The sequence below is a fragment of the Sesamum indicum genome, linkage group LG11 (assembly GCF_026168435.1).
Source record: "Sesamum indicum cultivar Baizhima isolate 11 linkage group LG11, ASM2616843v1, whole genome shotgun sequence".
Lineage (NCBI taxonomy): Eukaryota > Viridiplantae > Streptophyta > Magnoliopsida > Lamiales > Pedaliaceae > Sesamum > Sesamum indicum.
In genome coordinates, this window is record NC_142667.1 from 7,295,799 (window position 1) to 7,367,887 (window position 72,089).

At 33.4% G+C, this 72,089-nt stretch overlaps 1 protein-coding gene and 2 long non-coding RNA genes across 4 annotated transcripts; 1 reads left to right on the forward strand and 2 right to left on the reverse strand.

Annotated features, from left to right (window-relative positions):
• Positions 1–3,754: 3,754 nt before the first annotated feature.
• On the reverse strand, positions 3,755–5,343 carry LOC148785060 (uncharacterized). The gene is made up of 3 exons (XR_016062822.1): positions 5,299–5,343; positions 4,724–4,791; positions 3,755–3,970 (listed from the first exon to the last, which is right to left on the reverse strand). It is a non-coding gene; the product is annotated as an uncharacterized LOC148785060 (long non-coding RNA).
• A 12,345-nt stretch (positions 5,344–17,688) lies between these two features.
• LOC148785061 (uncharacterized) lies at positions 17,689–40,391 on the forward strand. Its single transcript, XR_016062821.1, has 4 exons — positions 17,689–17,986; positions 19,105–20,421; positions 39,410–39,750; positions 39,857–40,391. It is a non-coding gene; the product is annotated as an uncharacterized LOC148785061 (long non-coding RNA).
• Positions 40,392–41,786: 1,395 nt separating this feature from the next.
• Positions 41,787–54,264, reverse strand: LOC105173366 (beta-glucosidase 12). 2 transcript variants are annotated; one of them, XM_011095078.3, is made up of 13 exons: positions 54,094–54,264; positions 53,886–53,955; positions 50,939–50,997; positions 49,630–49,705; positions 49,141–49,218; positions 48,970–49,057; positions 48,593–48,851; positions 45,557–45,672; positions 44,660–44,874; positions 43,566–43,597; positions 43,372–43,474; positions 42,617–42,719; positions 41,787–42,121 (listed from the first exon to the last, which is right to left on the reverse strand). In XM_011095078.3, the coding sequence occupies exons 1-13, from the start codon at positions 54,247–54,249 to the stop codon at positions 41,950–41,952; spliced, it is 1,527 nt and encodes a 508-aa protein (XP_011093380.1). In that variant the 5' UTR covers positions 54,250–54,264; the 3' UTR covers positions 41,787–41,949. The 2 variants fall into 2 exon arrangements, with proteins under 2 accessions (XP_011093380.1, XP_088731631.1); XM_088875505.1 differs by lacking the exons at positions 43,372–43,474; positions 43,566–43,597.
• Positions 54,265–72,089: the final 17,825 nt, after the last annotated feature.

Sequence of the window (72,089 nt, forward strand, 5' to 3'; positions counted from 1 at the left end):
ACAAGAAAAATTCATAGAAATTTAATCTTAAATTTGTCTTCCTCTACTCCTCGTCTCTTGCTCTCCTAACAAAGCGGTATCAGAGCCACTTTAAAAAAAATGACGAATAATGGAGTAGGTTCTTTTCAATTTCCTCTTCTCCAAAAAGATAATTAAGAAACGTGGTGTCTATGAATGAGAGCGGTACTTGGCTCCCAAGATGTGTGGGAAATTCTAGAGAATGGCTATGAGAAATCTCAAAATGAAGCAGTGTTATCTCAAATAGAGAATGATAGTTTGTCAAAAACAAAGAAAAAGGATCAACAAGCTCTAACCCTCATCCATTAATGTTTGAATGATGCGACGTTTCAAAAAGGTGGCAAGTGTTACTACTTTGAAAGAAGCTTGGGAGATTTTGGCGAAATCTCTCCAACGTGTTGATAAAGTAAAGAAAGTGCGACTTCAATCACTACAAGGTGAGTTTGAAGCTTTGAGAATGAATGAATCCGATGCGATTTCGGATTACTGTTTGAGGGTAAAGGCTGTTGTGAATCAGCTAAAGAGATAGAGAGATAAAATCAATGACGTACGTGTCGTCGAGAAGATACTTCGATCTTTGACTGCAAAGTTTGATTATATTGTACGTGTCATTGAAGAAACAAAAGATCTGGATGTAATGACCATTGAAGAATTAGAGAGGTCTCTACAAGCCCATGAAGAAAAAATCAAAAGAAGACAAGACGAACCTTTGGAGCAAGTTTACAAATCTGATGCTACTTAAAAAAAGGATGGAGAGAATAAAAGTTATTTTAAAGGATGTGGATGAGGACATGAATGAGGAAGAGCATATGCGAGAGGCCAAAGTGGACATGGAAGGGGAATTGGAAACAATTCCAACAATCAAGAAAAAAGTCAACCACCATAAAGAGGCCGTGGAAGAACAAGGCGAAGAGGACAAGAATAAAAGAAGGTATGACAAATCTAATGTGGAATGCTACAAGTGTCATAGACTTGGTCGTTTTGCTTGGGACTGCCATGATGTGACTAAAGATGTGAAGAAAAGCAAATCTTGTTGACGATAATCAAGAAATTGAAGAATAAGCATTGTTGCTAACAATCAAAGAAGAAGAAAAAGACAACAAGAATTTGTGGTTCTAGGATAATGGTGCTAGCAATCACATGCGTGGCCATAGAGATCAATTTGTGGAACTTGATGAGAAGGTGCAAGGTAATGTTTAGTTTGGAGACTCATCAAATATTTATATTCAAGGGAAAGGAACAATACTCATTTCTGCCAAGGATGGTAATAGTAAACTGATCTCTGATGTTTATTACGTGCCTGAATTGAAGAGTAATATTTTGAGTTTGGGGAAATTTCTTGAAAATGGACATGAAATTCTCGTGAAGAATAATTATCTTTAGTTGCGAGATCTAAATGCTAAGTTGCTTGCAAAGGTGGTGATGTCAAAAAATAGAATGTTCATATTAGACATGAAAACTATTGAAGCCAAGTGTTTGAAAGTTCATGTGCTAGATGTGGCATGGCAATGGCACAAGAGATATGGGTATCTAAATTTTGGTTCACTACGAGAAATTGGAGACAAGATGGTGTACAGGATACCCTCAATCAACCATCCCAATCACTTGTGCGAAGCATGTCTAGTTGGAAAACACATAAGGAAGGGTTTTTCAAATGAAACAACATAGAGAGTAGCCAAGCCACTTGAACTTGTGCATACGGACGTGTGTGGACCAATTAATCCATCTTCACTTGGTAAGAGTAAATATTTTAAACTCTTTATTCATGATTTTAGTAGAAAGACATGGATTTACTTTTGAAGCAAAAATCAGCGGATTTTGCTACTTTTAAAAAATTCAAAATCACATGTGGAGAAAGAAGTGACTATAAAATCAAAGCCTTGAGATCAGATCATGGAGGCGAGTTCACTTCGAAGGAATTCAATCACTTTTGTGAAACTAATGGGATCCGTCGTCCCATGACGGTTCCTGGATTGCCCCTACAAAATGGCGTAGCTAAGAGAAAAAACATAATCATAATCATTCTTAATATGGAACTAAGTATGCTAAAAGAAAAACACATGCCAAAAGAGTTTTTTTTGGGCTGAAGCAATATCATGTGTGGTCTATTTGACAAACCACTCTCTAACATTGAACGTCATAAATCAAACTCCTCAAGAAGAATGGGAGGAAGCTGAATGTCAGTCATTTGTTAGTCTTTGGAAGCATCGCTTATGTTCATGTCCCGCACCAAGAACAATCGAAGCTTGATGATCGAACGAAACATATGTTTGTTGGATATGACTATCATTCCAAGGGATATAAATTGTTCAATCTAAATAATGGCAAAGTGGTAGTAAGCCGTGACGTTTTGTTCGATGAAGAAGGCATGTGGAATTGAAAAGCTAAAGAAGACAAATCTTATCATTTTCTTTCTTATTTTGGAGAAGAACAAGATGACATGCAACTTGATCAAAAAATGCTACACCAGCCCCTTCTCAACCTCCATCTCCTACTCTTGAAGAAAGTTCTAGTAGAGCCCTTTAAAATTAAGAAGTCTTGATAATATATATGAGAGATCTCATGAAGTTAATTGGGATAATGATGCATTGACTGTCTTTTTGCAGATAGTGAGCCTTTAACTTTTGACGAGGATATGCAGGATAAAAGATGGAGAAAAGACATGGATGAAGAGATCAAGACCATCTAGAAGAATAATACCTGGGCATTATCATCTCTTCCGAAGGATCATAAAGCAATTGGAGTGAAGTGGGTGTACAAGGTATGGTAGAAAAATATAAAGCATGACTTGTGGTAAAAGGCTACAAGCAAAAGCATGGAGTTCATTACGATGAAGTCTTTGCACCTATTGCTCGAACCGAGACCATTTGTTTACTCATTGCATTGGCAGCTCAAATGAAGTGGAACATCTATCAACTTGATGTCAAATCTGCTTTTTTGAATAGATATCTTGAAGAAGAGGTGTATGTCGAGTAGCCTTTGGGGTATTAGATTGATGGACATGAAGATAAAGTCTTGAAACAGAAGAAGGGTTTATATGGTTTAAAACAAGCCCTGAGAGCATGGAATAGTCGCATGGACAAGTACTTTCAAGAACACGGGTTTGTTTGTTTCCTTAATGAATATGCACTTTATATCAAACTTCATGATAATGGTGATATTTTGCTCGTGTGTCTTTATGTTGACGATCTACTTTTCACCAGCAACAATCCAAGTTTGCTTGAAAATTCAAGAAAGAAATATTTCTTGAGTTTGACTTGACTGATCTAGGCCTCATGTCATAATATTTGGGCTTAGGGGTGAAACAAATGAAGGAAGGTATATTTCTTTCTCAAACAGGATATCCAAAACAAGTTTTAAATAAGTTTAATACACTTGACTGCAATCTCGTGAATACACCTATCGAGAGAGGTTTGACGTTATCCAAGTTTGGAGATGAAGAAAAGGTGAATCTGATTTTATTCAAAGTCTTGTGGGAAGTTTGAGATATTTGACATGTACAAGACCAGATATTCTTTTTGTTGTTGGGGTAATAAGTCGTTTTAATGGAAGCTCCTACTTCTAGCCATAAGAAAGCTGCTAAAATGATGCTTCGCTACCTAATGTGTAGCACCCCTTCGCTACAAGGGCTATATCTACCCTGAACGTCATATTTATAGTAATCCCTTTGTTCATACATATACATTTGCACATAATCATCTAATTAATTTGCATACGTAATCCCAACACGTCATAGTAGGTATTATCAACCCACAACATTATATATATATACATATCACACACCACAAGGTGATTCGTCACAAGTAATCCGTACGCTTATATTCTCTCTATACAAACAAAATGTGGTTTGTACTCTAACTGACAAAGAGGAGAAAACTGCATACTGGCCCAACCTGCCTGAGTATAGCGCGTGGACCTATTCTTTAACAGTCAGACACCTCAAAGTCTATTCCTAAAAAAAAATGTCAGTAGGGGAAATGAGTCTGCCACTCAGTAAATAAATAACCAGCCCTATCTATATATGCATATCAAACACAGCCCAAACAAGAGGAACAAGCAACACGCATGGAATACAGTCAATTTAATTCCAACATAATCAGCTTTATTACACCACATGACTATCTCATAACAAGACAATCAATCAAACTCCACTTTTCCTAGTTTGCTTAGAAGGTGATATTGTGTTTTTCCCGCCAACACAATATAACCATTATATAAATTTAAGTGAATCCCCTTAACAGCCGGCTCATCAATCTCATTTCGTGCATAGCATTTTCTTTTTGCACATAGCTGTTTCATTTCACACATAGCATTTTCTTTTCGCACATAGCACTTTTTTTTCGCACATAGCACTTTTCATATCGCCTTATAGGCTTTTCAACACATCAAGGGGTATTCACACCACAATTATATTCAATTTCCACTACTCCCTCATTTCCACATATCACCATTCTTGTAAGCAACTAGTAACGTAAAACAATATATTCATATATTCTCATTTTCAGACATCCACAACACATCAAACAACAAACATAATATTTCAACGCATTTCCTCATTCTATATTCACAATATCGTCAATCAATCAAATCATTTCATCACTCATATACTTTCAAATAAATCAACGTCAGCATGAACCACAAATTCAGATAACAGTAAAATCACAATTATAGATACATATATAGATAATACTAATTATTTACTTACCTCGACCTTACAACGCCTTTATCTATTCAATAGGTAGTGGTTCGGTCTTTTTACTTTACCTCCATATCCTATAATGAGTTATACCACACACAATTAATATATCAAGAATATCGTAATTTCTTTTAAATATAATATTGAATATCATTTGTACAATTTTTAATAATTCTTTAATATTCCATTTCTATCGAAATACAGATCATCATTTTTCCTCTTTATTAACCTAATATTTCTTAAATATAATTTTCAAATCATTTCTATGAATTTTCTACCAATTTATCATTGCTATATAATTTAATTAAGCAACAATACATAGAATTACATATTTCATTAATCATTCCGATGGAATTGTGTAAATTACCTACAGTAATAATTAAATCTAACAAATCTAATATTTTAATTACCCAACTATATCATTTTTATAGCAGTTGTGATATTTAACTCGACACTATTTTAAATAGCTAAACTCATAAAATATTCCGGTTAAATAATATACCGCTCAATATAATCACATTTAATAAATGAACTAAATAAATAATATAATTATATAAATTAATAGAAATTAAAATAAAACTTACCTCCCGCTGCGAATTGCCGAACAGAGAAGGAAATTGCAAATTTATAAATGTGATATTGTGATAATTGGCTCACATATATATATATGTAGGGGGTGGGGCGGTGGGTGAGTGCCCACCCCCAAACCTTTTCCTTCCTCTTTTTTTTTTTCTTTTCTTTTATCTTTCTTTTATATATATATAAATATATATATATTATTTACTAATGTATATATATACATATCATTTACATATATATATATATCATATTATTATTTTATTAATTTAATAAGAGTTTTCTTAAAATACCCATCACGTCCCTCCTAAATTTCTTTGATTAATATAAATTGTCCTAAAATATTATAACGAACTCCAATTTAATCTGTTCAAGTTTTATTATATTCCAATTATGGAACATAATTTATTTATAATTAACTAAATTTCATAAAAATTTACCAATTAATCCCCCAATTATGTATTATAATATTTGGGGCGTCACATAATGATAGAAAAAGTACAACAGGTTTTGTATTTTTCATGGGTGATTGTGCTATCTCATGGTGTTCAAAGAAGCATCCTATAGTGACTTTGTCAACTTGTGAGTTTGAATATGTGGCTGCAACTTCTTGCACCTACCATGTTGTTTGGCTTAGAAAACTATTGAAATAGCTTCACCTATCTCAAGAAAAGGCGACAGAAATTTCCATTGACAACAAATCAGCACAAGCACTTGCTAAAAATCCAGTACTCCATGACCGAAGCAAACACACTGATACAAGGTATCAATGTATTAGAGAATGCATCGGGAATAATATAGTAGAGCTCAAATATGTGAAAATTCAATATCAAATTGCAGACATTTTCACGAAGCCATTGAAGGTTGAAGATTTCCGAAGGTTGAGAGCATATCTAGGAATAAAGCAGAAAATTTCAAATTAAAGGGGGCTGTTGTTAAATGTAATCTGACATTTCCATAGGTTGGTCAATATTCATATTAATATATTTTGAAAAATTTATTAGACGAAACATAATATTGGCACAAAATTTTGAGATAATTATTAGGCTAGTTTGAAAGTCTAAATTTGTGAATCTATAAATACCTATGTGTAGTTGAGATTTTACAAAACAAGAAACAGAAATTCCATAAAAATTTAATCTTAAGTTTGTCTTCCTTTACTCCTCATCTCTCTTCCTCTCTTAACAGTAGCTGCATCAAAGATGTTCTTTATATTCCGGATTTAGACTACAACTTGTTGAGTGTCGGGCAATTCTCAAGAGAAGGTTGCTCATTGCAATTTGAAGACTTCTCTTATGCGTTCTCCACTGATAAAACAAAGAAGAACATGCTACTCAAAATTCCCATGTCAAGGAATAACATGTTTCTACTTGTTATTAGTGATGAAAAGAAGGCATTCGCAACCTTATTGGAAGATGAAAATTGGTTGTGGCATCATAGGTATGGGCATCTCAACTATGAAAGTTTGAGTTTATTATCTAGTCAAAAATTGGTGGATAGGTTACCTATGATAAGGTATATGAAAGAATCGATATCGTCTGAGAACGCGGCAGAAGCGTGAAATAAAAAAAATAATTTAAAATGGTTCAAAGGGGTGTACCTTTTGAAGTTCACGGGTTTTCGCTGTTTGTCAAAAGTATAACAATAAATAAATAAACATGCTAGAAAAGTGGCTAGATGGTGAAATAGAAAGCATAGAAACAAAACATAAAACTTTACCTTTTGCTTCTATAGTTGAGCAGCAACGTACGTTGTTTGCTTTACGTTCTTCCGTTCACTTTAGAATCCAAATTAGAACCCCTCTAATTTGTCCACACCACACTAAGGAATAGATACAATTCTTGTTCTATTACTAGATAGAATAAAGAACAAGAAGAAAAAATAACTCCAAACTAACACTATTGATTAGTGCTTTTGGAATGTTTTATGTTCTAAATTGAATCCAATTCAAAGAACAAAAAGGAGAAAATTTTTTGAGAGAAAAAAGAGCAAATTTAGTGGCTTAGGTGTTGGTTATACATTATATGTGTGTAGTTTTGTATGTTATATACAATTGAATTCAAAATTCAGTAACTACCAAGTTTGCCTCCAAAACAACCTATAAACACACATGCATATAACCTCCAACCATGACAAAATAACCACTCGATTATGTTCATCATAGTGAGGAATTTTAACTCGTTCTTAACTTGCTCAAACCTCCCTCAAATGGGCTTGGACTTCAAAATATGCAGTGGGCTTTATTTAATCAAATTTAATAGCCCAACCAAAGTCCATTAGACGATAATTAATTGAATTAATTTTAGCGGAACAAAGTCCAAAGACTCAATTAATCCAATTAAATATTTAAGCACAAACACTAATTAATTGATCTAATCAATTAATTAAATCAAACTTAATAAATTAATTCAATTAATTTAAAGTGTTAAGCCCAAAATTAATTAATCCAATTAATGAATTCTCGAGCCATTCATAAAATTAGAGAAATGATCCAATTATTTATATATTCTCCTTGAATTAATTTAATCCAATCAAATTAATTCATTTTTTCTTGAATTAATTCTAAATTAATTCCACCAATTCCATAGTGATTTGTGTGTGGCTCTTTAGGTACACCTTTAGCTATACTTAGACATTGTATCCAACACAAAAAAGTAATTAAATCTAATTTAATTAAGTATTTCCAATTAATCACTAATAAAAATGTTCGTTACCATGGATGGTCGTCTAGCAACAGTCCATGGCACTAGAGACTAGGTGAATGTTGGCGTGAACATTAGAATCTCGAGTTCCATAAAGGTACGGTCCTTCCGTCGACCATCTCCAGGCCTCACTTAAGATCATGGAATTGGGCATCGGTTTCCATCTTGGACCAGGCAACTATGCTGAATATTTGAACTGCATTTACTCTATTGATTGATAAAGAAAACCATTTCCTATTCGACCAATCGCTATGGCCTTAGACATAGAGAGTCTAAACCATCTCAGAGCGCATAGAAGATATATCCATCACATACTGATAGACGGATTCTATCTTGAAATCCACGGTCCTCAATACATAATCCGACTATATTAGAAAAAGCTTATAATAATCATATCGAAGATACAGTCATCTCCCGCCAAATCCGAGATATAGCCATGATATGCATGCGACTACCATGATATGTACTATCAGAGCCGAGAATTCAAGTCATACAGATCAAGCCTCGAAGGCTTACATATAATGATTTCCGCGAGTCAGTTCAATCAGTTAACAACCTTGTCAACTAATCCACTAAAATTGCATAGGCATCCCATGTTTGTCACCGATGTAACACGACACTCATCCAATGAATGCAATACTTAGTGCAAGTCTTTATAGGACTTTTGATGCCCAATCTCAAAGTCCTCGACTTGGAACGTTTCAGACCAACCCTCAGAAGTTGGTTTATAGTTGTCATCCAATGCGCAACCCAACTACATGGGTTATTCAATTGATCTGTGGGCATTTGTCATGCCGTTAAAATACCGTTTAATGTAAATAGTAAGCACAACAAGAACATGGTGCCACAGATGAATGCTTACTACATTCATCAAAATAATATCATATTCATAAAGATTGCTAAATGGTTTCCAAAATCGCCAATTCAATTGGCCTTCTTGTCACCATTTCGAATAATCTCTTACTTGACCTAGAGCCAATCACTCATATCCCTCAGACCTATCTAAGTGAGCAATCTGCGATACCTCCTCGGTCTCACGTGTCTATCATATTTTTTACTGAAATGACGTTGTCCAATCGCATGTCACCTCTTCTTACCACCGTTCCAAATTGATGATGGCGTCTAAGAATATTCCTTGGATCTATGATGAGATCTTGGCCCTTTTGCTTGTGCCATTGCCTAGTTGTTATCCTTCAGGTAACAACTAGGTTGGCCGTGTTAGAGTCCACATTCAATCATTGGATGTGGATTTTCATCCAAAACACTTTTTGAGCAACTTTTAAAGTCACTATACATTTGACTTCCTATGGTGAAAACCATTGTGACATCCCGCTGGAAACTGTTCCAAGTCACCACATCACTATTAAGTTTGAATGTGTACATTCAAATTGAGACTAGTGACCATTCACATATAACTGGAAGCTAGTATCGCCATAGCCTTCCAGAATCAACTCTCCATTGATTTGAATCAAAAACACTTCTTTAATCCTTATTCAGGTACTAAAGAGTAATATTGACTCCTATGTAGTGCCTCTCAATACACTTCCGATATCCATTGTTGTACTCAGAGCACACACAACATTGTATTGGACCACATACCCATGTTGTCAACGGCAAAAAGGCATAGGGGATGTCAAATATCTTTCTAAGCTCCTCATCAGTCCTCGAAGACTGAATTTTGGATGGCTTAACCCTATGATAAGGAAAGGAATCCAATTCCTTTATGGAGAATTACGTGAGTAATGTTTGTGCTTCAGTGTCTCCCAACATCTTCATATCATTTCAAATCAGTAAAACCTTCACACTTAAAACACTAGGAACACAACTAAGCTCCCACTGACCTTCTAACTCATTCTCGACCTGAGTTAAACCCTGTATGACCTTGTCTACACAAATATTCCAGATACAGAAAGTTTCAAACCTAGTTTGTACTCTATGTCGGATCTCATGGCTCCAAGTCATTCATCCAACACGATATCCCATATCGCTTCTCCTTATGTCATTGGATCATAATTCAATTGACCGATCAGACTCAGAAACCTGTATCTATTAGCTAACTAAGGTGTTCTAGTCATCCCTCCGGAGGCTGGAATATACTGAGGTGTCTCTCCACTTGATTTCTCAAGGAGCCACTCCTCACGTCAATTGTCCAATGAAATCCAACTTCTCTTAGGATAACAAATAAACCTGTACAAACCTAGTTTGTCTCCCACTAGTCCCTTAATATATACAGGACCATCCCATATACTAAAGTATGTTGTGGAAACAGGCTTTCCATGCCATGCCATATATGCCAAGGTAGTTTAGTGAAAGAACAATCGAACCAAGTCCAACAAGGTTCAATCCCTACCTTATCAGAGTCACCGTTCAATTGTGACACTCAAAGGAAGAACTCCACTGAGTGAGAATTCCATTCTCATCTAATATTTCAAGAACTCCCACTAAATATACACTACCTTGATCCAATTTAAGGATTTAATGTTGCAACCAGTTTGGTTCTCCACTTCAAGTCTAATTCTTCAAACCCTCCAAAGGTCCTTAAACTTGTGAATCCCCTTCTGGCTCTGTGTATTCAATGACTCATATATGCCTAATTGGACCAAATCCAATAGACCATTAGCAAGCACACTTTGTCCTACAAAGTGCTTCTTTGTCCTCATCTTGCTCAGGAAAGACATGCAAGCTTGTAGACTCAACTTGTCTATTTCTGGACTCGTTTAATTCACCAACTTCCGTATCCTAACTAGAGAAATGTGACCTACCTTCGCATGATAGATTTGTGAGTTTATCTTGATTATTCATTTTACCATTTATTTTGACCACTCATAATCCAATTACGATATAGTGTTGAAATAATTATGTAAACAACCTAGCAGACAAGAATAACCATTCTTTGTCATATGAAATAACCATCATTCATCAAATCATGTAATCCAAATTGTCCAACAATGGAAAAATATAATTTGATCATGCTAGGTTACATAATTATATCCTATCAACTTTATCAGAACATAATCACTAATAGCTAAGACTATCTAGTCCTTTAACCACAGTAGCAACAACCCTGCCATTGCTAAGTAATTAGGACTATTTCTCACATCCTTCTACTCCTTTTCACCACCTGCAAACCATTTGCAGATATGACCTTCACAGCTGGTATTCAATACCTAAGAAGTATAGTAGTAGTCATGTTAAAGTTCAATAACAAATTACACCTTGTTTATAGAGGATGGACAATCTCTCTTCTATTGCCCCTTTTCATGGCAATTAATGCAAACATCTTTTAAAACTAATGACTGCCGAATCGTCTTCCTCTTCCCTTTGTCCATGCCCAACTGGGCAACAGGAGTGCTCTAAGCGCTTGTAATAGTTGATTCTGTCTTACCCTTTTTCCTCCTCCAGCATCCGGCCCCTTTACCTTTCGCTTCTGAGGTTGAAACCTCCCTTACCAATACCGACGGCACAGACTTTTCAATCGTTGCCTCGTACTGGATCAACATGCTTATCAACTCATGACGGTATTCGTCAAGTCTATTTATGTTATAATTCACGATAAATGGGTCAAAGGAAGGAGGAAAAAACTGAAGGATCACGTCAATGTGCGTCTCTCTTTCAAGATCAACCTTGAGGTCATTGAGCTTCTCCACAAGGGATATCATCTTAACCCCATGCTCCTGTATGGAAGACCCTTCAATCATCTTGGCACCGAAAAATACTTTTGTCACAACATATCTAATATGTCAGTCGGGAACTGCATAAACCTAGCTCATGCGGAGAATTATCGATTGCACATCATCATGTCTATCATACTAATCTGGATGTCAATGATACTAGTACGATACTGCGAACCTTCCGGTTGTCCTCATGCCACTTTTCGAACGTCAAACCTTCTTCGCATTGGACCCTTCTAACAAGGCCCGAGGAAGAGACCTATCCAAAACATAGGTCTATTTGTCAAAATCTAGGACAATCTTAATATTTCCCAACCAATCATTGTAGTTTGTTCCGTTAAATTTATTAGTCTCAAGAATTGCAGTGAGTGGATTCTTAGACATCTACATCAAATGTAAACAGAAATTTAGTAGATTATTGTAATATTATATAGGAAGTTTAAGATGTCTTCAGTCATTAACCCGTACTATTTATTCAAAAAGCCCACCACTCGTAAGTGGGGTTTTCTGGAAATCATTTCCTAGTGGGCTTGGAACCTACTAATGCAATTCTCCATGCCGCACTTTTATGACTCACACGAAAAAATACTTTATGGGAAGTAACCTATACCATTCTCATCCAATGAGATACCCAAGTTATTTTGCCTCGCCTCCTCACGTGATCCCGAGGACTCCAAGTGAATCATGTTACTTAAGGTTAGGCTCGACCCATCAATCAAACGAATATCTCAACCGCCGCCCCCACGACTCGTGAGACAGAGAAACAGAAATATATTCCATTCCTTCAAAACAAGAGTGTAGCTTTCTTCCATTCTAAACGTTCCATGACTCGTGAGACCACGAATGGGTGAAAGTAGCATCCACGCCATATTGTTGTGGATGGAAGGCTTGGATTTAATCAAATTATTTGCATTTTAATCAATTATGGGCCTAATATATAACTTGGACCATCCAAGTGAGAGTTAAGTTTGTTGTAACCGAGACCTCATCATTATAAGATTTTGCATGCATCAGTTTTAATCATTGAGTATAAACAGATGCATTCCAAACACATCATACTCCAATTAAAACATACACCACATGCAAAAAGAAACCTAGCACGTCACTGTTGGATGATCACAAGCCCAATCCTAAGTGACCCACTGAGCCCGCGGTGAGTTTTTGGTCAATCTAGGGTGTGGCCCTAACTATTACAAAATAGTAACCCATTGTCATTCTAATGAGCCTTCCTCTTTGTTCTTCTTCCGCCGAGCACCATCCAACTGAAATCTGGAAGCTTACATTTATTCAAAATAAATAAAACCTCACTTTCCTAACTATACTCATTACAACTGAAATTGAAAACCCAATTAAAAGTTGGGGAAGTACAAAAGGAGGGAGAAAGCAAGTGTTATTATTTCAAGGTTAAAAACGAAATAAGAAATTAAAACAAAGAGGCACGCAGGCCTCACCCTACATAATTTAAACCATGCATTCGGCCAATGGGCTTTGCGATCATCCTCATTATTTATTCAGTAAATAATAATTAACACATTTATATCAAACATAAATATGTTATATAAATAAATACATTCCATGTATTTAACAATAGATATCCAATATCTAATGCTAAAAACATAATTAAATGTAGAAAATAATATACTAATAATGCAATTAAAAAATGGATATCAACCATACATCCGATGTACAATTTTCTTTTTTGTTTGTTTGGAAATCATTTCCAAATTAATTGAAGGCACAATTTAAATTTAGAAAAATTCAATTTAACTAAAATTAAAATTAGCCAAAATTAATAACACAAAAAGGCTCAACTGTTCGGAACAGCAGTAGCCGACAGCGCGCACGGCCGCCCATGCCTGCACGCGACCCTGCCGGCACGTAGGCCACTACCTGCACGCGCCCTGCTGGTCAGTGACCGGCCGGCAGGGTAGCAACGACCGTACAACTCTATTTTTCAATTCTTTTTTAATTTTTGTAATAAAAAACTGAAAACATGCATTAATTTTCAAAAAAATGCATAAGTATCCATATTTAAAAACAAAATTAATACATATTTTTTAAACACATAACCATGCTTCAAAGCTATTAAACATGCTTTCAAAAAGCAAATTAAACATGTTGTTCATGCTCAATACATAATAACATGTTAATCCCAAAGCTCGAACACCGAACCGAGCTCTGATACCACTGAAAGAATCGGTATGCCCTGGGAACGCGGTGGAAGCGTGAAATAAGCAAATAATTTAAAACGGTTCAAAGGGGTGTTCCCTTTGAAATTCAGGGGCGTTCGATGTTTGTCAGAAATATAATAATAAATAAATAAACATACTAGACAAGTGGCTAGAGGATGAAACATAAAGCATAGAAACAAAACATAAAACTTTACCCTTTTGTTTCTATAGTTGAGCAACAACGTGCGTTGTTCGTTTTATGTTATGCCGTTCACTTTAGGATCCAAATTAGAACCCTCTAATTTGTCCACACCAGACTAAGGAATGGATATAGTCTTTTTCTATTGCTAGATAGAATAAAAAATAAGAAAAGAAAAAATAACTCCAAACTAACAATATTGATTAGTGCTTCCGGAATGTTTTATAGTCTAAATTGAATCCAATTCAATATAGAACAAAAACGAGAACATTTTTGGAGAGAAAATGAGCAAATTTCGTGGCTTAGGTGCTGGTTATACATGATTTCTGTGTAATTTTGTATATTACATACAATTGAATTCAAAATTCAATAACTACCAAGTTCGCCTCCGAGACAACCTATACACATACATGAATATAACCTCCAACCATAACGAAATAACTACTCCATTATGTTCATCATGGTGAGGAGTTTCAACTCCTTAACTTGCTCCAACCTCCCTCAAATAGGCCTGGACTTCAAATATGCACTGGGCTTTATTTAATCAAATTAAATCAAGCCCAACCGAAGTGCATTGGACGATAATTAATTAAATTAATTTTAGCCCAACAAAGTCCAAAGATTCATTTAATCCAATTGAATGAATATAAGCCCAAAAACTAATTAATTGATCCAATTAATTAACTAAGCCAAACTTAATAAATTAATCCAATTCATTTAGAGGTGTTAAGCTCAAAATTAATTAATTCAGTTAATTAATTCTCGTGCCATCCATCAAATTAAATAATTGATCTAATCATTTATATATTCTCCTTGAATTAATTTAATTCAATTAAATTAATTCGTTTCTTCTCAAATTAATTTCAGATTAATTTTATCAATTCCATAGTGATTTGTGTGTGACTCTTTAGGTTCACACTCAGTTAGACTTGGGCATTATGTCCAACACAAATAATTAACTAAATTAAATTAAATTAATTATTTTTAATTAAACATTAATTAGAAATGTCCATTACAATGGGTGGTTGTTTATCAATGGTCCATGGCACTAGAGACTAGGTGAATGTTGGCGTGAACATTTAGGCTCTCGAGTTTCATACAGGTACGGTCCTTCCGTCGACCATCTCCCGGCCTTAGTCTAGGGCATGAAATAGGGCATCGATTTCCATCCTGGACCAGGCAACTATACTAAGTACTTGAGAAGCGTTTACTCTATTGATCGACAAAGGAAATCATTTCCTATTCGACCAATTGCTATGGCCATAGACTTAGAGAGTCTAAACCATCTCAAAGCGCATAGGATATATATCCATCATTTAATGTTAGGGAACAGATTCTATCTTGAAATCCACCATCTTCAATACATAATCCAACTACACTAGAAAAGGCTTATAATGACCACATCGAAGACAAAGTCATCTCTCGTCAAATTCAAGGTATAGCCATCATGTGCATGCGACTGCCATAATTTCTCAAGTCCACTTTCTAATTATGTACTACTGGAGTTGGGAATTCAAGTCATAGCGACCATGTCCTTCAAAATTATTAGTTGTGTTGCACATGTCCTTATTCCATCTCAAAAGAGGAGTAAACTTGCTGAAAATAGTTTGAAATGTATATTTGTGGGCTATAGCTTGGAAACATAAGGCTACCGATTTTATAATCCTAAAACAAATAAATTGCTAATAAGTTGAGATGTGGTGTTTGATGACAAAAGTACATGGAACGGGAATGAAACGTAGATAAACGAAGCAACCATTCGGGAGGATGATGAGTTCACCAACCACAAAACAATGGAAGGAAATGGGACTGAAGATGGCGAAAATTCATATCTTTCCGCACCTGATTCGGTTCTTAGTTCATTAAGTTCAGCATCAGCAAGTTCCTCTACCTCTAGCACACTGCTCAGAATAAATGAAGATTACTAAGAGATATTTATGACTAGACAGAAAGATGCCAACTACTGCAAATTGCAATGGATGAAGCTGTTCAAAGTGTGGCATGGTGCCTTGCAATGGATGTCAAAAGGAAGGCATTGGAGAACAACACCACTTGGGGGCTGCTGTTTAATCACATGCTGAATTTTGCTTTCTTTAATACTAGATGTGAAAATTTATGCTTTGTTTAATTGCATAGTATTATTAAAAATATATTCTTTAAGGAATTTAAAATATATTATTATCTTAAAATATTATCAGAAATAATACTATTTTTGAAATGTTATTTAATAAAATTTATTTTAAATAATATTATTTATTTTTTTTAATTTTAATAAGAAATAAATATAATCAAACCCATTTAGGATGGATTACAAACTATAGGGGACGTACGATTTAGTTAGATCTAATTAAACTTATATGGTATTTATCCCATATATTTATTTATTTTACCGGTAAAAGACAGACACATGCATATTATCCCTCGACTTTTAGAATTTTTCTTTCTTGGTTAATTAGTTGCATGAATATTACAATTTGAAGATTCGCAATGCAGATTGCTCTTAAAGTTTGAATATGGTGCTATTTGCGTATGACTTACAGTATGAAAATCGAATATCTAAATTTATGTAACTTGATACCAATTAAATAATGAAAAAATATACACTAGGTTAACAAAATAGCAACATTACATATCAGAATTAAAACAGGGATAATATATATATATATATATTTATATTATTAATACATTTATAATCTATAGGATGAATCAGATTTTATGTGAAATAAAAAATAATACATTTATGCAGCTAAAAAATTGGAATTGATGAAGAATTTTTAGTTCACCATATAACTAAACCAAGCACATAAAGAATCACCTCCATCTGATATGCACACTCCCAAATTCAACTTCACAGGCTCGGGTCTTTAATGTATGCAAAAGTCACTTGCAATTTCAAGTATATTTTAGGGCCGGGTAAATTGCAACACTCTTTTATGAGGTTTGGCATAATTATGAATACCTCTTTTTGTATGAAAAATTACAAATACTTCCCAAATGGTTGATGAAATTATATAATTCTTGGACCTTACTATATTTTTTATTTTTTTAAAAATTAAAAAAAATTATAAAAAATTGACTGTGATGGATGAAAAAATTTTAAAAATTAGAAAAAAAATTATCCACTTAGTCCATAAAAGAATAAAAAAATTTAAAAATAAATAAAATTATAATTTTTAATCCACAAGGGTATTTTGGTCAGTTCAGCATAAAAAATAGATGAAAACCTAATGAACTAGACTAATTTTTAGACTGCAGTTAAAATCATTGAGGTATTAGTAATTTTTCCAATAATGAGAAGGTATTCATAATTATGCCAATCTCGAGTTGTAATTTATCCTATATTTTAAGAGAAAGGTTGGAAAGATGATAGGCTGAGGTTACTTGGCAACACCCTACAGTAGTAGTCAATATCTGCAATTTACTAATATAAACCATTATTGTGTCCAAGAAACACCTATAATATTTATATATTCTGCTTCTAATAGTATGAAAGTTGTTGGACTTTTTGGCCCAAGACCAATTTTTATTGGTAGGCCCAACCCACCATGTGATTGCCCAAAAACCCGACCCAACTCACTACCCATGACCCGACCCAGTCTCAATTAAAAGCCCCTAAAATTTTCCTCCATCCTCATTTTGTTTTGCTGCACTCTCACTCTCTTCTTTCTCGGCCGACTCTCTCCCTTCTCTTTTCTCTCTCTTGTTCTTTATTTTCTACCATTCTCAATGCCTTGGAAACCTTGGCCGCCTCCCAAATCTTCATCACTTCATCAGTATAAATCACCCCCTTTTGGATTGAAAATAAGAGATCCAAGAATGAGAAACTAACAAAGGAAACCGAGAGTTTCTGAGAAGTGGGTTTTTGCCTTGGTGGTGGATTCTCAGTGATGGGGCTGTATGCTTCCCCCCCCCCCCCCTGATCTAGCTCTCTGAGCCTCTTTGATTATGTTACGGTACTTTCACGTTTCCGCTTTATTTCTTAGTATTATTGTTGATCAACTCTGATTGTGGTTATAGTTAAATGTGGTTGTATAATTTTTGGGCTCATCACTTTGGGATGAAATCCCAACAGTGGTATCAGAGCCATGGGCTCTGTCTCGAAGAATCCTATGGTAATATCTCTCATTTTTCTCGCTTGGTGATATTATTGTTATGATAAATTTGGTTCTATTTTGTTGATACATTGCTGAAAAATTTACTGTTTTTGGGCAAAAATTTCTGCTATTTTAGGGCGAAATTTGCTGCTGAAATTTGTTGTTTTTGGGTGTTAATTGCTGCTGAAATTTCTGTTTTTGCCAATAATTCGTTGCTGAAAAATGCTGTTGTTTTCTTAATGTTTTCGTGCAATAATATCTGTTGTTCTTTATCTATTCTTGTGCGATAACATTTCCTATAAATATTACTATTGGCTCATTCCCCAATCTCTCCGTCAGACCACTCACTTGGCTGAATCCTTGGGGTTGCGGGTATCTAGTTGAGCTTGATCGGGATCCTTTCAAAATCTAAAACTTTTATTGATTTTGCATCAATCCATAATTTGTTCACTTTGTGAATATTATGTGCAATTTTACGCTAAGTGCATTATTATTGAAGAATATTATTGGCTTTATGCATATGATCGCTATGTGCATTTTTTCTGTAATATTAATGCTTAATGCATTAAGGATGGTCCTTTGTGAATGCTTTGTTCATGTGTATACTTAGTGTATAATAGTGCTCCTAAGTGTTTTTTGACCCTTTGTATCATTAGCCTAGGTGGCTAAATATTTTTGAATGTAAGCTTATGTGGATGTTTAATTGAGTCTTACTGGCTGTATGAATGTGTCTAAGTGGTTAGTTGAACCTATATGGTTGTGTGTCTTTGTGACATTGCCTTGGTGGCGGTTTTAGCCTATATGGCTGCGTGGATTAGCCTAAGTGGCTGTTTGATTTAGCCTTGGTGGCTAAGGGTTTATAGCGGCGCTATCTGCTTGGTGTTTGCTGTGTGCAAATATTAATTATGTTGTGTGCTCTGTTTTTGTGCTTGAAATACCATAAGTCGAATACTGTTACTAACAGCTTTATTTTGCAGGTAAAACTGGCGATGATGATAGCTAGATTGTTTCTTGGACTAGGTTCCCTTTTTGGGTCCTGGTCCAAGGGGGAATTTGTTGAATTTTTTGGCCCAGTATCAATTTTTATTGGTAGGCTCAACCCACCATCTGATGGATCATAACCTGACTGAGCTCACCACCCATGACCCGACCTGGTCTCAATTAAAAGCCCCTGAAATTCCCCTCAATTCTCATTTGTTTTGTTGCACTCTCTCTCCTCTTTCTCGGCCGACTCTCTCTCTTCTCTCTTCTCTCTTCTCTCTCTTGTTCTTTATTTTCTCCCATTCTCAATGTCTTGGAAACCTTCACCATCGCCCAAATCTTCATCACTTCATCAGTATAAATCACCCACTTTTGAACCGAAAATAAGAGAGCTAAGAATGAGAAACTAACGAAGGAAACCAAGAGGTTTTGAGAAGTGGGTTTGTGCCTTGGTTGCCATGGTTTCTTGGTGCAACTTGTGGTGGGTTCTCAGTGATGAGGCTGTGTGCTTCGCCCCTCCTCCCCCCCCCCCCCCAATATCTGGCTTCCTCAGCCTCTTTGATTATATTCCGATTCTTTTATGCTTCCACTTTATTTCTTAGCATTACTGTTGACAAACTCTAATTGTTGTTATAGTTAGATATGGTTGTATAATTTTTGGCTCACCCAAAAGCAAAATTCACAGTATAAGCGCCTCAGGCAAATACTAAAGATAAAAATATTTTTTGACGAGAAAAGATGCTCCTTATGATTTCAATGTTTAAAATGATAACAATCATCTTAAATTTTCTGAAAGTTCTTCAAACCCAAAAAAATAAGAAAAAAAGGAAAAGAAGGGGGGAAGGACTGTTAGATGCAAAAGGAAAGATGAATAGCGCAATAAGAAATTACTTTTTAGGTGGTCCAGCATTTAACTATTAAATCGGACCAACTCCAAATCATCAATGCATATAAGATAACCAACTGTCTACCACCTTTCAGACCCATGATGCCACAACATTTATCTCACCACCATTCAATTTTTAACGCAACTGTTTGGTGTATACATAGCATGGTCTCTGACTAAACTCTTCAAAAACAAAGAACCTTTTACAGTCTGAAGTGCTGAAGTCAGTTTACCTATACCTATGAAGGATTTAAGATCAATAGATAGTATCTGAAACAGAAGAAAGGCAAACCTTTTCTTTTCTTTTTTTTTTTTTTTGGTTATTTCTTTCTATTACTCCTATGTGCAGACACGGTTTTGGATACCACATCAACTAATGCTCTTCCAGCCATATTGTTAGTTCCCGATTGTGAGTTGCCGATAAAAGGTTGGGTGATTTTCTATGTATCTTCGAGTGCTTTTTTATTTCAATTTTTTTTTGGTGATTTTCTTTAAATGGCTTGGATTCAATTATTGAATGCAACTGTTTCACTAACATTATTGTTGCAACCGACCATGTGTTCTTTCTGTTCACATGCAACCTTTGACGGACATTTTATCAGCCTTATTTTGTATATTTTTATTCTTTTGTCAGATGTTATGAGTACAATAGTGCTCCTATAGTGTACATTTCTTATGGATTTGTACTTCTAAAATCTATCACCATTTGGCCCGTGAAGCAGTAATGGTAGAGACTGTACTCCTTCCTCTATACATAGTTTTTTGTAACTTTAGCTGAATTTTGCACTTCCATTCTTCTTTTAATTTGCGAACATCGTATAAGTAGTCCATTTATTTATTTTGTTGGGAGTAAAGCATTGTGTCGCAGTTGTTTACAACCTTAACTGATTGGAGGTTTTCGTTGTTGGTGAAGTTCTGTCATCCACTAACATTTGCCTTTACTATTTTTTTGATTAAGGTATGTATATGAATTTTGCTCATTAATCACGATACTCAATATTATATTCTGATCCTATTGTTTAAACACTTCATCATGCCACACACATAATATATGTTAACAACCGTTTTTCTTTTTCTTTTTTTGTTTTGTGGATCTTTGTTATATGTGTATGAATTCAATTGGGTTAATAATATTACACCGTAATTTGCTTCTGAGATATGGCTTAATCTGGAATTTGTTTAAACTTAGTCTAAAGTGTAGAGAAGTTCCTTTGGAATTGATATAGCATGATTTTTTTATAAAAATGATATCACTGCAAATGGTTTGTGGATTTTGTTTATGTTGGGTTAATTCATATATGCGTAGCCAATTTGTCGCTCATGTCTGAGTATCAAAGTAGATTTCAGGATACAAGGTATACAACAACGGTATATATAGTTATCATATGTTGTCATAGCTCTAATGTTGTGTTCACATATTGCTTGTGGTTTACATATAGTAGGCAGTATCATGACATTATGCTGTTTGCATATTATGAATGTGTGATCAAGTTTACATTGTTTGGAATAGTATGCAGTTTTTTATTTTACTTATGCAATCGTTTATTGGTTATTTTTCATGTGGGTGGTCGAGTGGCACCCGGGATTGCATATACACTAACAGCATATTCGGTTCACTTTTGAAATCAATTTATTATTAGTTGCTTGTATTTTGCGATTTATACACAGTTTAAATACTTAAGCTCCATTCAAGTTGTAAGCTTATGCTTTAGGATATTTTTATACATTTAGTTGATGAAATTTTATTTGATCCGTTTACTATAAATTTTCAATAATATATTGATTACTTCAAAATTTCATAATTTTTATTTTTATTACAAAGAAATATCTATTTATTTTGATAAATTGATAAATTTCATAAGAATAGGTGACGTGCGATTGGACCGCGTCATTTCGGCCAAAAATATGATAGACACGTGAGACCGAGCAGGTAACGCAGATTGCTCACTCAGATAAGTCTGAGGGATATGGGCGATTGGTTTTAGGTCAAGTGGGAGATTGTTAGAAATGGTGACAAGAAAGCCAATTGGATTGGCGGTTTTGGAACCATTTAGCAATCTTTATGAATGTGATATTATCTTAATAAACGTAGTAAGCATTCATTTGTGGCACCATATGTTTGTTGTGCTTACTATTTATATTTTGAACGATATTTTAACGTCACGACAAATGCCCACAGACCAATTGAATAACCCATGCAATTGGGTTGCGCATTGGATGGCAGCTATGAAATCAACTTCTGAGGGTTGGTCTGCAACGTTCCAAGTCGAGGACTTTGAGATTCGGCATCAAAAGTCCTATAAAGACTTGCACTAAGTATTGAATTTTTTGGATGAGTGTCGTGTTTCATCAGTGACAGACATGGGATGCCTATGCAATTTTAGTGGATTAACAAGGTTGTTAACTGATTGAACTGACTCGCGGGAACCATCATATGGAAGCCTTGGAGGCTTGGTCGATATGACTTGAATTCCCGACTCCGATAGTACAAGATTAGTCCTTGGACTTGAGGAATAATGACAGTCGCATGCATAAAATGGCTATATCTTGGATCTGGCGAGAGACGACTGTGTCTTCAATGTGGTTATTATAAGCTTTTTCCAATGTAGTCGGATTATGTATTGAGGACGGTGGATTTCAAGATAGAATCTATCCCCTATCAGTATATGATGGATATATCTCCTATGCGCTTTGAGATGGGTTAGGCTCTCTATGTCTATGGCTATGGCGATTGGTCGAATAGGAAATGATTTCCTTTGTCGATCAATAGTGTAAACGCATCTCAAGTACTCAGCATAATGGTCTGGTCCAAGATGAAAACCGACGCCCAATTCCATGACCTATACTGAGGCCGGGAGACGGTCGACGGAAGGACCGTATCTGTATGGAACTCGAGAGCATAAATGTTCACCCCAACATTCACCTAGTTTCTAGTGCCATGGACTGTTGCTAGACGACTATCCATGGTAACGGACGTTTTCTATTAGTGATTAATTGGAAATACATAATTAAATTAGATATAATTAATTTTTTGTGTTGGACACAGTGCCCAAGTCTAGCTGAGGGTGAACTCTAAAGAGTCACACACAAATCACTATAGAATTGGTGGAATTAATTTGGAATTCGAGAAAAAATGAATTAATTTGATTGGATTAAATTAATTCAACGAGAATATAAAAATAATTAGATCATTTCTCTAATTTTATGAATGGCTCGAGAATTAATTAATTTTAGGCTTAACACCTTTAAATTAATTGAATTTATTTATTAAGTTTGGCTTAATTAATTGATTTGATCAATTAATTAGTGTTTGAGTTTAAATTTATTTAATTGGATTAATTGAGTCTTTGGACTTTGTGGGGTTAAAATTAATTATCGTCTAATGAACTTTGGTTGGGCTATTAAATTTTATAAAATAAAGCCCATTTGAGGGAGGTTGGAGCAAGTTAAGAAAGAGTTGAAATTCTCACTATGATGAACATAATCGAGTGGTTATTTCATCATGATTGGAGGTTATGTGCATGTGTGTCTATAGGTTGCCTTCGAGGCAAACTTAGTAGTTACTGAATTTTGAATTCAATTGTATATAATATACAAAACTACACACATATAATGTATAACCAGCACCTAAGCCACTAAATTTGATCTTTTTTCTCTCCAAAAATGTTCTCCTATTTGTTCTATATTGAATTGGATTCAATTTAGAATATAAAATATTCCAAAAGCACTAATTAATAGTGTTAGTCTGGAGTTATTTTTTCTTCTTGTTCTTTATTCTATCTAGTAATAGAAAAAGAACTATATATATTACTTAGTGTGGTGTGGACAAATTAGACAGGTTCTAATTTGGATCCTAAAGTGAACGGGAGAACGTAAAGCGAGCAACGTATGTTGCTGCTCAACTATAAAAACAAAAGGTAAAGTTTTATATTTAGTTTCTATACTTTTTGTTTCATCTTCTAGCCACTTGTCTAGCATATTTATTTGTTTAATATTATACTTTTGACAAACACCGAAAGCCCGTGAATTTCAATATGAATACCCCTTTGAACCGTTTTTAAATTATTTTTTTATTTCACGCTTCTGCCGCATTCTCGAACCATACCGATTCTTTCATATACCTTATCATAGGTAACCTATCCACCAATTTTTGACTAGATAATAAACTCAAACTTTCATACTTGAGATGCCCATACCTATGATTCCACAACCAATTTTCGTCTTCCAATAAGGTTGTGAATGCCTTCTTTTCATCATTAATAACAAGTGGAAACATGTTATTCCTTGACATGGGAAGTTTGAGCAGCATGTTCTTCTTTGTTTTATCAGCGAAGAACGCATAAGAGAAGTCTTCAAAGTGCAACGAGCAATCTTCTCTTGAGAATTGCCCGACACTCTACAAGTTGTAGTCTAAATCCAAAATATAAATAATATCTTTGATACTGTCAAGAGAGGAAGAGAGACGAGGAGTATAGGAAGATAAACTTAAGATTGAATTTCTATGGAATTTCTTTTTCTTGTTTTGTAAAATCCCAACTACACATAGGTATTTATAGATGCACAAACTTAGATTTTCAAACTAGTCTAATAATTATCTCATAATTTTGTGCTAATATTAAGTTTCGTCTAATACATTTTTCAAAACATATTAAGTATGAATATTGACCAACCTATTGGAAATGTCAGACCAACCTATTGGAAATGTCAAATTACATTTAACAATAGCCCCCCTTAATTTGAAATTTTCTGCTTTATTCCTAGACATGCTCTCAACCTTCGAAAATCCTCAACCTTCAATGGGTTCGTGAAAATGTCTGCAATTTGATATTGGATCTTCACATATTTGAGCTCTACTATATTATTCCCGATGCATTCTCTAATATAATGATACCTTGTATCTATGTGCTTGCTTCGGTCACGGAATACTGAATTTTTAGTAAGTGCTTGTACTGATTGTTGTCAATGCAAATTTCTATCACCTTTTCCTCAGATAGGTGAAGCTCTTTCAATAGTTTTCTAAGCCAAACAGCATGGCAGGTGCAAGAAGTTGCAGCCACATATTCAAACTCACAAGTTGACAAAGTCACTATAGGTTGCTTCTTTGAACACCATGAGATAGCACAATCACCCAGGAAAAATACAAAACCTGTTGTACTTTTCCTATCATTAGGTAGCGAAGAATCATTTTAGCAGCTTTCTTATGGCTAGGAGTAGGAGCTTCCATTAAAACGACTTATTACCCCAACAGCAAAAAGAATATCTGGTCTTGTACATGTCAAATATCTCAAACTTCCCACAAGACTTTGAATAAAATCAGATTCACCTTTTCTTCATCTCCAAACTTGGATAACGTCAAACCTCTCTCGATAGGTGTATTCACGAGATTGCAGTCAAGTGTATTAAACTTATTTAAAACTTCTTTTGCATATCCTGTTTGAGAAAGAAATATACCTTCCTTCATTTTTTTCACCCCTAAGCCCAAAGATTATGACATGAGGCCTAGATTAGTCAAGTCAAACTCAAGAGACATTTCTTTCTTGAATTTTCAAGCAAACTTGGATTGTTGCCGGTGAAAAGTAGATCATCAACATAAAGACACATGAGTAAAATATCACCATTATCATGAAGTTTGATATAAAGTGCATATTCATTAAGGAAACAAACAAACCCGTGTTCTTGAAAGTACTTGTCGATGCGAGTATTCCATGCTCTTAGGGCTTGTTTTAAACCATAAAAACCTTTCTTCTGTTTCAAGACTTTATCTTCATGTCCATCAATCTCATACCCCAAAGGCTGCTCGACATACACCTCTCCTTCAAGGTATCTATTCAAAAAGGAGGATTTGACATCTAGTTGATAGATGTTCCACTTGATTTGAGCTGCCAATGCAATGAGTAAACAAATGGTCTCTGTTCGGGCAACAGGTGCAAAGACTTCATCGTAATGAACTCCATGCTATTACTCGTAGCCTTTTACCACAAGTCTTGCTTTATATTTTTCTACCATACCTTGTACATTTTTCTTTACCTTGTACACCCACTTCACTCCAATTGTTTTATGATCCTTCGGAAGAGATGATAATTCCCAGGTATTATTCTTCTAGATGGTCTTGATCTCTTTATCCATGGCTTTTCTCGATCTTTTATCCTGCATAGCGTCATCAAAAGTTAAACGCTTACTATCTGCAAAAAGGCAGTACAATGCATCATTATCTCATATATATCATCAAAACTTCTTAATTTTAGAGGGCTCTACTCGAACTTTCTTGAAGAGCAGGAGATGGAGGTTGAGAAGGGGCTGGTGTAGCATTTTGATCAAATTGCATGTCATCTTGTTTTTCTCCAAAATAAGGAAGAAAATGATTAGATTTTTCCTCTTTAGCTTTCCAATTCCACATGCCTTCTTCATCGAACTCAACGTCACGGCTTACTACCACTTTACCATTACTTAGATTGAACAAATTATATCCCTAGGAATGATATTCATATCCAACAAACATATGCTTCACATTTCGATCATCAAGATTCGATTGTTCTTGGTGTGGGACATGAGCATAAGCGACGCTTCCAAAGACTCACAAATGGCTGACATTCACGCTTCCTCCCATTCTATGTTTCTTGAGGAGTTTGATTTCTGACATTAAATGTTAGAGAGTGGTTTGTCAAATAGACCACATATGACATTGCTTCAGCCTAAAACTCTTTTGGCATTTGTTTTTCTTTTAGCATACTCAGTTCCATATTAAGAATGATTATGATTATGTTTTTTCTCTCAGCTACGCCATTTTGTTGGGGCAATCCAGGAACCGTCATGGGACGAAGGATCCCATTAGTTGCACAAAAGTGATTGAATTCCTTCGAACTGAACTCGCCTCCACGATCTGATCTCAAGGCTTTGATTTCATAGTCACTTTCTTTCTCCGAAAGTGATTTGAATTTTTTAAAAGTAGCAAAAGCTTCTGATTTTTGCTTCAAAAGTAAATCCATGTCTTTCTACTAAAATCATAAATAAAGAGTTTAAAATATTTACTCTTACCAAGTGAAGACGGATTAATTGTTCCACACACGTCCGTATGCACAAGTTCAAGTGGCTTAGCTGCTCTCTATGTTGTTTCATTAGAAAAACTCTTCCTTATGTGTTTTCCAACTAGACATGCTTCGCACAAGTGATTGGGATGGTTGATTGAGTGTATCCTGTACACCATCTTCTCTCCAATTTCTCGTAGTGTACCAAAATTCTAGATGCCCATATCTCTTGTGCCATTGCCACGCCACATCTGGCACATGAACCTTCAAACACTTTGCTTCAATAGTTTTTATGTCTAACTTGAACATTCTATTTTTTGACATCACCACCTTTGCAAGCAACTTAGCATTTTGATCTCACAACCAAAGATAATTATTCTTTACGAGAGTTTCATATCCATTTTCAAGAAATTTCCCCAAACCCAAAATATTACTCTTCAATTTAGGCATGTAGTAAAAATTAGAGATCAGTTTATGATTACCATCCTTGGCAGTAATGAGAATTATTCCTTTCCCTTCAATGTAAATATTTGATGAATCTCCAAAGAAAACATTACCTCGCACCTTCTCATCAAGTTCCACAAATTGATCTCTGTTTCCACACATGTGATTGCTCGCACCATTATCCAAGTACCACAAATTCTTGTTGTCTTTTTCTTCTTCTTTGATTGTTATCAACAATGTTTACTCTTCAATTTCTTGATTATCGTCAACAAGATTTGATTTTCTTCACATCTTTAGTCACATCTTGGCAATTCCAAGCAAAATGATCAAGTCTATGACACTTGTAGCATTCCATATTAGATTTGTCATACCTTCTTTTATTTGACTTTTGAAAATAACCTTGTCCTCTTCCCCTTGTTCTTCCACGGCCTCTTTATGGTGGTTGACATTTTTCTTCATTGTTGGAATTGTTTCCAATTCCCCTTCCATGTCCACTTTGGCCTCTCGCATATACTTTTTCTCATTCGTGTCCTCGTCCACATCCTTTAAAATAACTTTTATTCTCTCCATCCTTTTTTAAAGTAGCATCAAATTTGTAAACTTGCTCCAAAGGCTCGTCTTGTCTTCTTTTGATTTTTTCTTCATGGGCTTGTAGAAATCCCTCTAATTCTTCAATGGTCATTACATCCAAATTATTTCTTTCTTCAATGACACACACAATATAATCAAACTTCGCAATCAAAGAATGAAGTATCTTCTCGACGACACGTACGTCATCGATTTTATCCCTATATCTCTTTAGCTGATTCACAACAGCCTTTACCCTCGTACACTGATCCGAAATCGCTTCGGATTCATTCATTCACAAAGCTTCAAACTCACCTCTTAGTGATTGAAGTCGGACTTTCTTTACTTTATCAACACCTTGGAGAGATTTCGCCAAAATCTGCCAAGGTTCTTTCAAACATTGATGGATGAGGGTTAAAGCTTGTTAATCCTTTTTCTTTGTTTTTGACAAACTATCCTTCTCCATTTGAGATAACGCTGCTTCATTTTGATGATTTTCATAGCCATTCTCTAGAATTTCCCACACATCTTGGGAGCCAAGTACTGCTCTCATTCATAGGCACCACGTTTCATAATTTTCTTTTTTGAGAAGAGGAAATTGAAAAGAACCTACTCCATTATTCGTCATTTTTTTTAAAGTGGCTCTGATGCCACTTTGTTAGGAGAGCAAGAGAGGCGAGGAGTAGAGGAATACAGACTTAAGATTAAATTTCTATGCAATTTTTCTTGTCTTGCAAACTTCCAACTACACATAGGAATTTATAGATGCACAAACTTAGACTTTCAAACTGGCCTAATAATTATCTAATAAGTTTTTGCCAATATTAAGTTTCGTCTAATGCATTTTTCAAAAAATATTAATATGACTATTGACCAACGTATTGGAAATGTCAAATTACATTTAACAGCTACCTTCTCTAGAGTTTAGCTTTATCACTCCCTTTTCCTCTGGATTACGAATCGTTCCATCAGCCATCTTTATGCCTTTTTTAGCCGACCTATCCAAGCTAATAAAGACCTCTGAATTTGCAGTCATGTGACTACTACTGCCTATATCCATATACAACTAAGAAATAGACTTTCAGTTTCATCTTTATCCTCGACAAAATTCACTTATTTTTCATCATTTTGTTTTGTACGACAATATCTTCCTATATAACCAAGTTTCTGATGATTTTTTTAGCCATCATCATTTAAATGTTGTTGTTTGTCGCCTGATCATCCACTTCCTCTGTATCCTTTCTCATCCCTTCTACCTCGATACGGACCTCCACAACTATAGTTATCTCATGCCCAACATTTGTCTTTTTTGTGAATTTTAGCTTGGCCTAAAGTGCATTGCCGGTAGAGTTGTCCTCATAGCTTTTATGTCTCTTCATGGGATTGCAGAGAGCCTAAAAGTTCATCAATGGTCATGGTTGTCAAGTGTTTTTACTCTTCTATGGCAGCAATAGTGGATTCATAGTTGCTCGTTAGAATTCTCAATAACTTTTCAAACACCATTTAATCTGTAATTTTCTCGCATACTTCCTCATTTGGTCAACTATGACCATAAGGTTGTTAGACTCGTCATGTACAGACTCCACTTTTTTCATTCGAAAGCTTTTAAACTGTCTTCGAAGTATTAACGCTAGTAAGCAACTTTGTCGTGCCCTGATACCTGTTCCTTAGTGCATCCCATACTTCCTTTTATTTTGCTGCCGCTAAAATTGAAGAGCAGAACACGGCATCGTCTATAGTTTGTTGGATGAAGAAAAGAGCTTTGGCATCCTTCAAACCTCAGCCGCTATACCTTCTCCGGTGTAGCCTTTCTCTACTAACTCCAAAAGATCTTGATAGATAAAGAGAGTTTTCATTTTTGTGCTCCAAACATTGTAATTGTTGCCTTGAAAATTTGGAATCGTAGTTCGGGAGATGTTCACACCATTTGAATTGCTTGCTATCACAAAAGAAATTGGTTACAGGTCTCAGTCGAGGCTATGATACTAGATGTTGAGAAGAAAGGACTTGAAAACTAACAAGCAAATGAAGAAATAGCATTAATTATTGATGGTTGATACTTACCATTTTATTCAGCTGGAAAGTCTTAAACCAAAGGAGAAATGTAACTAAGATATGTAGATAATGAAACAAATTCCACTACCAATAAAACTTTCCTAAAAGTAAGACAATTACTAACAAAACCATAAGACTAGAAGTCTCAACAACAAATTATTGACTGACTCAACTACTGACTAGAATACTAAATTATGACTTCTAATTAAATCATATATTATGCATTAGATCGTAAGATCCTAAACATAGATTGCATACTAGAGGGTTGCTCGTGGGATGTGTTAAGAATTTCATTATTCTCACCAAAGTTAACGATAATGAGAATCTGGATCAAGTGTCTCTTAACCAATGTGATTTCATGTGCATATCCATAGACTGCCAATTGGTAAAATGATGAATAACATCGCACAATTCATTGGTAACGAACTCGGCAAGTTTAAAGAAGTTGATCTTGACATTAAAGGGGAGGTTTGCGGTTTTTCTCTTTGCATCAGTCTCACTCTAGATATCACTAAACCTCTTCTTTGGGCACTGAAACTTCGAATAATGGTGGGTGACAAGCAACTTATCTCCTTGACTTATAAAAGGTTTCCAAAACTTTTGTTATATATGCGGTTGCCTTGGTCACCTATCTAAAGTATGCAAATATCTAGAAGATTTTGTGTATCAGGGTGACAATATTTCCTATGATCCCTGACTACGTATTTCATCTAAACTGAATCTCCTATCCCACATACTTATTGGTCTTCTTATAGAGAAGTTGTCAAGTTCCTTATTGCCATCATGCAGAGGCTCTCCGAGCTAACTTGTTATCATCCTTCAAAGTTATGAATTTCAAAGTTATGGATGAGGATAGATTACTCTTGAAACTTTATCTTATCCTAAACATAGATCTCATAATAAAGGGGTGCACGTGGGCATATCGTAAGAATTTGATTGTTCTCTCGAATGTTAATGATAATGAGAATTCTAATGAGGTGTCTCTTAATCATTGTAACTTCAAGTGCATATCCATAGATTGTGAATTGGTAAATTTACGACTAACATCACTAAATTCATTAGTGCATCTCCTACTATTCTGCAAATAGAATGCCCGTTGTCATTCATACAAACTGGACATGCGATAACACCAGCGATACTCCATCCATGCCATACTATAAGTGGTAGGTCGTTCACGGTCCATATCAATGTGGAGAGCATCATGAATGAATTATTTGCATTGTCGTACGTTAATACACCCACTTGTCATACATTCTGCAACTCCTTGATCAACAGCCCCAGGTAAACAGCAATTAGACATTTCTGATTGGGCCAAAGGATCACCATCGTCAAGAACATATATTTAGAACTCATGCACATTCCTAGTGAGAGATTGTACGGTGTAAGTATAACGGGCCAACATGAATAGGTTTGACCGTACTGCCCATGCGATGCGAACCCATCTGTACATAAATCCAGTAGGATATGTCCGGTCGAAATGCTTCCATGCTTCTTCATCGGACGATGACACATAGATCCCTCCTCTGTTTGATGGTTGGCATGCCACGTCATGTGCTCAGCAATCGCTTCTGAAGCATACAACCTCTGCAGTTGAGAGGTAGGTGGCAAGTACCTAAGAACGGCATACGGGGTCCTTTTGCGGTTAGGATTTCACTCCTTGTTCGACTTCTATCGAGCTTCTCCACAAAAATTGCAGTAATCCATACAATGTCGTCCTTCTAGTACAACATGCAACCATTCTTACATGCATCTATCTTGGCAATAGGAAGCCCAAGTCTCTTTTCAACTTCTTCATACTATAATAATCGAGGGGCAAGGTGTGATCACGGGGCAATATATTATTAGCCCATTGAAATATTTGATCATATGTTCACTTAGAAAAATTGCCCCCCGCCCCTAATAGTCACCGAATCAGCAACCATTGTCAATATAGATTGGGTGCAACCATTTCACAATGGCTGGTCAACAGTGCGTTCTACATCACAAAAATGATTTAACAGCCTAGATACAAAATCATAGGTGGCCCTCTCGTAAAATGAACTAGGCCCGACATCAGTAGGACAGGACCTCGCACATGTTGGAATAGGCAATCAAAAAGCCAATTGGATTGACGATTATAGAAACTATTCAAGCGATCTTTATTCAAGTAATATTGCCATGATGAATATAAGTATTTATCTTTGGTACATGTATCTGTTGTGCTTTCCAAATACGTTAAGCAGTGCTTTGACATCATAATAGATGTTCACAGATCATTTTTGATAACCCATGTACTTGGGCTGCGCATTGGATTGCGATTATGAAACCAACTTCGAGGCTAGTTCTAAAATATTTCAAGTCGAGGATCTCGAGACTGGGCATTGGGAGTCTTGTTGAGACTTGCACTAAGTACTGCATATATTGAATGAGTGTCGTGTTTCATCAGAAATAGACGTTAGACGTCTATGCAATAGTCCTCAAACTTGAGAAACTATGGCAGTCATGTACACACGTTGACTGTATCATGGATCTGTATAAGGTGATTCTGTCATAGACATGATGATTATAAGCTTTGTCCAGTGCAGTCAAAATGTGTAGCGAGGAGGATGGGTTCCAAGAAGAGGATTCATTCCCGATCAGTATGTGACAGAGGTATCTCCTATGCACTTGGAGACTCATTAATGATTTATAAACCTGTGGCCACAATGGTTGGTCGATTAGGAAAGGGTTTTTTATGTCAAGCAATTAAGCGTAACACGGTCTCAAGTATTAAAAAAATATATGCCTAGTCCAGAATGGGAGCCGAAACCAAATTCAATGTCCTAAACTAAAGTCGGGAGACGGTATATGGAAGGACCGTACCCATATGGACTTGGGAGCCTAAACGTTCATACGGATATTCACCTATCTCTAGTTCCATAGACTGTTCCTAAACGGCCACCCATGGTAGCGGGCTGTCTTGATCAATGGTTGATCAAGAATGATAAATTAGATTGAATTTAATTAATTGGTAGTGTTGAACACTACCCCAAGTCTACGTGAAAGGTGAATCTAAAAAGTCACACACAAATCACCAAGGAAGAAAAATGAATTAATTTCATAAGGTCTAAACAATTGAATTATTTACACGTGGGGTGATCCATTGGATGGATAGCCTAAGATTAAATTAATTGAATTATTTAATTGCGTTCATCTTAATTAATTAATACATTAAATTTATGAATTAATTAAGATATTTTGAGCTTATGTATTTAATTGGATTAAATACATATTGAGCTTAATTTAATTAAATTTTTATTAAATTAAATTTAATTAAAATTCATTGGGGGCCCATTAGCCAATTGATGGAAGGAGAGTTGACTAAGAAATTGCATTTTGGAAAGTGCAAGTTTGGGCATAATTAGAACCCTCTCTATGTGACATACCATATAAATGGAGGGATTACCTTATAGATGAGTGGAATGTATCTAGATACATTTTCATTTATATATATATATATATATATGTATAGCATATAATTATTTACGAAATAATTACACAGTGCACAACAACATATATCTAGACAACATAAATTCAAGAGTCTTAAAAAAATTTACCCATTTTCTTTTGAAATATCTGGAGTGCATTAGGTAGTCCCATAGGAAACACATTCTAGATATATTCTTCTTGGGATGTGGAGAATGCAGTAAGTTTCTTGAATTCATTCTCCATCTTAATACGATAAATTCCAGATTTGCGATAAAATTTAGAAAACACTTTTGGTCCTTTAATGCTATCAATTAGGTTCTCTCTACTAGGAATGTAATAACCATCAAACTATAATATTCTATTAATACCTTAAGAGTTAATTACCAGCTTAGGTTTACCTCTTTTTATCGCACCATGATTTCTTACCAGAAAATCAATGTTTCTGTAAGTAGAGACTCCAAGCTCAATGAGGTTCAACTTGTTTTGCTCCTTGATGATTTTCTGCATATCCTTCTTAACTTCCATTGTCATTTGAATAGACTTATACTAAACACCTCATATTTGTATTCTTCTTTAACCTTTAGAGTAGCTTCAATCATGTTTCTATCCCACCATGCCAGAGGATTTCACTGAAATTTCTCTGTATATGTCTCTTGATGTTCTCAAGAGAGCTTGCTCACTTTGCTTATGTTTGGCGACCTCTTGAGGGCCCTGATTTCTTCTTCAGAAGCCTCGTAGAAACTATCACTATCATTGAGACCTTGTTGCCTGAAAGACAAAAGAGCTTTATCAAATTTTCTCTTATCCTACATTGTCGGATGAGTTAATTTGGCATCATCGTAGTCACCTTGTTTACTGCAAAAATATATGGGTATTATCCTGTTGAAAACCTGTATCTCACTACCACGGTTAGTACAGTTCGACAGATTGTTGTTGTTATCCTGTACGTATTTTGCAAATGTTTTGATAAAACTATTTCCTAGCAAAAGATATGCACATGTATCATGAAAGTAGATAGGAGGTATTTTTACCCTGAACCAAGATGTTCTGAATGCTCTTACCAATCATGAGTTTGGCTTCTCGTATCCCCTTATTCAGTGTTGAGAATCCCTTCCTGCAATACCAAGTAAGGTTTCCATAGCTTCTCTAGGGAAAACTTTAGGTTTTGTTGTATAAATATCTGATCCTAAATCAATATAAGTTGCAAAATATTCTGACTTATATTGCTCGTATAACATACTTACGGATATGTATATAGAAAACTGACTGGTCATTCAATCTTTATGGTAACACCAACAAGACTAAATTCTATACTGTTACCTTTTCTTCCCATGGTTTATTATCTTCGAGGAAATTTAACCCTAAAGTCATACTCTCATTTTCTTGTCCTGCAATACCTACAACCATTATCTCATGACCTGCTATTTCCAGCATCTTTTATACTTACCAACAATAGGTTGCTGCAAACGATATAAGTAATCACAAGAAAAATAATTTTCTTTCTCAATAATATTAAATATAACTTGAATTTGTTTCAAGCCTTCAGGGGATTTGAGTTTTACATTATCAATCCTATTTAACTGAGGAATTAAAACTTTTAACAAATTTTCTCCTTCCATTTATAGCCTATAATCCTATTTTGTAGATAGGACATCCTGCTAATAAACTCAATTCTAGTCTAAGTGTTCAATCTGAAACTGAATGATACTTAATTACAATAACAATACCACTTATCCTTACTATCCTAATTGGATATGGTGTCATTGCCTTAACAAATTCCTTGAAAATTTTAGGAATCTCAATATACTATTTCTTATAAATAAATTAGAATGATGCGTATTGGAAAGGGCATAAGCTATTCTATATGTTATAGAATATGATTTTTTTTCTTCTCCCATAAGATCATTTCTCTTAAAATCCTTATGAATGGTCAAAATTTATTTTTTATTTTGTTATAAATTTTTTTTATGAACTAAGTGAATTATTTATTTTACAATTTTTTATTTTCTTTCATCCTACCTGTATGGTTTTTTTTATAAATTCTTAATTTCTAATTTTTAAATAGATCAATTTTTAAATAGACCAATTTTTGAAAATAATATACACATGTATCTAGTAATTGGGTTTTTCCTCTTTGAATTTCTGTTTTGTTAAGGAGAAAAGTAAGTAAATTTTATTTATTTTACTTGGAGGATCGGAAATATAGAGAACAAGGTCAGCCCACATGCAGGGGACAATCTCTTTTAGAACAAGTACAAAAGGCATGCTCAGTCTTATTTGCTAATTAATTACTGACACTCATTAACCTCCTCATTTTAAATATGAGATCAATTGTTAAATGGTAATTTAACAATTTAACTTTCCATAGCCAGTAAAATTTAGAGATTGTGACTAATTATATCTAAAAATTCTTATAAATTATTTTTTAATGTTTATAATAAATGAAAATTTATTTTAAAACTAAATTCTTAAATTGTTTGTGTAAAATGATATAAGCAAATATTATCGCATATCTTTTTAACTTATAAGGACTTTTTTTAAAAGAATATATATATATATCATATACTTAACGTTATCTTATGTGATGTTTTAAACATTTATAAAATGGACAAGTACCTTCTTTCAATGAATTGCTTGAAATCAATGTCTGAAGGATGATTTTTTATCAAAATATGATCAATTATTTAAGTAAAGCATATTTATGTGAGATCAATTCAAGATTCATATTAATATATTTTGCCTAGTAAAATTGTTAAGTGTTATTTTCTATTTCCTTTTTAAATATTAAAACTGTTTACATAGAGTTATCATGATTGAATTTTAAAAATATAAGCATATAAAACAAATTCTGATATCATGAATTAGACAATAAATTTGAATTAATATGCACGACGAGTTTGTAAGCCACCGTCTACAGTCATAAACTTTTTCACCCTCTGTCTGGGCTCGTATAACCGATAGGATGAATTCAGCATTCAGCCCAAGCTATGTGTTTACCCCGGAACAACTTAAGGGTAAGTTGAACAGGATGCGTCGTGCATGGCGCCTGTTGAATGACCTTGTGAACAGTGGAACTAGGTGGGGGTGGGACTATGATCGGAACACTGTTACAGATGAGTTTGGACGTTCGGAGGAGCTCTGTCGGGTACTAACTTTTTCTATCTTAAATTTACATATAATGCGTACCACACCTAACATCTTGTTTGACCTCTAGTAAAGAAATATTACACATTTGCGACGTACATAAATTGCCTAATAACTGCCTAATGTAGAAAAATTTTGAGTATAAAAAAATAATTGAACATGGGATATCGGACTTTGACCTGTGCACCCAAATGTTCGCAAGGAACACCGCAACAGAAGGCATTGCACGGTCCTCCGCACAACCAACCTGAGCAGCCCAGACCGTATCTATCGGGGACGACCATCATATGACGGGTGAGAATTCAGGCAATCGTCGTTCGCGGGAGGACTATGAAGATACAGCATTCTCCGACACACAGTCGATGCCGACACCTGGTGGATACTTTCCTACTCCGGGAGCACAAAGCTTTACATCACCATCTAATAGCAAGCGCCCAACAAGGCGCGGGATGAGCAAATTGCACAACAAGAAGTGTGAGACACCGGACAAGTTGCAAGAGTCACTGCAGGGAAAGATTGACCGAATCGGTCAGAAAGCTACGGAGGCTATCGAGCGTTGCGTAGATGAGTTTACAAAGTTTAAGGATCTCCCTGACATAATCCTCACCACAGCATTAGAGCATTTTCATAGTCATAGCACTCGAACGATCTTCCTCTGTTTAGATGATGAGAACAAATTCCGTTGGTTGTACTCATTGGGAAAGTAACTCATGCTTGTCATCTCGGACGACCATGGGTTAAATAGGTATTTGTGTTTAATTTGTGTGTTGTCATCTCGGCCGGCTATGTTGTCCTTAATTGGTATGTTGTCGCAATCGCCATGGGCCTAAACATCCGTACTCTGTTACTTTAAATTATTCGCCAGTTTATTATGATTGTTGATGCTTATTATCTCAACTCGAGATCCCATATTGTTGTTATTTTTTAAAATTTCAATTGCAGAACCATGGCGAGTGCGAGTGATAGAGCTGCTGGGTACACAAATTCTTCCAGTGACAGCCCGGGGACACCCGGGACTCCAGGCAGCAATGAATCTGCTGTTCCTGAAGAGTTTTATGCTTTTAAAGATTTGATATGCCCGGAGTTGTTTAGAGAGACTGTACCTCATAACACTAGTGCACTGCAAGGCGAAGGATGGGTAGCCGAGATAATGAGAACCCCATACACTGGCAGGTTTTACGATAATATTAACATGACAGAAGCATGTTTCTATGCATTAGTTGATGCGTTAACTTCTAGGGGATTGTTGCCTCATGGTCAGACCTCAATAGTTAGCTCCATTGAGGAGGTTGCACTCTTCATGCAGATGGTCGGCATGCATAAACGACAACGCGATAATATGGAGTGATTCCAACACTCACTTGTGACTATTCACCGTAAATTCCACCGGGTGCTTTCCGCATTGTGTGCTTTGGCACCCGAACTAATCACTCGCCCCAATTTTAATGACACTCATCCAAGAGTGGCTAGCAATCTAGATTTCTACCCGTACTTTAAGGTACAAGTTGTATCATTATGGGTCTACTAGAGTCCGCCTTGCATTGTTGGCTCTTTACTTGGCAATTCATCCATATAACTAATCTCCATTCATACTTTAACATTTTGTTAAACGAACCATAGGATTGTGTCGGAGCGATGGACGGTACTTTGGTACCTGCATGGGTCCCGTAGATAGATCAGAATCGATATTGATCTCGTAAAGGGCGACTAGCACAGAACATTTTGGCTATCTGTGACTTTGATATGAATTTTACGTACGTGTATGTTGGATAGGAAGGGAGTGCGGCTAATGCCCGTGTCTTGAACCATGCTATATCACAGGACCCAACTTTCCCTTTTTCTCCATATGGTGAGTAAACTAGTTAATACAATTCCATTATACACCATGAACGGGGGACTAGCAATTCTTATATTATCAATTATGATGTTGATTTATGAAGTACTGCAGGCAAGTATTATCTAGTGGATGCTGGATTTACAAACTACCAATATTTTCTTGTGCCTTACCGAGATACTAGATACCACCTAGCCGAGTATAGGGGTCATGGTCGCCGATACCGTACCCCACAGGACCTATTTAACCATGCCCATTCTCGTTTGCGAAATGTAATTGAGCGTTGCTCTGGAGTACTGAAGAAGCGGTTTCCAATATTGCAGTCGGGATGCCAAGCTAACTTCTTCAGCACCAAGTGGATTTAGCTATCGTTTGTTGTACACTTCACAACTTCATCCGTAGGTTCAATCAGATAACATCATTTTCAACGAACCAAAAGATAAAATTCCTCCTGATGTGGATGCATTTTACCATAGACGACATCCTTCCGTAACTGAATTAGAAGCACAACGCATATTTCGTGATAACATAGCGATGCAGATGTGGGCATCTTATAATCCAACGTAGGCATTGATAAACATAAAGTAATTACATCCGGATGTAATGTTAGTGTGCAACTTTTGACTAGTGTGTAACAAGTACCAAATGAGGATTATGAGTCAAAATTTGTTAGGGTCGTTACATTCAGCCCAGTGTACTACCTTTAAATGTGTTCAACATATAATTTAGATATTCGTAAAAATTTAATTATGGTATCAGCTCAGTGTATAGATGTTTTATATTTTATACTCTTAGATTAGATGTTGCAAACCTAAGCATAAACCAAACCAACGATGTTTCTTACATAATTATTCTTGTTAACATAATTTTTCACAATGGTATGAGTATCTATTTTGCAGGCATGGCATATCGCAGATACTTGGTTCGGGCTGGCTTTCCACAGGAGGAGTATTGGACATTAAACGTTGAGCAGCAGTTAATGTGGATGATCGTTGACGACAACACCCGGGTCCCCATGAGAGATGATCATCGTGCGGAGGCACACATGTCTCAGTTGGTTCGTGCATTACGACGGCATTTTAGGTATCATTACACACAAGATCAAGTCCCTCAGAAATTTTATGAATTGAAGGAGCGTTTTCATCAGTTCCACGAAATCACCCAGATATCAGGGATTTATTATGACATTGAAATATTTTGTATGGATTTTCTTGACGAGCTTTGACCACATACGACACGGGTATGACATGCTATCGCTTTAATTCAATCATTGCAACCTAACAACTGCCATTTCCAAATTAATACTTATTTTTTAATGATTAGTTGTCAATATGAACCTGTTGTAGATTTACCCGTTGGCCAGACGACACTGCCATTACCCCAGCATGCTCGAGATATGGGGCCCAATTAGACTGCCGCTTGGTCCAACAAAGGTGCATAGTCTCGGGATCCACTGTAACAACGAACCAAATGCATACCCATATTACCAATTGGGATGTAGTGGAACAGGTAGCTCGTGGGGATGGTGGCCCACGATTGGCGCGCAATATTTCATTAGCTCTACGTTGAAGTCTGGACATGGGTTGTGGAGTTGGCGGGATTAGATCATGGACAGATTACATTTGTTGCTTTGGCGTGCAATCCGACCGTGGAGGCCATTCGCATAGTGAGGGGGACAGTACAGCACGCTCACGACGACCACAAGGAATTCCACCACGGCAACGTGATGGTCCTTAAGTAATAGCGGTATTGTTGTAGAATATATGAACCAGTCAATTGTTGTCATATGTTAATTACAAAGTTAACGGGAACATGATTTTGTGCGTCTTTTATCATTCAATGACTTATGTGAATTGTGTCGTAGTTTAATTGAACACTACTCTGTATTAATCCAAAATATATTTTTCGTACCATTGCAATATGTAGTTATAAATTTTAATTAGTTAATACTGGATTTTGTGGATCTTAAAAATTATAAAAATTGAAGGATGCATTGGAGGGTTGATTTACATGTTAAAGGTTTGTATTTGATTTTTAAATACAAATATATTTCATTTTAACCACTTAATATTTTGTACCTAATATTTTTCTACATCATTGGAATAATTAGAAAATTTTAAAAACACAAAATAATATGTCAATACTACGCGGTTAATTCATATAATACATTATTTCAGTAATGTATTTAAATTTATCACCTTGCATAGAACGTCTAACAAAAATATTGTTAATGAATTACTAGAGTGCATTTAAATGTTTATAAAAGTGTATTTATATAAATTATATTTTGTCATTTTCGTACAAATATAATTAGAAAATACTATTTATTTTAATCCACTCACAACTAAATAAATTATATACATATATTCATACATATATATATATAAATATATATAAAAGAGACATGATTTGATAATGAATAATACTTTTTGTCTCCCACTAACCAACGTCAAACATAACATACTTATTTTATATTTTCTCCAAAAACAAATCCAAACATATACAGTATCTCTAACTTACACCTATTTATCTTTGTTTTTCTCTCTCTATCTCCACAAGTCACACCAAAACAAGTTAAAAACAAAACCAAATATAATGTATATGTTTGAACTTATTTCTAGAAAGTGCATAAGAGGATATTATGGTACAAAATCAATTTTGAAAAACCAAATCGTTTTTTTTGGAAATGAATTTATATTTACATAATATTTTTTTTCTTTTTTGACACAATTATAGTATGAAGTTCATCATTACCAATTAAAGCAGCGTGTGAATGTCCGTAAGAAACAAGTGTGAAATCAACTGATAGTTAATTCTGATGGCTTGTTTGAACTCCCAAATTTCTTGTAATCCTAAAATATGCTTTGCATATTCCCTTCAAAATAAAAAAAAAAAAATAGATTACAGCAAACAAATTTGTTATTATAATACCTAACATATTTAATTTTTCTTTCAATGCACACAAAAAGAAAAGATTGTATATTTTTGGTAACAATATGTTTTGTTTTTCTAAATATTTAGATTTATATGTCTCGAATTACATATTTATTCAATCATATATGTACATATATTCGATCTTTTTTCCTTTTAATTTTAATTTACTGGATGTTGTGTATTAAAATTGATCAAAATACATAATATAAACATATTAATTCATGTATATTAATATTTTTGTTATAATATTTTTTAATTACTTACACATCGTGTATGCATGTACTGCTAGTAAGAATAAATGAGAAGACATGTTCGTCTCAAAAGTTTTGATCAATATCCCATTATTTTTAAGAGGGTATTTTATTTCCTTTTCGAACTTTAGTAAGTAAATGATATAAATGTCGGCATACATATACTAAAATGTAGCAACGGTCATCAAACCCTAATCTTATTACATATGAAAATTAACACAAGTACTAGTATCCATAGGGAGAGGTGTCCTTTTTCACTTGGCATTCAGGAAATTTTTGAACCAAATAGCTGACTTTTTGGGAACTCTTTTCAGCTTATTCTTGAAATCGACATAGCATATCCCAAATTGTTGGGTATAACCGGATCCCCATTCAAAGGTGTCCAAAAACGACCACGCAAATAAACCCTTCACACTCAAACCTTGCCTGTCAACAACAAAACTACATTAGCAGATTGTATTATTACACAATTCATTTCTATTCCACAATTTTCATTTTTGAAATTGTAATACGATACTGTTGATTGTCTTAACATAATTAAAGGCATAACATAATTTTTGCAGTAAAAGAGAAAGGAGGATCGATCATCATTTCTGTTATTCAAACCAAAATATTAAACTGCCCATGATCAAAAAACAACCACCATGTGTAAATAATTAATTAGATATTATATCAGGGGTCTCTGAATTTGTGTACCAGAGAGCGGTGTGATTATTTACTCGTAACATAAAGGTGATTTTTTATATTAAAAATTTTATAAGGAGATTTTTGATATTTTAATATATCACAGGGGGTCAAAATGGATTTAACCATAAGAAAATTATGAATAACGAATTTCAGACATACAATTTGTTTTGTCGTATGAGTTTTCTTTCCCAGCAAATTAGCATTAAAAAATAAAAAAAAATAAAATAAACTTACTTAATTGCTTCTTGAACAGCCCGAAGATGACTATTGTAGAATTTAATTCTCTGAAAGTCTTCGATAGCATGTTTCATGGTACCGTTATTACTGTCACCAATACCTAAGAATAGTTCAAAGAAAATTGAATCAGACGTCAATCCGTATAACTCTCTTCATATATATATAAACGACACAAAATGAATTATTCCTTAATTTATAATATGAATGACTATGGTTTTAAATCATTACTTTTTTACGATAGTTTAAAAAATATCTATGTAAAAACTTAATTTTTTTAATCACGATTAATCAATATTCACCATAGTCTTTCACTATGCTCAGTGTGCAAGGGCTGAGCCTTTCACGACCCGTTAAGCAGCCATGTTGCGTGACGTGTCTGGTCGGCCAGGTGTACAAGTATGAGATAGCAAATTAGTATAAATAGATGCTGTAAAGAGAGTATGTACTCCTTGTTTGCAGCATTTAGCTTGTACAATGACTTTGATTTTTTGGATTTAATAAATGGGTAGGGATCCATGTCAAACCCGCCGCCTAAGCACTGCGGTCTTTTAAAGAAAATATCTTTGGTCTATATCTAATGTTTTGATATCACCAATAAAAACACTCGTTAATAGCTGGTATGAGGCTTCGATTAATTAGTACATATTTTCGTAACTATTTACTTGTCCATAATAATTAATATATCAAAAGATTATATTTTTTCTAAATTCTTTTAGTAAAATATTACTAAAAAGAAGTATGTTGTAACTTACCCGTTTCTGTGATGTAAATAGTTGGATTTTTGTATTTCTTCTTGGTGTAAAGTAGAAGTTTATAAAGTCCTTTCGGGTAGACAAAGAAGATGCTCACCCCAGTCTGACAAATTATTAAATCAATTGAGATATTGCAAAATTTAGTATAGTCGAAATAATTCTGGAAAGACTTAGAATTCTTGATGACAACTTACAGGTTCACCAATGGGTACACCTTTGATATCAGCTGCCAAATAATTAAGAGAAATACATAAAGTTACTATATAATTTAATCAATCAAAGCTTGGTCACTAAATGGAATGTTATTGTATACAATGTTTAAACATTGTATTCTAAAATTTTGTCTATACTTTTCAAGGGTTAATTATACTTATTAGGCCCTATTAAAATATGAAATTATATTTTTTTTCTAAAATAAATTTTAATATATATGACCACTTATACCTCCTCTAAAAATACACTGATTGCACATGACCCTCTTCTGTTAGGGTTTGTACGAAAAATATTGATGTCAGCAAAAAAAAAAAAATTATAAATTTCTATTTTCGCCCCTCATTTAGTATTCTCATGTAATATTTTTATACTTATAAAGGGGTAAATATAATTATGTAAAGTCAGAAGGGTGTAATTATAATAAACTATTATTCTCTGACAAAAGTAGCCGTTTATGAGTGGAAAAGTCAATCTTTTCTTTTTGAATTTTTTTTTATTTCCTATAAATGGGGTGAAGTGAACACCATTGTTGTATATATTTCTTGAAGCACTAGATGAAGACTTAAACAAGATACTTTGATGAAATATGTGTAACAGTAATATTAACCCCACTCAATATATAAGAAGTATAAAAATCGAAGGATGACTAGTTTTCTTATTCATCTATTGCTATTTTATTACAATTCACCTTTCTGACTTTATATAGACTACATTACCCCCTTATAAGTATAAAATAAACATTGAATGAGGGGTAAAATAAAAAATATATATGTGTTTTTGCTGATTTCAGCATTTTTCATATAAGCTCTAGCAGAAGGAAATCAGATGTAAATTGTGAATTTTCAGAGGAGTTGTAAATATAATTTAAACTTTTTTAGAGAAAAATGCAATCTCACATTTTCAAAGAGGTCTATTTGTAATTAATTGTATCTTTTAACTACTAATCTGGTTTAACATGATTCAGACATGCATCGGCTTATATGGCTCTATGAGAATCATGCTCGGTAGAGAGCATTGGATTTTGGGAAATTTGGACAGTGCATGCCTGATGTATTGTCATCCCTAAAACACTTACTTGAGAGACGGACCATACTATCCGTTGTGCTGCTAATATTTGCACTACGAGAGAGAATGTGAGCTGCATAATTTCCAGTGTAATAGTTCAATCCCAAAAAGTCGAAGGATTTTTTGACCATTGCTCCTTGCTCCTTGGTGAATTTTGGCAATCGATTTCCCACAAGCGATTGCATGGTTCTTGGATAATCTCCATAAACCAAAGGATGGAGGAACCTGAAAAGGTTGCAAAAGCGAAAGATTATTTGATTTGGTAGATTACATTTTTTGTCCCATAAGTAGATTTGTTTTTAATTTTGGTCCCATACTCAAATCAATTCGCACATTGAGTCCCGTATGTGGTTTCTTTTTTCAATTTGAGGACCATTGAGGGACTTGCGTCCAATTGAAAACGGTAGCTGCTCTCTCCGTTAGTCAATACAATCAAAATAAGGGTAAAATACATTTTTGGTCTCATAAGTTGACCTGTTTCCAATTTTGGTACCATAAGTGGACATGTTTTCAGTTTTGGTCCCACACCAGGCCAATTCGCACATTTACGTGTGGGACCAAAATTGGAAACAGGTCCACTTATGGGACCAAAAATATAATTTACCCTTATTTTGATTGTATTGACTAACGAAAAGAGCAGCTGTCATTATCAATTGGGTAGAAATCCCTCAATGGTCCTCAAACTGGATTAAAAAAAAAACTACATGTGGGACTTAATTTGCGAATTAACCTGAGTGTGGAACCAAAATTGGAAACAGGTCCAATTATGGGACAAAAAAAAATGTAATTTACCCATCATTTGATAGCAAACTAAAATTATTGGTAACGGTTTCATGAATCTCCGACAGCTGAAACTAATGTTTACCATTATATACTTTTATAACAATTGATGTACTTAATTGCTCACCATCCATACATAAAATCAAGAGCTCGCTCTGCAGCTTCAACGTCCAGCTTGTTGCTTGAATACGGTTCCATCCAATGAGCTACCAGCGATATGCCTATTTCCCCCTTTTGAATCGGCTGTAACATGACAAAAATCTTTAAGCAGTTCAAGAGCTCAATTCGAAATATAAGCAATAATGGACAGCTCATCCAATATGGAAAACGTAAATTATTGCAATAATGAGATTATGAGTTTATATCCTACTATATGCGTGGATTTTTACATTACTTTGTGTGAATTATGAGTTATAATTTATAATTTCGTTGTGTGTATATATATAGAATGTGATAGTTATTAAAGAAAACTTAATGATGTAATTATTATGTTTAAACAAAAGATGTAAATAACAAAGCAATGTGAGGAAAAATTACAATTTACGTCTCATAACTTACCTTTGTTTTTATTTTGATTCTATTATTTTACGACTCAATGAATTTATTCCCACAAGTCAAAAAAATTACAATTTATCCCCCGTTATCCAATTTCGTTAAATTGTTAATGGAATGAGCACGTTAACGCACTTGTGGTGCTCCTTTCGTTGATAATTTAACGAAAATCGATAATGCGATGTAAATTACAATTTTTTTACTTGTGGGACTAAATCTGTTGAGTCATAAAACAATGGGACCAAAATCACAAATGGATCAGTTATGGGATATAAATTACAATTTTTCCGACAGATGGAAAATGAAAAATGAAAAATGGGGTTATGAACTTGTATAAAAATGTTTACATGGCTCATGTCCGATGGGTCCAATTTCACATGCTAATTGTCGCCCGTGTCCTCCTTACCAGGTTTCAAATTATAGAATTTATTAATGTCTCAGAAGAATAATGTACATGTCCGCATAATTCTTACCAAAATATTTTCTCCTTCTCTATTCTTTCCTCTCTAAATAAAATTTTGGCTTCAACAAAGCATTATTCTTGTGTGCATATTTTTATACTGTTATTTTTTATAGTAATTGTAATGAATTAGTTGGTTTAACCCATAAAAAAAATTACTTGTTTTAATTAAATAGGGTGTTAATTGTTTTAGCCCATTAAAAAGGGTAAAAATACAATCACATCTCTTAAAATTTTTTATTTATAAATATCATTTTATTATTTAAAAATTATAAATACACCTGTAATTTTAACACCAATCTAACGAGTTCATTCCCTTAGAATCCATTAAATTTCTATTTGTTGATTAGAATAGATGTTCGTATCGATCTTATTTGTTAATTAAAACAAAGAAGCGTTTAAGAGATAAGAGAAAGCAAATGGCAAATGGCAAATGAAAAATGGCAAATGGCAAATGGCAAATGAAAAATGGCAAATGGCGAAAAAATTGCAATTTACATCCCGTAACTTACCGTCTCGCGATTTTGGTCCCATTATTTTACTACTTAACATATTTAGTCCCACAAATCAAAATAAGTTGCAATGTATGTCTCGTTATCCATTTCCGTTAAATTGATAACAGAAGGAGCACTGCACTTGCATTGCACGTGCTCTATTAACAATTTAACAGAAATGGATAATGGGACGTAACTTACAATTTTTTTGGATTTATTGGATTAAATTTGTTGAGTTATAAAATAATAGGATCAAAATTATAAAGAGGATAAATTATGATTATAGAAAATGTGAGGATTAATTATGCTAAAGATGTCATGAAAAATTTACACCTCCATTTATTACTTGTTTTAATTGTCAACAAATCAACTAAATACTACTAAAGTGATTCCCTTAGCTTTAAGGCTGTTAATGGGTTGGACAAGGGCACCAAAATCTATAAATATATATATATATATATATATATATATATATTGAGACTCGATGCAGATTATTAAATTTAGGTCCAGACGCATTATAAAATATAAGTTGGGCCTTAATAATTAGTTATATAAATATATTAATTATGCTTAGATATATTTCTTAACAACTTGACAGGCAATAATATTTTATTGAAGTGACAAAATTGAAGCTTAAAGGTCTAGTTATAATATTACATTCTATTCTTATTAAATATGTATATTTAATATTTTTATTAGAATATTTTTTAAAAAAATTATCAAAAAAAGGAGTTATATGTGAATTGGGTCTTTATAATTGTGAATTTATTGATATAATATGCATAAAAATAAAAAATAAATAGAAATATTAAAAATATATTTATAAATCTAATATATATAGTAAATGATATGGTAAATTATTGTTAGTTCAAAACGCAACTTTCTATTTTTATATTAATTTATTTTGATATATATAGCAAATCTATTTTATATTCACTTTCGTGATTTTTTATCTAAGTAAATTTGTGTTCAATATGTATCTAATGTACTTTATTGTTTTTGCTTTAATTTGAACTTATTAAGCGTTTTTCAATTAGCCTATTTTAAGTAAAAATATCAAATACTATCAACAAAACTAAGAAAAAAAAATATAAGGTCTAGTCCCGACCCAATTCCAAAAAATCGAGTCCAAAACAATAGTGCACTGGATCTAGAAACCCATTCGGTCTTGAGGAGGTTGGATAGGGTATGGGTATTAATAAATAGAATGGGTTCTTTCGGCATGAGTCTCAATAGGGTAAGACCCCACTTAGCTTAACTCGATTCCTTTATTAGAGTTGTTCATGAACATGATTAATTGTTAAAGTAAATATCACTTTTGGTCCTCCAACTATATTACTTTTTCGCATTTAGTCGCTTCAAGTTTTGCAGTCGTCATATTTAGTCCAACATTTGAAAGTTTCATCAACGTGGTCTTTGTCGTTAACATTTCATTAAAATGGGTCTATTTTTTGATGAAAACTATAAGACATTTCTTTTTCTAGAAATATTGTCAAAATGGGTCCTTTTTTTGCGCCAAACACCCATAACTTCCCTCCGAATCCAACTACCGTTAGTTTTTAATAGAATCTAACTGCAAATAAGTGGCATAGTTAGAAGAGCAAAAGTGATTTTACCCGTAATGATTATATGAATGATATGAAAAATTACAACGAACCTGATATTTTTCCTTATATAGTTTGACAGTTGCTGCATGGGAAAGGAGCAAATGATGAGCAACAATATAAGGCTCGGTTGATGAGTTCCCGTGAGAACATCTGTCCCTAGCGGAGCACCTCCCTGGCGCCAGGTTCCCAATGAAGCTTCCATCATAGCCACCACTGGCAAATGAGAACGGCTCATTGATTGTGATCCAATGCTTAATACGATCACCGAATTTCTTGAAACAAAGCTCCGCAAAATCTCTAAAATCATCACTGTCAATATAACATGTAAGACTTAATTTTTTTTAAAAAAAATTATTTTATATCTTAATTTATTCACGTGGGTTCGTGCGTCACTTAAATATAAAATTGTATAATTAAACTGACTTACATGATGTGAGGACTTAGAAAGCCTTTATACTCATCCTCAAGTGTTTGGGGAAGGTCCCAATGAAACAAAGTCACAAATGGGGTTATACCTATAAAAACACTTAAATTATAGCAAAAACAAAAAATAAATTTAATTACATAATTAAGAGAGTAAGATACGTAATTTGCTCACCATTTGCAAGGAGTTCGTTGAACACATTGTTGTAAAAAGCAATTCCTTTCTTGTTCACTCCTCCACTTAGCTTTCCACCTGGGAAAGTATTAATTATCCAAAAATACTATAGTCCTGATAGAATAAATTAACAGTGGGTATATATGGGCTATTATATAAATTTATTTGATACTGAACGAAATGATATCATTTTTTAAAGGGTGAATAGCAATTTACCTCCCCGTGATATTAAAAATGAGCATACTAAAAAACTATAACAATTTACTCCCCCGTACTTTTTAAAATGAAGCAATTTATCTCCTTATATAGGAAGGTAAATTGCTTCATTTTAAAAATCATTTGGAGGTAAATTGTTGTATTTTAAAAAATACAAGGAGGTAAATCGCTATTTATTTTATCATAAGGGGGTAATTTGCTCATTTGCGATATCACAAGGGGTTGCTTGTATTTTTTTTTTAAATAATAATGTAATAATGTAAGTAGCCTTACGAGGTAATATCCGTGGCCAAGAAATGGACATTCTGAAAGAATTCAGTCCTATATACTTCATCAGTTTCACATCCTCCTGCCAATTTCAACTTTCACCAACAATTAGTTACTAAATCCAGGCATTTTTCTGCTTTTACATTTTCCATAGCGAGCTTTAGAATGACAAAAATTGACTTTTACTTAGATCCAAACTATTTATAGTAGACGAAGTTTTAGGCTAAGTTCCACATAATCGGATTCCAATTAACTACACAACATGTAAACTGACAATTTGAGTGCGATAGGATAGGGGTTCAACACTTTAGTTCTCCTTTTATGGAACTTTTAAAATGGTTCCAAATTTAGGAAAACTCGATACATTTAGTCATCTGCTTTATGAAATCTTTAAAAAATGGTATCAAAATTAGAGAAACTCGGCACATTTAGTCTCATGTCTAAGTTTTTGTAAAACAAGATATGGCAAGGACACGTGAAATGTGCATGTTCATCAGTTGCGTGAGCAGGCTAGCTAACGGACACGGGCATTGCACGTGTCGTTGCCGTCTATTTTTTCAAAAAAGTTTAGACATGGGATTAAACATATTGAGTTTTTTGAATTTTGGGACCAGTTTAAAAATCCTGTAAAGGAGAGGTCTCTAAATACGTTAAGTTTTTCTAGTTTTGGACCATTTTGAAACTATCGTAAAATAGAGAACTAAACGTGTTGAGTCTTCCTATCCTATGAGACGAAATGTACAATTTTGCCTATAAATTTTAAGGGATAACTTTATTTTCGTCCTCTAAGGTATTCACTAAATTGTTTTTGGTATCCGATATTCCGACTTTATTAATTTTGCTAACCAATTTTTTTTAAAATAATTATAATTAATCATAACTGTTAATTGACTATTTAAACTAATGAAGACACCTATCTGGAGGGGGAAAAAAGGGAGCAAACCAATAATAATGGGAAAAAATTAACTGCCCATAATTTACCATACGTAAAAAAGGTGGAAGGCACAATTTCGGGTGAAAAATAGCCGAATTATAGAGAAATTCATTTTTAGTTCCTTAAATTAATCACCAAATCATTTTTGATATCCCATGTTCCGACCACATCAATTTTGATTTTTAAATTTTATTAAAATAATTAAAGTTAGTCCTAATTATTTGGCAGAAAAGATCCTTCCATTAGTTTAGACACTAAACTAACGAGAAAAATCAACTTTAATCATTTTAAAAAAAAATTGAAAATGAACAACGATAGATATTATGATCATGATAATGTTTTACAAAAATTAAAATTATTCAAAATTCAAAACTAAATTACCTTATATAGATTATAGAAGTTATCTGCCACGTCACCATTGCTCCTATCCGATATTTTACCTGTAAATGTATCAGTTGGGAATAATTTTATTTTTCGTATTTAAAGTGAACTTTTTTTTTTTTTGAATTTTAGTATCCTAGGTTTGCAAGTCATTAGATTTGGTACTCAGAGTTTTTAATTTTCATCCGCCTGAGTTTAACGATCAACCCAATTTTGGAGGAAAAATTAGACAGAATCTTATTTATATAAGGGCATGTTTGGCTGTCATTTTATTCAATAAAAAAAATTAAGTAAAGAAAGTATGATTAAATAAATAAAATTAAGAGTCCAGAATATATTTTGGTAGTGAAAATTCCATATTTTGATATGAAACATTTTATAAACATTGCCATTATATATGTTAAATTTAAAAATACTGCGACCATAATTACATTTATAAAAATCTTGAAAGATATTTCTAAAAATTAGGCATGCATCTGACTATGGGGAGTGTTTGTACGAGATTTGAAAAAATGCTTTTCAACTTCTTACTTTAAAAAATAATTTTAATATGTTTGAAATATTAATTTCTGTTCTCAAACTAATAAGAAAAATACTTTTAAACCAAAAGTTATAAGGGAGTGTTTGTCGAAAATTCTACTTTTAAAGAACTGATTTTAGTAGAAAAAATTGAAAGTGGTAATAGAATCAAAAGTGGATAGTATCCATAAAAAAAGTGAAAAACGGATAAAAGTTTAATTTGGTAGTATATTTCTTTAATATTTGCACTTGTCTTTTGATAATTTTTTTCTCAAAAAATAATAAATTTTGTTACAATTGTTATATCCCATATTTAATTTTACAAATATTTATTTTACATTATTAAAATATTGAATACTAATGAAAAAATGAATGTTTAATTGAATAATATTTTCCTATGTGATATAATTATTAATTCATGCACTATAAATAACATTGCATGATTGCCAAAAAAATATATTTCTTAGTTAATCATAGCAGTTTAATTTATATTTTTTCTATGATATAAATAGGAATATATCCAATAATATAGAAAATAAAATATAATTTTTTTAAATAATATGTAAAATTATAAATTTTGTTAGTGATAAATTATTCAAATTATTTAAAAATTCTAATATCAACTTTAGATGAGCAATTTTAAGAATAAAATAAAAGGGTAAAATCGAAATAAGATTATTATACTGAAGGTAAAGTAACACAAAAGAAAGTTGAATTTATTTATAGAAAACCAAAGCAGTTAAAAACATCCCATAAGGTAGTTCTAGCTTTTAGCTCAAAAGTGCTTTTTATAGAAGTTCTGAGAGTAGAAGCTGAGATTTCAAATGCTAAAAGTGTTTTTTTTAAATCAAAAGTTGAGAATTGTTTTTTCAAAGCTCGCACAAATGCTATAACTAGCTACTTTGGCGTTATTGTAAAAAAATTCAACTTCTATTTTACTATTTTACCCTCATTACAATAATTTTAATTTTATTTTATCTTTTTTATTGTATTTTTAAAATTGCATATTCAAAGTTGATATTGCAAATTTTAAATAATTTGATTAATTTAACAATAATAAAATTTTCACTTTCATATATTAAATATTTTAGAATATTTATATTTTATTTTCTATATTATCTAATTATATTATTCCTATATCATTAAGAAAATATAAATTAAATGGCTATGATTATTAATGAAATAATTTTTTTATTGTGTATGAGTCAACAATTATATTACATAGTGGGAGCATTATTAAATTAAACAATCACTTTTTCTATTAATATTATTAAAATACAAGTCGAAATAAAACTTATTATTTTTTATAAAAAAATAATTATTGTTGACAAACAACAAGTCGAAATATAAGTAACAATAGTATCTTTTTAATAAATGGAACAAAATAGTCTTTAATCGATTAAGTTTGTTTCAAAAGTATTTTTTTTCTCAAATACTATCCACTTTTGATTCTGCTACCACTTCTAACTTTTCCTAGAAAATAGCAGTTTTTACAAACACTCCCTAAATTTATTATATGTGTCAATTTGTTTTTGAATAATTAGAGTATATCTGTTTATTTTTAGAATTTTATATTTACTTACGAAAAATACTCAAATTATACTGGCACCAGACAGTCCATTTTTAATAAATAAATTTTAATAATTATCTGGAAAATTTAGATGTATAACTAAATTTTAATAATTATTTGACATAAACTGTCTAATTTGTGACTATTATTCAACTTAATTTAAAAAATTCGTACACCTATTTATTCAACTAAAATTTATTTAATATTTTTACTATAAGGTGATCATTCAAAAAAGAGGACTTTATTATTTAATAATAAATAAATTTTTGTTTAAAATCCCTTGTATTTTTCTAAAATATTGCATACTCCCTTTTGTTAGGTAACTTTAAAGGCATTAATATTTTTGCTTAATTGCCCATTATACCCTTCTTATAACAATCATTGATCTTCAATTGTAAAAAATAAACGGTCAAAATCTTAAGTAATTTAAAATATAATTTATTGTAATATATTTGAACTCAATAAATAATTTAAATTAATCCAATATATAATAAAATATATTTAAATAAAATAATAATACAAATAAATCAATTTAAAATATATTTAAATGTGAAAGAAAGGAGCAAAATGCTATTATACACGTAAAGTAATCCCCAAAAGGCCAAAAACTGAAGCACACTCGCACCATAGGTGAGCATTAGATACTCTCCATTTATTTCTAACCAGAAGGAATTTTTTATTCTATTTTATAAAACATAAGAGATTTTTGCCTATAAAATTAATACAAGAAAATTCACCAAAAACGCTGAGGATATTATGCAATTTACCCTTCCTTTTATCGACCCGAAAGAAGCTTAGTATATATATACTGTATCCTTTCTTACACAAAACAAAACTTGCAAAAATAAAAAGAATTACCTGGAAATTTGTGTGTGTAAGTGTCCCATATGCTTGGTCCTTTCCCATCTTCAAATGCGGCACCCTCGTACTAGTCATAATTAACCATATCAAAATGGTCATATATATATATATAAATAAAAAATATGCATGAATGAGAAGAAAACAAATATTTCTCTAGATTTAAAAGAAATGTAAGTTGCAAAATAGTGTAGAAAATAATGTATACTTGATAAGCAGCTGATGAAGTTCCAAATAAAAAATCAAGTGGGAATGCTCTGCGATCGAAACGGTCATAGCTTAAGCCGAGCCCTATGCCTGCAAACGACGAGCAAATCCAGAATAGCACAACTTCTAAAATGATAGAGCTTAGTCTAACTCTCATGGCTTTTTCCCCTTCCGCCTCCTTTGTTTTCGATCTTTTTTCCAGTCAAAATGAACCATTAAATAGGCGTGGGGGATTTGGATAGGATTACTGTATTAGTTGTTGGCAAATGAATCCTGAGGGTGAAGCCCACAATGACTTATGATTGTACTGTACTCGTGTACTTCTTGTTTTATGAAAATTTACCTTTATCGAGAAAACAAATGAATGCTAACGCCTAGGTGTAGCAAAATTCAAAAACCACTTTTTGCAATGTTGAATATTTATTTAGATATAAAATGGGTGAATAGCAATTTATCCCCCTTGATATTGAAAATAAGCATATTACACCTCTTATGAAAAAAAATATTGTAATTTACGCCCCTGTACTTTTAACATGAAGCAATTTACCTCCTTATACAAGGACGTAAATTACTTCATTTTAAAAAATATTAGGAGACAAATCGCTATTTATTTTTTCATAAGGGGTAATTTGCTCATTTTTGTGATATCACAATATGGTTGTTTGCATTTTTGCGGATATAACATACATTAATACATGATACGGATATATGTATCAGAAATGTTAGCGTCTTCTGAAAATCAGTTTTAATGTTGAATTTACATTATAAATATAAATAAATACATAAGTACTACGTGATATAGACATGCACGACAATGACAATGAGATGGCGGGAAAAGAGCTTGTGGCGTGTCCACCACCAATTGGACACAACAATTTATTTATTTATTTTTCTATATTTTACAAATCCACGAGTCATAAAATTTTTACAAGAAACAAATCCTAATTCAAAAATAGTATTATGTCACACGAATTGATTTCGTCTTATATTGTTTTTAAATTTCATCTTTTTAATTACGATTATACTCTTTTTATATTTCAATAATATTAATACTCACATTAACTTATATTAATTCAATGCTGTAATTAATATATATGATTTCCTTATTTTATTCAAATTGTTTGTATGATTTAGTAAATTATTCACTAAATAGAATTACTACAAGCTTCTCTGAGATTTGACATAATTACCAATACTATCTTGTTGTTTGAAAAATTATAAATACCCCTCTCAATATTTGATAAAATTATATCATTCTCGGATGGATGTTTGAAATTATCAACTTATCGCTTGCTATATTTTAATATTTTCTTTTAAAAATAAAAAAAATAAATTATAAAAAATTAGGCGAGGTGGATGAAAAAATTTAAAATATTATAAAAAAATTACCCCACTAATGGATTGGGCCACTACCAAAAAATTAAATTTTTGCTACACTATAAATGATTACAGTTTAAAAGTTATAATAAATCAATACTATTAACTACGTTTAGACAAAATCAAAGCAAAAATTTAAAATTTTACCACGATTAATCAATATTCGTCATGGGTTTTATCATAGCCAAAACATTTGCCATGGTTTTGACCGCACTTGCAGAAACAAGGACTAATGACCGTTGCGAAGTCATGATTAATTTGTATTTATTATAGTATTCTTGTTTTGATTACAGTAACCAACCCTAGCGAAAAATCATATTTTTTCTAGTAAGCCAATTGTAGATGATCGTTAAAATCAGTAAATATTTATAATTTTTTAAATAGTGAGAAAATATTTATAATTTTTTAAATAGTGAGAAAATATTTATAATTATAACAAATTTTATTAGAATTTGCTCAAATATACTTTAATTTTATATATGAAATTTGTAGAGTAGTTGTATTTGAGCAATGCAACATCCTATTTTTTTTAAAAAAAATTTTAGTGAAAAAAATAGAATTATGAGACGCAATGTCTACATTATCGTGGGCATGTACGTACCTCATATAGTGTGTGTGTGATGTGGGGGACTTGAGAGTCCTTTTTCTTTTCTTGTTTGATAACCAATGGGGCTTGCAAGTCCTTTTCTCCCTACTTTTAATAGTTTTAATAGTATTTACTTGTTAACTTAAATTTGGATTAAATATTGGTTAACTTAAATAGTTTTTTCTTGTTTTTCGGTAAATGTAAATTTTATTAAGTAAAGGAGTATATAAGTACAGTACAACAAGCATCAACTAGAAGGGTTCCTCGACAAGCCAAGGAATCCGCCATAAACGATAAAGTGCACATTAACAGCATAAGGACGTTGAATACTAGGAATTCGCTGTCGCACATCTTCAAAAATAAGTGTACCCAAAATCCGTGAATCACGATAACTCCCATCAAAACGTCGAAAATTGTTTATTTAAATGTCTGGCTTTAGGAGTAAGTAGTTTGTCTTACTTTAACTTGGCAATTTTCTTAAAGATTGCCTGTGTTCTTTTTCCCTCGGTATTGTATCCATTGTTGTACATCATGAACTCAATTGTGTACATTACACTTTTGATTTTATTAATTTTGGAATTGTCATTATAAATGTGTTATAGATTTCATACTCTTATTTATTCGTGAAATTCATTAAATATTTTCAGTAAATTTCATCAAATACCCTCGTTATTAACGTAGAATTAAGAGTTTTAACCTAGTTAGATTCCAACCAACCAAAAACCTTAGTAACACACACATGTATGCCTAATTTCTAAGCTCCAAATTCGACCATGTACCCTTACATACACTCCTCGGCCTAGTCAACGTCCAACCAAGGTTTGGGTTTGCATTTTAATAGACCGAACTTGATAAATTAAAATTAAATCAAGCCCACATCTATTGGACTTCAAATTGAACCTAGTTTAATTAATAAGCTCAATATTAAAATATCTTTTAATTCAATTAAAGGATCCAAACCTTTTATTATCTCTCTTTTAATTTATAAAATCGACCAAACCCAATAAAATTGATCCAATTAATTTTAATGGCTGACTTGAAATTCTAATTAATTCAATTAATTCTAATGGCTAACTTAACATTCTAATCAATTTAATTAATTAAACTTCAAGTCATCAATCCAATTGATTGGTCTAAATAAATGATCCATTCATTTATTCTTACAAGAATTAACTTAATCCGACTCTTTTGGATTTAGTTCTAAATTAATTGCATCCAATTATAGTGGTACGGTATGACTTTTTAGGTTCACCCTCAGATAGACTTGGGAGTGTATGTGACCAACACAATTAACTAAATACAATTTAATTGATTATTTTCGATTATTCTATAACCGAAAACAGCCCGTTACCATGGGTGGTATCTAGCAACAGTCTATGGCACTATAGGCTAGGTGAATAGTAATTGAAACTCCACAGAAAGCCGTTAGAATATAGCCATTGCACCACATTTAGGAATGGGGTCTGGACCACAATTGGAATGCAACAATGACCGTTAAAATTTAGCTTTGAATGGGTCTTGTAATACAATAGTTTCTATTTATTGAAGTCATGCCAAATTGTTTCTCATTTTAAAACAATACTTGAAAGACAAACTACATCCCACAAATGCCATACTTAGAAACGGATATTGTAATACAAGCATTTCTAAGGACTGAAACCGTCTCAAATTGTAAATTCATTTTGGAACGATTTTTTCCACTTCCCCATTTTTCAATGGTCTTTGGACCGCATTTTGGAAAGTTACCCATCTGTTATTGGTGAGCCATTCCAACGGTTATAAAAGAGTTCCAGACTGCATTACAATATTTTATCATTTCGCTTTTGGCACGGTAATTGAAACACATATTATAACTCAATTTCTGGAATGCTTCTTATAACAGTCCTGCAGTTCCAAACATAAAGGATAAAATATAAGAAGATTGTGACCTCAGCGACCATACTCCATTCCTCAAGAGTTCCAATGACCGTCCCAATTATGAACAATTTTTGGAATGTTCATGTTATCTTTCCCAAATTCCACATTTTTTTTTGTAGTGATTACCAAATAATATAAAACTTCATAATGTTATTGGAAAAAACGGGGAGGCAGGTGGAAGATACCGATTAACCCATGCAGTTCAACACTATAAGATGACAGTTACATCAATGTAATTCTAACATTTATGAATATATAATTTTATTGCATACTGCGTACATGTATCAATGTCAAATAATTTTTTTTTTAATGTATTTCAATTATATTGTTCCACTACAATGATACATTTCCACAGTATTAAATTATCAAAAACCACAGTATTTTTTAAAAAAATTCAATAAAAATAATTAATTATTTAGAATAGTCTTTGTAACGGCTTTAGGCACACCACTGAACAAGACGACGTCGTACCCATATTTTGTATTACCCTTTGCTCATAGTCCAATGGGATTAGATCAGTAGAGCTACTATTCTATTCTTCCTCGGAGTCAGAATAGGTAGCTCAGACCGGTCTCGTCAAGATGTTAGCTTCGAGCTTCTTCTGCGAATCAGCTCTCGCCACCTCTTTCGGAGACTGCTTTTAGTTCCCATCGGTCTAATAAAACTGGATTAAGATAGAGCCTGAGGGCAGCAACCTTAAAGAGCTACAACTTCCTATGCTTTTTTCACTCTGAAGGCTCCTGGAAAAACCATTGAATGATAACTATAAGGGAGGTTCCATGTAAGGGGCAAAAGCCGAATTTGTCTTGGCATTTTTAACGATTTTTTACACGGCTATATTATTGTAATTCCTTTGTAACAACCTTTTAGTTTTTATATCTCTCTTAGTAATAATTCTTATAACGGCCTTGGCCATTCTAAAAATTATATATTTATATATACTACACTTGGTCGATTTTTCCCCCTTTTCCTTCTTCCATATTTCCTCTCTCTCTCTCTCTTTCTCTCTGCAATTAACCAGCCTCCCTGCTCCTCCTCTGCCGCCTGTCCCACCACCTCCATCACGTGCCCCACCACATCCGCCGCTTGCCACCGCCAATCACCAGTTAAATGCTTGTAGAAATGAAAAGGAATAGAATGCTAAGACAGATAGTCTTAAAGCTAGAGGATGGCTATGCCATTACTGCTGGAGCAATAAGATTAAGTAAACTATTATTAATATTCATGTTGAAAATAGTATACAATCATGTAACTTAGTATGATCAAGTTGTTAGTCCATTGTTGGACAAATTAGACTGCAAACTTGATCAACAAAATTTTTTTTTGAGTCTGCTGAGTTACTGAATTATCGTACTATATAATTGGATTATGCATGCTCAAAATAAATGACTAAAACGGATGGTCAACAACATAACTTTTAGAGAATGGCGTTCATGAGCTAAGCCATATCCCTCTAGTTAGGATATGTAGGTTGGTAGATTTAAAAAGTCTAGCAATAGATGATCTGAGTTTACTAACTAATGAATCCTTCCTGAGAAGGAAGAAAGTCATGAAAGCACTTTGTTGACAAAGAATGCTTCTAAAACGATCTATTGGATTGGATCCAAAATAGACAAATACCAATAGTGGGTTCACAAGTCTAAGGACTTCTGGAAAGTTTGGAGAAATTAGACTTGAGGTGGAGAACCAAACTGGTTACAAAAACAAACCCTTTAATGAGATCGATGTGGTGCGTGTGGGAGTTCTTTAAACATCCAAATGAGAATTCTCATTCAGTGAAATTCCTTTGGAGGAGACGATGTTGAACTGTCTCTGGTAAGAAAGAAATCGAACCTTGATAGGATATGGTTCGATTGGTGCTTCACTGAATTAGTTAGCCCATCTACATGTAGATTTTCGAAAACCGTCAAGTTGAAAATGATAGTGTTTTCTTAAAGTTGTAATTCAGACACCATATTTGATATGGATTGACAAACCCGTGTCCTACAAAAGTCTTGAGTATGAGGAATGGTCCTGCATACGTCGAAGGTCTAGTAGGGGGCAAATTAGACTCGGAATCTGATTTATAAAGGTTCGTTATCAATTAATACAAACATCATTTATAATCAAAACTTCACTGACCATGTCTAGGTTTTTCAAACGACGATCAGAAAGCTCCAATTACCTAAAAGGTGTGAGTTTTTGAATCTGACCGGATAAGGAAAAGCGATGTAAGACATCGATGCAGATAAACGGCTTGGAGCTAAAATCCACTATGGAGTTCAAACTAGGTTATAACGTCCTGTATCTAGGATACTTGTTTTGACATCCCCTACGTCTTTATTGTGAGCAGCATACGAATGCTATTCGGTGCACTGAGCCTGATGTTGGTTATGCTTTGTAAAGCATAACAACGGATATCGACTATGCACCGATGAGGTAATAGACAACTGTTAAAAGGTCATCTTTAATACCTGAATAAGGATTAAAGAATAGCTCTCGACGCACATTAATGGAGAGTTGATTCTGGAAGGCTATAGCGATAATAGCTTCCAACATCATATAAATATTGTTTAATCTCAAAACAAGAACACATTCAAGATTTACAATAATGTGGAATCTTTAGAGACTTGGTCGGTATGACTTGAATCCTTGGCTCCGATTGTACGGGAGTAGTCCTCATACTTGAGCAATCACGACAGTCATGTGCATATGATAATTATATCTTGGATCTGCTTGAGAGGTGATTGTGTCACAGACATGATCATCATAAGCCTTGTCTAGTGTAGTCGGAGTATGTAGTGAGGATGGTGAGTTTTAAGAAGAGGATCCATCCCCTGTCAGTATGTGACAAAGGTATCTCCTATTTACTTAAAGATGCGTTCACGCTTTATAAATCTGTGGCCACAGTCGTTCATGTAATAAGGAAAAGGGAGGTTCCTATGTCGAGAAACTTGGGGTAATGCGTATCAAGTATTAAGCATAGAAGCCTAGTACAGGATGAGAACCGATACCTAATTTCATGCCTTAGACTAAGAGTGGGAGACAGTAGATGGAAAGACGACACCCATTTGCACTTGGGAGGCTAAATGTTGGCACGAAAATTCACCTAATCTCTAGCGTCATGGACCGTTAATATAGGCCCACCCATGGTGACGGGCTTTCTTGATTAAGGCTTAATTAAGAAATATTAATTAAATTAGTTTAATTGATAATAGTACTAAACACTAGCCCAAGTCTATTTGAAAGGTGAACCTAAAGAGTCACTCATAAATTATCGAAAAAGAACAAGGAATTAATTTGGAATTAATTCCATAATAAGTAATTGGATTACCCACACAAGGGGGTCCATTGAATGGATAGCCCAAGTTTAAATTAATTAGATTAATTTAAATTGGATTATCTTTACTTAATTAATGAATTAGGTTCTATTAATTAATAAGAGTTAATTTGGGCTTGAGTATTTAATTGGATTAAATACCTAGTGGGCTCAATTAGCCTTAAGTTTCTTGATGGCTACGCATCTGACCTTGACTGCTATGTTGACATGAAGGAATTGCGGATGCACAGCATGAAGAACCATGATTGTTATGTATTCATGCAGAAAATTATCCTGATTGCTTTCGTGAGATGTTTCCTGAGCATGTATGGAGTGCATTAACGGAGATTTAGTCTTTTAATCCAAAGCATATGCTCAATCGCGCTTGCGACACGCTTGATGTCGCCAAGCTACATCAGTTAGAAAATAGTGTTGCCATCATACTGTGTAACCTTAAGAAGATATTTCCTCCAGCTTTTTTCTACTCAATGGAGTATCTCATTGTTCACCTACTGTATGAAGCTCGCGTAAGGGGGCAGTGCAATACAGGTGGATGTACCCATTTGAAAGGTTCCTACGTGAGTTAAAGAAAAAGGTGAAAAATAAAGCAGATATCGAGGCATACAATTTCGAGAAAATCAGTTTGTTTTCTTCATAGTACTTTGAGCCGAACGTGCTATCCAAACGAAGCATGCCTCATAGAAATGATGAGAGCACGAATAGCGACGATGAAATCTAGGTGTCTATTTTCAACTACCTTGGTTGCCCTAGTGGTGCCTCGAAAAAGAGATGGCTCAGTGGACCAGAGCGACACATTATTGAGACCTACATTTTGACCAACTCTGATGTAGTCACGCCATATTATGAGTGAGTTGTTATTTTCAATATACATATATGTTAATTATCGTATTTATGTATATATATATATAATTTATATAATTAATATATGTACAGATCATACTTGAACAAACTGTACCAGCTCCACCATTCGGCTGACCCAAATATTGATCTGCTTGTATCGACTGAATTCAAGAATTGGTTCAAACGACGTGTAAGTAAATATATTTTTTTTGAATTTTTGAAAGAATTTGTGCAGCATACAAAATATATGAATTCAAGAATTGGTTCAAACGACGTGTAAGTAAATATATATTTTTTGAATTTTTGAAAGAATTTGTGCAACATACAAAATATATGATTAATTTATGAGTGTGTAGGTAGATCCCGAGTTGAACTATACAGACAACGAGCTCCTTAAGTGTCATTATTGGGGTCCAAGTGCAGAAGTGACGTCGGCCCCTTACTATTTTTGTGAATGGGTACAACTTCCACATGGAACGTCATAATATCGGCAAATCAATCATGAATTGTAGGGTGTGTACCAAAAGTTCATCGAATATAGATGAGGACAATGACTTCTATGGAATCATCAAAGAGATCATTCAATTGACATATCCACTTATTCTGAACTTGCACATCGTTCTGTTCAAGTGTCGTTAGGTCGATCCGGTAAGAGACATGAAGGCACACCCACGCTATCACCTTGTTAATGTAAACTTAAAAAATATGTACCAAAAGAATGAGCCATTCATACTTGACAACAAGCAGCATAAGTGTAGTACCAAGTACCTATGTATGAAGACGAACAAAACGGATTGAATGGCTGTTTGCAAAATCAAGGCTCGTAAAGTTGTTGATGAGTCCAACTGGACTGAGATCGCATATCAGTCGGAGGAAGTTATACCAGTCCTGAAGTTGTTACGGAGCGTACAATCTATGTGATCCCAATGGTTTATAAATTGCACAATAGCAGGGTGCAGGTACTTTACGGACTCAAAATGGTCAAATTGATAATGAAGATGAAGAGGATGATGAGGACAACTTCGAGGACTACGAGATTGATGAGGATGAATACGAGGCCACATAATTTATATTTTTTTTAATGAAATATTTTATTTACAATGTTGTAAAATTAAAAAAAATATATAAAATTTTTTTGAAGTCTTTTTAAAATTTTATTTTTTTGGAACAACCATATTATTGACAAAGCCGTTACAAGTATTACAATTTAAGTAGTGAGAGAGAAGAGAGAAGAGAAAAGAAGAAAAGAGAAGAGAGGGGAGGAGCAATTATGGGATGTTTTTTCATTACCATCAACATCAAATAATTTCTACAACCGATTAGATAAGTTTAGTTCATCTTTCTTGGTTAAATTCGTGTAGGAGTTGTCTATTAATTGAAATTGAGGATGATAAACTAATAAAGACAGAAAGAAAGCACCAGGAGATGCTCTCTTTCAATCAGTCTCTATAAATTGTGATTATGAGCTATACCAGTCCAAATTTAATGATTCTTACTTTTATGCAAAGGATGTATACTAAAGCTTTGTAGTTTTTATTTGAAGCTAAATCAGTTGTTTTAATGGGTACAAGGAACAAAATATTCTGTTGCTCTGTTTCTGCGAGAAATCAGATAAACTATATTAAAAATCTTGTAACTTGATTTATACTGGTTTAATTCGCATGATCTTTCCGTAAATCGAAACTAGACACATGGAAGATTATATCCCGAAATTATGGTGATTTTTGGAAGAGTATATGATTTTGAGAATTTGAAAGTAGTAGGTCCAAATCTGCTACAGTATAAACCTGGTTGTGATAAAACTTAAATAACTAATTATATATAAATCCAATTAGTATGATTCTTGTTTTTAATGAAACTAGAGGCACATAAGAAATATTGTATGTAAAAAATGGGACTTTTATCAATTGTAATTTTGTGTAAGAAATTTATAAGTTGACAAAGAGATTCTGTCTAGGAAAATCAAATAGATGACAAAGATAGATTTTAATAAAATTAACTTCTTTGATTTAAAATACAAAAGTACACCATGGGAAAGCTTATTATTTCTAGTTTAGTATACTAAAAAAAATTTAAAGTTAGTGTTTATAATTAAAGTTATGATTTAATTAGTAAGCAATGCTCATACTGTGAGGAGTATAGATATAGGGGCTGTAAGAGTAACTCTTATAATATAAGCACTGATTTTAATTTATCAAGATATATACTGATGGAAAGACAATCAAGTCTACTTTAGTATAAGAAAACAGAATAAAAATTCAAAGTTTGGAGAATGAGATATTAAAATATTAGTGACAAGTGTACGAATATTATCTAATGCTTTACGAAGAAACTATAGTGTATTCGATTCATTGTCTATACGTCTTATAACTCATTATAGGAAACAAGAAAAAAACATTCAAGACTGAACACATCACTCTACTATTTAAATAGTTAGGAAAGTGAGGTAAGTATTAAAAGAATCGTGTGGTATGGCCTGAGAACGCGCTAGCATAAGCGATAAATAAAAACTCATAATAATAAAATTTAAGCATAAAATATAACGAATCCAAGTGGTGTACCCTTGGAGTTCCGAGCGTTCGATGTAGTATGAAAAATGCACAACAATAAAATATAATTAGACGAGGCTATGATTTGGAAGATAAAAGTAGAAGCGAAAATTAAAGTCAAAATTTACCTCTTAAATTTCAAGCTTCCAACTGGTTAGTTTTGTAGAACGTTTATCGGAGATTCCAACATATGAATTCTCCATAGATAGTCTGCTCCACACCGAAAAATGAGACCTTGATTCCTTTGCTAGAAGGAATCTAGATAAAAAAACTCACCCTAGGTGAGATGAAGGTGGACGACCGAATTCATGGTGATGGAGGAGGAGCTTTTTTTTGTGTTGTATTGTGTAATGAATTACTACCCTAATAATCATAAAAAAAATATATTTATATACCTTGAATAGATAAATAAGAATGTGTCTAGATATATTTTATTATCTATAAGGTAACTTTTCAATCTATTCCAAATAGAGAAGAGTCTGCTAGCACTTTACAAAAATGCAATTCTTTGGTCAACTTTCCTCCATCAATTTTGCTAGTGGACCTTAATTATTGGCCTATGTTATGTAAAATAAATTCAAGGCCCAATGAATTTTAATTCAATCCAATTTAATAAAATATATTCCATGAATCCATTCACATGTCCTCCTCTTGTGCTCATTCGTTAGAGTATAGACTGCTTTAGGCATAATGTTCGGTCTCTATTCATCCAACTCAAGCTCCGGGTGACTATAGATAACCTTCAAATCCATACGTGCATTCAAATTATCTTGCGTCTTTCCCTTGATGTACATGACCGTATTGAATATATTGTCAAACACATTTTTCTCAATATACATGACATCAAGATTCTGTCGGATCAGAAGCGTTGCCCAGTATGAAAAATCCCAGAAGATGCTTTTCTTGTTTCCCTTGTGGTTGCTACCATAACCGAAAGGGAGTGTCAACGGCCTTTCAACTGCAGGACTAATGTCTGCAACCCAATTGAGGATCTCGTCTCCTATCATCCTCGGACGTGCAACTTTATATTCTACATGATTTTCGTGAAGGCTTTCTTGTTCTTTCTGTAGGGATGGTGCTCAAGAAGAAACTGTCTGTGGCAGTTAAAGTAGCACGCTATCGTGGTGCAGATGGAATGCCTGTGTATCATCCAAACAAAAGACGACCCATACCACTAGCGATACTCCTCTCAGACGCCATCCCATAGGCGGGTAGGACGTTCATAGTCGACATCAACGCCACCCCATAGGCGGGTAGGACGTTCATAGTCGACATCAACGCCACCCGCATGCTGAATGCATTATCCGTGGCATTGTCATACATTCAAACACCCACATGGCACAACTGCAGCAATTTTTCGATTAACGGTTCCAAGTACACATCGATCAGATGCTTCGGATTATAAGAGCCAAAGATCACCATCATAAAAAATATGTACTTAAAACTTATGCATATACCAGGGGGGAGATTGTATGGTGTAATGATAACGGGCCAACATGAAAAAGTACTATCATACTGACCGTGCGGCAGAAAACCGTTTAGGGCAAAGGCCCAACCAACATTACGCGGCTCTTTTGAAAAATCAGGACATGTCCGGTCAAAATGCTTTCAAGCCTCGGCATCAGATGGATGACATATTGACCCCTTCTCCATCTGATGTGTGGCATGCCACATCATGTGCGCGGCAATTGCCCTCGAAGAGTACAACCTTTGTAGATGGGGAGTAAGCGGCAGGTACCTAAGGACCGCATACGGGAACTTCTTGTGGCGTGGGTCTCACCCTCGGGTTGGTTTGTACCTAGCATCTCCACAAAACTTGTAGTACTCCAAATCGACGACATCCTTCCACTGCAACGTGCAGTCATTCTTACACACATCGATCTTCTCAATAGGTAAAAGCAAATCCTTTATCAAGTTTTTCGTGCTGTAGTAATCTCTCAACAGGGTGTGACCCGGGGGCAATATTTTATTAGCCCACTAGGATATTCGATCATATGATCGCTCGGAAATAAGGCCATCCGCTTTGATATCCACAAACTCAGCAATAGATGCCAATTGAGATTAAGTGTAACCGTTCCACAATGGTTGGTCAGGAGCCTACACTACATAAAAACGGTTTGCCAAATTGAGCCCATAATCATAGGGGGCGCTATAATAATGTGAACTAAAACCGATATCAACAGGGTAGGACCTCGTACTATCATCAAGCACACCATCGTGATAAGAAGAAAAATAAGCCAGCTCGGCTGCATAAAAAACCATCCTTTGTGCCCAATTCATCTGTTGTTCATCACCAGTGTGCATAATTACCCTCGATATGGGCAACAGGGTTTGCTCCTCTAGCACTGTAGGGACAGTCACAACCTCAAAGTACTCCTGCACCCTCTCCTCGCCATGAGAAGTCCAATTATAATATTCTGGCGTAAACCTTCGCATACACAAGTGATAACTAACATTGTTGAGTGTTCTGAACATTGTGTTTTTATATTTTCGGCAAGGGCACCTAATTTTGTCTCCATCCATATACTCGTGCTGATCCTTTGTCCACCTATAAAAGTCTTAACCCCATCCTTAAACTCCGATGTAAGACCTGCCCTCCCCGTAGGTTCTTATTATGCATCCATCTTCTCAATTCTCGTAATATGATGAAATATATATCACTGTATTAACATGTATATATAATTACTTTTCTAATTTAACGACCTAAAAATTTATAAATATTACACTACAATTCTAGAATACATATAATTAACATGATATATAAGATTAATAAAAAATTATAAAAATAAAATAACTACAATTAATTGAATTAAACGCAATAAAGTATGAAATTAGTTGTTGTTGCCTGGTCAACCAACTTAATAGATGATCAGTACTAGTTGACGGTCCAAAATGAAATGAAATAAAAAGAAAAGAACTTGCATATATAAGCTTTTGCGTAATGGCTTTTGTAACGGCTTTTGGAACTCTTAATATAGCCGTTGAATACTAGCCGTTAGAAAATGAAGTCGCTATTTTGCAAGAGACTTTGTAACGGTCGTTACAAAAAAATATCTCTAATATCATGGTATTCGTAACACTGTCTTCTTGTATAATTTTCCACGGGTTTTTCCACTGCCATTGTAATGGATCCTAAAGGTTGTTACAAAAAAAAAAAAAACAAACCATTTCAAAAACCATAGCAACTTAATAACGTCCAATAAATTGTAACCGTTTTAGGCACACTGTAAACTTGCAACGGCTTTCGTAACAGTTCTTGTTGTTACAAAATAAATACATTTTTATTAATCCCTCAATAATGTCGGCACGTCAGATTCGTTACAACAAAGACCATCTGTATTGTAACGGTCATATGCCCGTTACAAAAAAATTGTTACAAATTCCGCCATTTTTTATAGTAACTATATGAGTAAAATAAATACACAAAGATCTCAAACTTAAAAAGAATTATTACGTTTTTAAAATTAAAATCTCAGCAACTCAAAATAGTATAAAGATGAATAATTATATCTCCATTTTCAAATATATATCTTCTACAAAAATTTAGACGTGTATTTATTTACATCGTTTTAAAACGTGCAATATTTCTTCGATTTTTAACTTTTCTTTTATGTAAGGTAATCGAGTATATTTATCCATTTCTCAAAAAAAGCCAAGTATCATTTGATTAGTTAATTAATAACTTGTCTTTAGTTTAAATGAAGAAAATAAATTCATCATGATTAGTATTTGTTTGTATATACCATACTAATTTATTATTTTAATTTGATATGTAATGCTCATGTTATTAATTATCCTCTTCTTATTTCAATTAAGCATATTTTTTTCCTAAGTAAAAAATAATTTGATATTAAATTAATATGCAAAATATTTAAAATATATTAAGATCTTATAAATATATATGATATGCATAAGAGGTGTTTTTGTCCAAGTATTTAAATCAAGAGGAGTGAATATTACATATAACATTTAAGAGCATGAATGAGATTTAAAATACAGTTGAGAGGGTTACAGTTTATTTAACCCTTTTTTCAATTGCTACAGATATAATTTGTTAAAATTTAATACTATCTACCTATATTCATTATAATTATTTAATTCGATTCCATTTATGTGCAACAGTACAATAAAAACAACTTATACATTGTCATCAATGAAATAAACATTTCAATAAAAATAATTGGACAAAATTATATTTTTGGTCCTGTAAGTTAAGATTGTTAGCACTTTTGATCCTATAACTTTATGTACACATTTAGTCCTTTTTTTTACGAATTTAGTTCTAAACATCTCACGTTTAGTTCTTTTTTGACAAATTTAGTCGTATGTGACAATTTTGGTCCCTTTTTACACTGTAATAGATCTCATTTTTAGTCCTGTAATTATGAGATTGTGGGATCAAAATTGTCAATACATGACTAAATTTGTCAAAAAAGAACAAAATGTGAGATGTTTATGACTAAATTCGTAAAAAAAAAAGGCTAATTGTGTAAATAAAATAAATTATAGAACTAAAAGTACTAATTACTTAAAGTTATAGGACTAAAAAATATAATTTTACCAACTAATTGATATATATATACTTTTTATACAAGCAACTGGCCAACACTGCAAAAAATGAGAATACTAAGGACAAAAAATTAAGTGGCAATATTAAAACTGTCACTGCAATAAATTAGAGCTTTTATTTTGTAATTGCAATAAAGTTCTGTAGTTTTGACAAGTTTTAGTGACAACTTATTAGGGAAGTACTACTTCCTAATCCAAATTATTAGGCCTTTTTATAACAAGTTTTAGTTTTATATACGTCGTTAATTATGTACATTGGCAACTTAATATATAATCTATGTCGCTAATAAGTATATCATGGTGAGATTAAAATTATTATCACTTAATTTGTATTAAAATTAGGGATAATTACACTCATCTTCCCTGAAATTTGGTGTAATTACACCTAGACCTCCTGTGGTTTGAGAAATTACACAACTAACACACCTGATGTTTGTTTTCGTCTAACGAATAAGTCCCTCCATTAGTCAAATTCACCAAAATTGCTGATATTAATAAAAAGATTGGAAAAAAAAAATCTGTATTTACCCCATTAACTTATTATAACTCAAATAAATCATTTTATAACTAAATTACCCTCATACGTCTTCACACGTTAATGTATGTGAGGTAGTATATTTCCATTGCTATAAGGGTAGTTTAGTTCGAAAAAAATTATTTGACTTGATATAAGTTAGTAATAAGTCACTTGAGGGTAAATATCAATTTTCATTCAGTTTTTTTGTTAATATCAACAAATCCAATGAATTTTGATCAACGAAGGGACTTATTTGTTAGACGAAAGCAAACCTTAAGGGTGCTAGATATAATTTTCCAAACTATAGGAGATTTACGTGTAATTACACGGAACTTTAGAGGAGGAGAATATAAATATTTCTTAAAATTATTTGTATTCAATAGCATATATATATATATATATAGAGAGAGAGAGAGAGAGAGAAATATGAGCATAGGCATAGGGTAGCTACTCAATTATTTGCTCTCTCGATTTATCCTTGGTCTAATCCTAAATGAAAATGACTGCCCAACCTCTACGGGGACTACGTCCTAATCCCATTTATTCGGCCTTTTTATTAGGAATGGTTCATTTTTGTACTCATTATTGAAAGAAATGTTAGTGATAAAAATAAAATAAGTAATAGTAATAAAATTTGTCATAATTATTTGTACAAGTAATAAAGATTTTTTTATAGCAATTGAAGTTTTTTTTATAATTACAATCGTGTAAAACTGTCACTAGCTAGCAATATTTAGTTATAAAATATGTTACTACACAAAGTTAGTAGCACGTACATTTCAGTGAAAACCTTACAGTAAAAAATATATATGTTATTATGTTCATGTTGTCACTGAATTATTAATATAAAAGTATTAATAATTATAAATAGTGACAACGCAAAATTCTTGTTATATACTAATATATTTAAAAAAGTTATTTGTTGCCGGTGAACTAAAATTATCATTTAATATATTTTTTTATTAACATTATTTTTGTTATGGTAGCTTTGCATGATAATATAATGCATATATATAGGATTAGATCGATCTTCTATTAGTTTTTAATTTTATAATTTTATACAAAATATTTATACCAAATACATAAAATATTTTTTTAAACGTATGCTCGTTATTAAATTATAAATATATGACCTTTGTGGACGAGATAAAAGGCAAGATGTAATATGACTTTTTAATAAACAATTTAAATAGTCGATTGCATTCTACTTTTCATGTATGAAAATTTCACAGGTAACTTTTTTTTTCTCAAATCCATGAAAACAGGTGAGGGATCGATATAGTTTTATTGTGTGGGAAAAAATATACCCACTAAAAGTTAAACTTGAACTCAAGAAATTGAAGTGATAATACAGATACTGTATGATAGAGGAGCGTAGGAAGCGAGAAGATGTCTCTATGAGATAAGGCGCTCAATGCTTTGCCAACTCCATCTTAACGTAAGTTTAATATACATTTTCCCTTGATTTATATAGATAATAGTATGATTATACTCATATTGTAAGCTATGAAAACTACAAGAGGATATTCGGGATTCAACCTTCCTAGAAGTCAGCCAACAGTACCATCAGGTGTTAATATCCAATCACCAGTCCCTTTTGCAAGAGCCCGATTTCACTTTCAATGCTAAACATGGCCAAAAAAATATCACAATGAGTTCTGGTCTCAGAAGCTTAAAAAGCGTGAGGGATCGGGACATAGCTAAGGGTAAGGTACAGCTCCCCCAGAGAGAGCTGAAAATCGAGAGAGTGACTCTCGGGTGAGGGCACAAACGACAGAGTAAGACAGCGGGCCGAGCTCAGTGGTGGAAGGAGAGATTGGAGGATGCACTCAATGCAAAGGCATGACTGGGAAGAAAAAAGTGTAGCCTTTTAGTTTGATCAGTAGCTCTTTTATTGCAATTATTTAACTTGCTCTTTTGGTATAATTCCATTTGTTGATCATGGACTTTTTAGCTTTAAGTCATTATATTACATAACAAAAATACACTTGCAAAATTGAGTTCAACAACAACAATTAAGACTAGATTTTTCTTTACATAGCATCAACATATACATAGTCAAATTAAACAAACATAAACACACCCACCCGTTCCATTATACTCAATCCAAATGACTAAAATAGATAATTATCCATGACGTCGTCGATATATAAACAATATTTTCACTCGTCATTGCAATATTATAATAACTCCTTCAAGCTTTTCCGTTTCTTCTTCCGTGCACCACTTTTGTTTGCAACTTAGGTGTAACAATATTGGCCTCTACACATTGCTGGATCTTGTCAAATAAAAAAATAACACCCGTGTGCAATGCCTCCACGAT

Bases quoted from the DNA above. Each gene is read 5' to 3' on its own strand.
- LOC105173366 (XM_011095078.3), bottom strand. From the start codon at position 54,249: ATGAGAGTTAGACTAAGCTCTATCATTTTAGAAGTTGTGCTATTCTGG. The intron at 49,058-49,140 runs GTGAGCAAATTA...GTGTTTTTATAG, and splicing joins CAACGAACTCCTTGCAAATG to GTATAACCCCATTTGTGACT. The intron at 44,875-45,556 runs GTGAGCAATTAA...CAACCTTTTCAG, and splicing joins CTTGATTTTATGTATGGATG to GTTCCTCCATCCTTTGGTTT.